Raw genomic sequence first — 60880 nt, 5'->3', positions numbered from 1 at the left:
CTCTCTGTGTCCCAGTCTCTCCTCTGGCACCGGCTCCCAGCACATTGCCGTCTGCCCTGAGGTTCTCACCAGAGCCAAGTCAGTGTCGGCGCCCTGCCCTTGACGCTCCAGAACTGCAAGCTAAGTAGACTTCCTCATTCGTTACCCAACCTCAGGCATTATGTTAAAATAATGGAAAATGGGCTAAAACAGTATGTTTAGGGCTAACTTGTTCCTAAAGTGTTTGTACAGTCCCTTTTTCTCTGTTGATCCTCTGTTTCTGTCTAGCACCTATCACTGTTTGGGACTCACAGCCATATTATTGGAAGTCCAAGACCTCTGAAGAGTTTTACGTTTGATATTTTCATGTCGACCATGATCTAAGCATCAACATAACCTCATTTCAGGCAGTGCAGATTTTGCCCTTGATTCATAAATCCGACAAATGCTCTTCCATAGCAAATGCCAGGCCCTGCATTTTGGACAAGACAGCAGTCCATACTCCAGTAGTTAGCGCTCCACCAAGAGTGAATTCTGACGTGGGATTTCGGCTGCTGAGCTGTACTCACTGCACGCATGCGCTGAAGCACCGAAAGTGATTTTCCTGCCGTGGTTAGGGTGTTAGCAGACTGTTCCCCGCGTTTCACACGGACAGCAGATCTTGCCCCAAGAGATGATGGATTTGCTGAAAGTGAACCAGTTGCCAAGCGATTTCTAAAGTTTTTACTTCTCCATTTTCACCATAATAGTCTTGCTGCTATGATTTGTCCCAAATGTCTGTTTCATATTTCAAATCCAAGCACTTCACAAATGCCCAGTTTTAGTGTGTGTGTGTGTGTGTGTGTGGGGGTAATGAGCTTTGTGACCCTTGTTTTAGTAGCTGTATGTCTGGCTCTGTGTAGCACTATTTTTCTTTAAATTTTTTTATTAACAATTGTATATATTTATGGGCTACACTATGAGATTTCAAATACATGTATACACTGTGTACTGATCAAATCTGCGTAACCCACTCTGTACTGATCAAATCTGCATAATCCACATTTCCCCTTTGTCATTCCTTTATGGTTGGATGCTTGGAAATCTTTTCTTCTTCTTTTTAAAAGGTTCATTTATTTAAAAGGTAGAACAACACAGAGAGAAGGAGAGGCAGACAGATCTATCAATCAATCTTCCATCTGCTGGGTTACTCCCCAGATGGCAGCAGCAGCCAGATCTGGGCCGGGCTGAAGCCAGGAGCCTGGAACTCCATGTGGGTCTCCCACGAGGGTGCAGGGGCCCAAGGATCTGGGCCATCCTCCCCTTTCTTCCCAGATGCGTTAGCAGGGAGCTGGATTGGAAGCAGAGCAGCCGGGACTGGAACCCTATGCTCTGATATGAGTTGCTGGCATCACAAGCGGCTTAACCCACTGCACCACAACACCAGCCCCATCCTTTCTTCCATTTGTGCATTAAATCTGCACTAGGTCATTGTGAGCTCCAGTCACATACTGTGCTGTGTAACACTAGGAACTTATACCTTTGCTTGTATGATTCCTCCTGTCATCTTGCCCAAACTTCTGCCCCTGTGCCCTCAGGTATTGACCCCGGCTGTCCAACCCTGGACTTACTTTGCTCACAGACAATTAAAATTGGGACAATTGGTCGTTGGGAAGAAGTAACCACTAAAGACATAGGCACAGGACCATGGTGCAGGCAGGTGGGGCCTAGGGTTACCCTTAACGGCCACTAGACGGCGCCCCCGAGCAGGCGAAGATGCGAGCCCCAGGAACCAGCTCTGATTCCACCAGCTTCTGCAGAGTGCGGCCCCAAGCACTGCTAAGTGGAACTAAAGGCAGGGTCAGTCGGAGGAAGCCGGGACCCAGGACTTCCTCTAGGGGCAGGAGAGGCGGCTGCGTAAGCCACCGTCAGCTCGGCGCGTTCGCGGAAGGGCAGAGCCGAACGAACGCGGGCGGCTCGGCCAGGCGAGCGCTGCCCGCGCTGCTGCTCCTGGCCACCTGGTCGGCACCTGTAGGAGGAAGAGGGTCACGGGAGAAGCACGGGGACGATTCGATCTCTCTGAACAGGCTTGAAGATCTCAGCTTTAAAGCAGGAAAAAAGTCTGCTGATGTGAACGCCGGGGCCTGGCTCGGTGGCCGTGGCAGTGTGTGGTTCAGGATGTCCCTGAGAGAGACGGGACTTCCACAGGCCCCTGTGGTTTCGTGTGCGGCAGGCCACTGTGTTTTGGCACACGGGACCGTGGGGTCGCCCTGCTGTCACCGCAATCAGCCTGGCAGGCCGCCCCCTTTCCTGCCTCCCCTCCACTTCCAGTGCCCACACACCTGCCACCTGTTTCTCCTCCCTCCCCCAAGGGCTCAGCTCTGATCTGACAGGTGCTGACTGGGGCTGCGAGTTGCGGTGCTGTGATGGGCTGGGGGGTCTGACACCCTCTGTTTGTCCCCAAAGATCTGGAAGGTTCCACACGGGGGAAGCGGCTTGGTGATAGCAGATCCTCAGCAGACAGGGCTGGGGGTGCTGGAGGTGAGGATGATGGTGGAGAGAGGCTGAGACTGAGCCACAGTCAGTGGCCAGGGAGGAGTGAGAGGAGGAGTGAGAGGAGGAGTGAGAGGAGGAGGAGGAGGAGGAGGAGGGGGAGGAGGAGGAGGAGGAGGGGGAGGGGGAGGGGGAGGGGGAGGAGGAGGAGGAGGAGGAGGAGGAGGAGGAGGAGGAGGAGGAGGAGGGCGTCCTGCTCAGCTCTCGCCTCCTCTTCCCGTGGAGCTGCAGCCCCCAGGATTAGGCTCCGTCCTTATGAGGGCTGTATCCAGGGGCCTGGTGCACCCTCCTCCCTCACCCACACACACTGCAGTCGGTCAGACCCTACCTGGTGGGACTGCAGGTGTTCACACCCTGCACACAGGGCTCCTTGCAGCCCTGTGGGGCTCCGGTCTCCCTGGGGTCCATGCACCCTGACTCGGCCCAGTCAGCCTTGGTGCCACCGAGTCACAGCCTCCCAGGCTGCAGAGGCAGAGCCCAGTGTGGGGTGATGTGGTTGGGCAGGAAGAGGCCGGGAAGGAAAGCTGTGCCCAGGCCCAGGCCAGGCTCCTGGCCACTACAGGACGAGTGGGCCACTGCTGAGAACCACACTGGAAGAGGCCAGGAGACCTCAGCAGCTGTGCACCTGTTGTGTATCGGGGGTTGGACAAAGTTACTGCTGTCTGTACTGACCTCATCTTCACACCAACCCTGGGACAAATGAATTCTCCTTTTACATTCCTGGGAATGCCAAGGCCTGGGTCTCTGACTTGGACCTGGATTTCCAGATGACCTACCTTGGTGCTGGGACAACAGGTTTCCCCGTGGCGGGGGTGGGGGTGGGGGGAATGCAAGTGGAGGTGGAATACACAGCTGGAGGAGCTGACGGAAGCAACTGATGTAGGCTTTGGCTCAGGAAGAGGCAGGAGTGCTCCCAGGGAGAGGAGACAGGCCTTGCGGCCACACAGATGACCACTATACCCAGATGGGGCATTTCCAGTCACCTCCAGGCAGAATCAGCAGACAGTTACTAAGCTGCTGTCTCTGGGCCCAAACTCCCTGCTCAGCACCTGCGTTTGGAGGTGCTGGGAGTGGCCGGGCTTCTTCCCATCACATGGCTCTGCCCACAGGGACACTGGAAGGAGATTCGGGCTGGAGGCCAGAGACTCGCTCCTGAGTCTGCCTCCTGGGGGGTTGCAGGCCCCTGCCCACTCCTCCACCTGGCAGCAGGTGTTCCAGCCCCAAGTCAGCCTCATGACGCCCAGCAGGGACTCAGTGAGAGCCTGTAGAGTGGGGGAGTGGTGGTCTCAGGTGCAAAGAGCTCTGGGACGCTGCTCAGCACTCGTCCAAGGGCATGGCATGGTGCAGGTGTGAGACGCAGCCAGGAGGTGCATGGCGTGTGTGCAGAGGTTTATGTGTGTGGTGGTTTATGGGGAGGATGTAAGCAAGCATTTGAGCATTGGGGCTCAGAAATTCCCAGGATCCAGGAATGTTCACGGAGGAGAAGTGTCCAGAAAGGATTCAGACAGGCGGGTGAGGGGATGGGAAATACTGAGTGGAAATTTCCCTGAATGCTGCCTGGGAAAGCCCTGAGTCAGAAAGAGGGCTGAAGGGCAGGTGCTGTGGTACCAGTGGGGCCACTGTCTTGCAATGACTGCATCATATATTGGGGACAGTTTGAGTCCCAGCTCCTCCACTTCCGATCCAGCTCTCTGCCGATGCGCCTGGGAAAGCAGTGGAGGATGGCCCAAGTTCTTGGGCCTCTGCACCCATGTGGGAGACCTGGAAGAAGCTCCTGGCTCCAGGCTTTGGATTGGCCCAGCTATGGCTGTTGCAGCCACTTGGGGAGTGAACCAGCAGATGTAAGACTTCTCTCTCTGTAACTCTGCCTTTCAAGTAAAATAATTTTTTTTTAAAGAGAGACAAATGAGGACGTGCTCATAACCCAGACCGCAAGGCAAGTGAGCCAGGAGGGATGGGGTGGGATGCAGAAGTTTATCAGATTTAGGCATCAGCAGAGAACAGCAAGTTTTGCCCAGAAGGTTCCATAGGGAGTCATTGTGGTCACCCGCGGCTGCTGCCTGGAGCACCTGAGGCTGACTTGTTAGAGCTGAGTGTTTAGCACATTTAGAGTTGCAATGGTGAATCCAAGGCAAGTATGTCATGAAGAGGACAGTGATAGAAGAAAGACCTGCCAGAGTCTGACCCTCCCAGATGTGGGGTGGGGGAAGGACGGGGCTCTCCAGGGTTCTGGTTCTTCAGGGCTTAGAGCCAGCATGCTCGGGAGGGTGGTCAGTGTTGTCGCTAGAAGTCTCATTGTGGGGTGGGTGCTTCCAGGCTCTTGGCTGGGACGCAAGGAGGAATTCAAGGATGCGATGTAGGAAAGGGCAGCAGAGAAGCCAGATTTATTTACTTGCAAAGAGTAAGAACACACTTTTAGAGTGTGGACATGCTCAAGAAAGAGCTGCACTAAGTAGAGTGTGCGTCCATCCCTTCACATGATCTGGAGGCAAGAGGGAGGTGTCTGGGGTGGGGCTTAAGTGAACATTCAAGGGGTGGAGTTTGGGGGCGGGGCTTGAGTGCTACCCATTTCCTTGCCCCTTTTTGTTAACTCTCAGATGTTTCCTGGCCTCAGGTGTGTGATAGGAGTAAGTGTTGTCAGCCATGGTGATTTTATTATAATGAAATGATAATGAACCAAAGGTCACTGTGGATGCAGCTGGCAGCCATGTTGCTATTTTTAGCTGGTGCCAGCTTTCCCTTGCGTGTAAGGGGGGTGTTAGGTGGTACAGGCAAGGCTGTAGGAAGGGTCCGATGACTTCAGTTCCTCCTTACCAGCTCCTGCCCTGCTTATGTCAGTCCTTTTTAAAAGGCCTTTCCTTGTCCCTTGTTGGGCAAAGACTGACAAATCATACATGGTTACCCCAGGAACAGATCCGCACAAGTGTTGCCATGCATTTATTTGGTAAGTCTAGCTTTTAGAATACAGGAAAACCGAGTAAATCAGATATAAAGGAAGACAGCCAGCTAAGCAGACACTTGACTTTCTGTGTGTACCTGGTCTCCACTGACAGAGACCCGGGGCCTGGAGAGTGGATGTTGTTGATACCACTTCTCTGCCTGTGTCTGCCTCGTGGGTCAGTTGCAGACGGCAGGCCCCCAACAGCCGAGGAGACAGTACTTTCCCCGGGGTTGTGCTGAGGCCTCTAAGGAGGGGTCTACCGACTTGCACAGCAGCAGGAGAGTGGTGTGAGAACCAGGGAAATGCAAGACTGAGGGGGCAGTGAGGAGAGCCCCAGCCCTGTGGTTCCACCTGCACCTGGGTGAACTCGGGATGGAGACACTGCTGTCTTCCTCCCAAGGGCAGCCCAGCTCCTCTTCCAACCTGGGAGTCTCACCTCCTCTTCCTGTGCCTGCAGACAGTAACCACCCAGAATGTCCCCAGCCCACCTACCCTGCTCACCTACTCCGACATGTCAGGTCCCTGCCTGGCTGGCGGAGGGGGGCCAGGTTTCACCTGCCAGAGTCCTTCTGTGATTGCAGAGATCACGCTCATGTTTAGTGCACTGTGCATACAGGGCAGTGGGGCCAGTTGTCTGCACCTGTTGGCTGCAACAAGCAGCCTTGCTCGTTGGTCAGTGGAGTCTTCCTCAGGTGTGCATGGTTCTGAGGGCTGAGCCATTGATCAGTTTCAGCTGTTGGGGAGACGTGGTTGATGTGGTCCAAGCAAAGCCTTCACAACGGAAACTTTCCCTTAAAGACCCCCCCCCCCCCAATCAGCCACTTCTCCTTGGATTGGCCGTGACTATGCACAGCTTGATCTGATAGGAGCCCCCTTTTCCTTAGGAGGGGGCTTTCTGTTGCTTCTCAATACAAAGCCAAAGAGAAGAGACAGGGCTTCCACCTGGCCTCACGATGACTCTGCTGGGCACAGTCTTAGCAGTGATTCAGGAGAATCATGGTGGAGGAGATTAAGCTGGGGGGAAGCTGTGTGTTCAGGAATGGTGAGCAGGAATTGAAACATTAATACCTGATGAACACAATTACTTGCCAACCAGGATTGGAAAAGGAAGTAGTGAAAAACAGGCTGCAGCAGACTTCTTTGGAAGAGTAGTATTTATATTTCATTACTATTCTATGTTTCTGTTGATTGTGAAAGAAATATTTTTTTCTACTTATGCTTTTGGCTTCTCAAACCTTGGTGGAGTAAAAAAAAAACACTCTTGATCAAAATACTAATGGCACAGAAACTTTGTAAATCAGCTCTCAGATCTGTAAGGTGCAGAATAACGGTACACTCACTTGGATGCTCACTTCATTTTTTGAAGACCTTGTTGTCTTTCAAGGTTTCAGATTTACGATAATAAAATCTTAAGTGAGTTTGCATCATAAATTGTGTTCAGTCTGAGGCCCAACAGAAAGTAAAAGCAGGCGGAGTTAAATTTTTCCCCAGAGCCTTCATATTTTTATGATTTTAAAAATTACTATTATTAGGGGCCAGTGCTATGGCATAGTAGGTTAAACCTCTGCCTGTGTTGCTTACATCCCACATGGTCACTGGTTCGAGACCTGGCTGCTCCTCTTCTGATCCAGCTCTCTGCTTATGACCTGGGAAGGTAGTGAAAGATGGCCCAAGTGTTTGGGCCCGCACCTATGTGGGAGACCTGAGGAGAAGCTACTGGCTCCTGGCTGCAACTCAGCCCAGCTCCAGCCATTGTGGGCATTTGGGGAGTGAACAAGCGGATCGAAGACCTTTCTTTCTGTCTCTCCCTCTCTGTCTGTAACTATGCCTCTCAAATAAATATTTTAAGGATTACTGTTGTTTTTCAGTATTTTGGATCATGCATGCATTTTCTCAAGGAAGCAGCTATGAGAAAACCTCTGTATATGGGAGTTTACTAGAAACATTCAGCACCATGGAGGTTCTCATCCTAAACACTGAAAAGCATCAGGTCTGTCTCATAAGCCAGAGTTTGGCGAACAATGACTCTTGGCCCAGCCTGGCTCTCTGCTTGTTCTTGCATATACAGTCTTACTGGAACACAGCCACTCCCATTCATTTATGTATTGTCTATGGATTTGTTCGCGCTACAGCAGCAGAGTTGAGTAGTTGTGACACACACTGTGTGACTCACAAAACTGAATATATTTGTTATCTGAGCCATTGGAGAAAAATGTTTGCCAACCCAGGGGCTAGCCTAGTGACATCATCATCTAGTCCCACATGGTGACCACTACCCTCTCGGTCATTGAGTGGAAATGTAATCAGGGGCCATGGTCACTGGCCTGCTGTCTAGTGGAGAAACAAGTGAGACCACACGTTGGTTTTCTCTTTGTGTTCCTTCTCTCTAGTAGTGTGCCTACTTTTTCATCCTGCCACTGGTTTGTTGGGGAAATGAGGTCACTTTCCCACAGAGTGTCTCACAATCTGAGTGTGATTGATGGCTTCCTTGTGATGTTGTTCTACTTGTTTCTCCAACTCCTATACTTCTGTAAATTAGTGGTTAGACCAAGAGACTCAATTAGTTTCAGGTTCAGTTTCCTTGGGCAGAAATATTTTACAGGTGGTGCTGTACACTTCCTATTACATCAAGACCAGAGGTCCCCTAATGTCTGGTTGTCTCACTTTTAGTGAGGTCAAGATTGATCATTGAGTGTAGTTTGTGCGAGCCTTAGCCCTCTACTATCAAGTTCTTGTCCAGACTTTTCACTGCATGGCTTTTAAACAATCTGCTGATGATCACCTTTGATCTGTGATTTAATAATTCTATCATCCTTCTTCATTTACTAGCTGGCATTTTCTTTTTCTTTTTTTAAAACGATTTTAAAGATTTATTTTATTTGAAAGACAGAATTACACAGAAATGTAGAGACAGAGAGAGAGGTCTTTCATCTGCTGGTTCACTCCCAAATGGCCACAACGGCCGGAGCCGATCTGAAGGCAGGAGCCAGGAGCTTCTTCCAGGTCTCCCACTTGGGTGCAGGGGCCCGAGGACTTGGGCCATCTTCTACTGCCTTCCCAGGCCATAGCAGAGAGCTGGATCGGAAGTGGAACAGCCAGGACTAGAACTGGCACCCATATGGGATGCCGGTGCTTCAGGCCAGGGCTTTAACCCATTGCTCCACAGTGCCGGCCCCATAGCTGGCTTGTTCTATAAAGACAATATTTCCTTCATTTTATTGTTTACTTTAAAATACAGACAGTCTATACCAGAAAGGCATGATAAATGCTTGATCTTTTATTCTATATATTTATTTCCAAACTGTAAGTTGGTGCCTTAACGACCTCCAATTACAAACAATAGCCTTTTTTTCCAAAAAAAAATTGTTTATATTAAGAGAACAGGTTTCATGTACTTCATATATACAATTTTAACCACATAATGCTACTTCCCACTCTCCTCCCCTTCTCCTATTTGCTTCATAGTCACAGGCTTAGTTCTCCACTAAATAAAGAATTCAACAAGTAGAAAGTAGAAAAATGATGTTACTTTTAAAATCTCATCTAGAATTAAAAGATTTTATATATATATTTAAAGATTTTATTTATTTGCGAAATAGAGTTACAGACAGTGAGTGGGAGAGACAGACAGAAAAGTCTTCTATCCACTGGTTCACTCCCCAAATGGTCACAATGGCTGGAGCTGTGCCGATCTGAAGCCAGGAGCTGGGATCCTCCTCCAGGTCTCCGACGAGGGTGCAGGGGCCCATGGACTTGGGCCATCTTCTACTGCTTTCCCAGACCACAGCAGAGAGCTGGATTGGAAGTGGAGCAGCCGGGACTCAAACTGGTGCCCATACGGGATACTGGCACTCAGGCTGGGGCTTTAACCCACTGTGCCACAGCACTGGCCCCAAGCTGGTGTTCTCTTGATGTGACCCGCCAGTCATTCATGGGTTCCCTACTTTCTAGCACAACAAAGTCTCCTGGCACTTTGTGTCCACCTTATGTTCCCCACCTGGAATCTTCCATTTCACTATGAAGTCCTGATTCTATCTCATAGGAAGGAACATTTTGAGACCATAGCCTATGCATGTAGGGTGCACATTGCATTGGGGGTGTTATTGCATTTTCAGGGGTCAAAAGCTAAGAAAAGATACATTTTTCAAGAGAAAACAGAAGTTTACAGTGATAGTTCCAATTAAAAAATGCAAGATGACAGAATGTTAATGTCATCTTTTAATTTTACTTGAATTTTCGCTTATAGTGAAAATCTTGGTGCTATGATGCACTTGCCCCTCCCCCCATGTTTGTTTTGAGAATTTTACACCTGCAGGGACAAAGAGTAAAAAGCGTACCTGTGTGCCGTCCCCACAGAGCCACCACTTGTAATGGGTGGAGCCCCTGGAGAGGAAGTTGTGGGCACCAGGACATTTCAGGCCCCAGCCTTCACCATGCATCTCCTAGGAGCAGAATGTGCTCCCACAAAACTGCAAAGCAGGGGCCGGCGCTGTGGTGTAGCAGGTAAAGCTGCCGCCTGCACTGCCAGCATCCCATATGGGCACTGGTTCAAGTCCCGGCTGCTCCACTTCTGATCCAGCTCTCTGCTATGGCCTGGGAAAGCAGTAGAAGATGGCCCAAGTTCTTGAGACCCTGCACCCGCGTGGGAGACCCAGAGGAAGCTCCTGGCTCCTGGCTTTGGATCGGCTCAGCTCTGGCTGTTGCAGCCAGTTGGGGAGTGAACCAGTGGATGGAAGACCTCTCTCTCTGTCTCTGCCTCTCCTTCTCTCTCTGTAATTCTGACTTTCAAATAAATAAATACATCCTTTTAAAAAAAAAGCACTGCAAAGCAGTTGTCACATCTGAAGAATGTCACGGTGCAATTCTTCCAAAAACTGCTCTGAGGAGGCGCACTGTTTCCATATACCAAGATGGCTTTAATGTTTCCACTGTCTGATGGTAATACCCATATCTTCAAAATTCCACATTCTGCAAATGTTTTACACAGTAAAATGTGTATTTCATGAAAATGAAGCTTCCAATAAGTATTTATGATGAGAAACAGCCGTTGCCCACAGTTCCCACTGTCAGCTCTGCTCCTTTTCTGAATGTCACGCTTGCACCTCTGGTTTTGACCAGTTGACTTTAAGCTCTGTTAGCCCATGGGAGAGGAGGATTCAGTCAACAGCACCTGCAGTAGACTGATGCTGCTGTTCCCGCAGATTCATGGCAAAGCCTAGCCTGCAATGTGCTGGGGCCTCTGGCAGGGATTAGATAATGAGGGCGGAGCCCTGATGAATGGAAGGGATGTTGCCCATATAAGTAGGTCCCAGGACCCTCCCCTGGTCTCTGCCAAAGGGTGCCGTCTGTGAGCCAGGATGCAGTCCTTGCAGTCCCTGAGTCAGCCTTCAGGAATGGGGGACATCAGTGTTTGTGGTCAGAGCCACCTTGTGCACAGTGTTTTTGTCATGTAGCCAAAGCAGACGAAGATGCTACCCAGCCCCGCCCCCTCTTCCTAATTCCTGTAGGTAAATTACTACTTTTAACTCTTTGATGAGCTTCATTTATACCTATAGGCATTCTACAGTCATAATTACTTAATGTCAGGATACATTCAGATGGCCAGTGCTGTGGTTCAATAGGCTAATCCTCCGCCTTGCGGTGCCGGCACACCGGGTTCTAGTCCCGGTCAGGGTGCTGGATTCTGTCCCGGTTGCCCCTCTTCCAGGCCAGCTCTCTGCTGTGGCCCAGGAGTGCAGTGGAGGATGGCCCAGGTGTTTGGGCCCTGCACCCATGGGAGACCAGGATAAGCACCTGGCTCCTGCCTTTGGATCAGCGTGGTGCGCTGGCAACAGCGCGCCAGCCGTGGCGGCCATTGGAGGGTGAACCAACGGCAAAGGAAGACCTTTCTCTCTGTCTCTCTCTCTCACTGTCCACTCTGCCTGTCAAAAAAAAAAAAAAGATACATTCAGAGAGATCACTCTGAAAACACCACAAAGTTATGCAAACTAAGATGGCTATAGTATCGCTAGAAAATACTATCTGATAGGACCACCATTGGTCATGTAGCAGTGTGCCATTTGCTGAAATGCAGTTATGTGGTATGTGGCTGTACCTACCCATCTATGTCTTCTGCAACAGCTTTGGAAAACATCCCTGGCTACCCACAGCATGTAACAAGACACAGCTCTCACCCTCTCTCCCTCTCTCCTTCCCCATCTACCTTTCAGCTCTTACCAGTCATGTGCTGAAATTGTGAGATCAGTAACAATTCCCCTGCAGTCTGTAATCATAGCATAATTCTTTGTACATGGTCTAATGCTGATTCTCAAAGTTGAAAAATAATTTTACCATTGAGATGTTTTCTGGAGGCTTTTAAAATGTATTTCTTTTTGTATTTCATTATTATTTTGTGAAAATTGTCCAACAGTTTAATCATACAGCATAAGCTCATCCCCAAGTAATCTGTTCTAGAACTCTGGCCCTGGCTTCAGTTTGTTCTGCTTGTTCCATTGGTTTATGTTGTTATGAACCAGGTTTCCAATCCCTTATCATCCTTGAATTACAGACTGTTCATGGTGGCAACTTTGGCTGTGATAAATAAACATGAAACCTGTAATGACTTACACCTAGAAGTTTTCTTTGCTTGCATAAAAGTATATTAAGGGTATTTCTGGTGACTTGGTGACTTTTTCTTAACATGTCACTACTTTGTACTTAAGCTTTGCCCATCAGAGGATTCCACTAGCCACTGTGGTCTTAGGGCATTCTTCATCCAGTCTCGGAAAGAGAAGAGAGAGTTAGGATGTGTATTTGCTTGTGCTGAGAAGGATTCTTGTCTGCTTGCTTTCTGCTGGTGAGGGAAGTCCACGGTTGGATACAAGAGGGACTGTTGTCAATGGTGGTTGACTCTTAGTCAAAAAATTGATCTTCTGTATATAAAGATAATCGAAAATGAATCTTGATATGAATGGAATGGGAGAGGGAGCGGGAGATGGGAGGGGTGCGAGTGGGAGGGCAGTTATGGGGGGGAAAAGCCATTGTAATCCATAAACTGTACTTTGGAAATTTATATCTACTAAATAAAAGTTAAAAAAAAAAAAGAAATATCAGGTGCTTTTCTTACAGGATGTCTTTCTTTTTAAACTTTTTTTTATTATTTTTTTTTGAAAGGCAGAGTTTGACCGTGAGAGAGAGACAGACAGAGAGAAAGGTCTTCCTTCCATTGGTTCACCCCCCAAATGGCTGCTATGGCTGGCGCGCTGTGCTAATCTGAAGCCAGCAGCCAGGTGCTTCTCCTGGTCTCCCATGCGGGTGCAGGGCCCAAGCACTTGGGCCATCCTCCACTGCACTCCCGGGCCACAGCAGAGAGCTGGACTGGAAGAGGGGCAACCAGGACAGAATCCAGTGCCCCAACCGGGACTAGAATCCAGAGTGCCAGCGCCGCAGGCAGAGGATTAGCCAAGTGAGCCGTGGCGCCGGCCTCTTTTTAAACTTTTACCAGGAGAGTAGGAGTGTCCAAGAGTTAAAGTTTCAAATCCTTTTGTGTTGAAAAATATCCTTATTTTGCATTTACGTGCTTGATAATTTCCAACTCATTCTCCCTCAGAACTTTGAACGTGTTTTCCTATGTCTTCTGGAAAGCATCCTTTAAGGTGAGAAGTGTGATGCCAGACTAATTTATCCATCCTGTAGAAAACCCCATTTGTTATTTTTCTTTAGAAAATTTAAGATCTTCCCTTTATAGCTGTGTTCTGGGATTTTATGTGGCTGTAGCTGTGTCTAGATGTTATGTTAGTCTTTTTTCTTTTTTTAAGATTTATTTTATTTATTTGAAGGAGAGAGAGAGAGAGAGAGAGAGGGAGAGAGAGAGAGAGAGATCCTCCACTTGTCACTCCCCAAATGGCCACAACAACAGTTAGGGTTGGCCAGACTGAAGTCTCCACTTCCAGTCTGGCTCCCTGCTAATGGCCTGGGAAAGCAGTGGAAGATGTCCCAAGTGCTTGGACTCCTGGACCCACAGGGGAGACCCAGAAGAAGGTCCTGGCTCCAGCCGCTGTGGCCATTTGGGGAGTGAATTAACTAGCAGATGGAAGACCTCTCTCTCTCTCTCTCTCTCTCTAACTCTGCCTCTCAAATAAAAAATAAATAAATCTTTGAAAAAATAAGCGGAAATTATCATCTTCAGGAGGGGAAGTGAGGTAGCTCAGCTGGCTCTGTAAAGTGAGGGAGGGAGATGCTGCACAGGCCTCCATAGGAAGAAGGAGGTTTAGGTGGTCCGCCTGCTGGGTAAGCTGCAGCTCTGAGGCTGCTTTGGGGGAGGAGCAGAGGTGAACCCAGGAGCTCAGGAGGGCCAGAGGGGAGCAGAGACCTCAGCTGCAGCCTCCCCAAAGCAATGCAAGTTGGATGTGGACACTGGGGTTCAATGTCACACAGCCAGTGTGGATTGGGAGAGCTGTGCCAGTATTTCTGGGCTCACTGCTGCTGGTGGATCAGCACCTCCTCCTGAGAGTCAGTGACATGGCTGAGAATCTCTGAAAAGGTGCTGTGGTCACTGGAATTTCTGGCAGGGCAGCCCAAATGACCAGAACCTTGTGGACTGAAGATTGCAAGGTAAAAACAGAAGTGGTTCTTGTTTCTTCTTCTTATTTTTTTTTTGACAGGCAGAGTTATACAGTGAGAGAGAGAGAGAGAGAGAGAGAGAAAGGTCTTCCTTCCGTTGGTTCAGCCCCCAAATGGCCGCTACAGCCGGCGGGCGCACTGCACTGATCGGAAGCCAGAAGCCAGGTGCTTCCTCCTGGTCTCCCATGTGGCTGCAGGGCCCAAGCACTTGGGCCATCCTCCACTGCCTTCCAGGGCCACAGCAGAGAGCTGGACTGGAAGAGGAGCAACCGGGACAGAATCCAGCACCCCAACTGGGACTAGAACCCAGGGTGCCGGCGCCGCAGGCAGAGGATTAGCCTAGGGAGCCGCGGTGCTGGCCCTTGTTTATTCTTTTCCACCTTAAGTATTGTGTCTTGGGAAACCAATATGTAGGATGTGTTAAAGGGGAGGCCATGGGGAATCTCCTTTTAATTTAGCCTCCAGAGAAGCACCTCCAGGGAAGACTCAAATGTCGCGGAGACGCCTAAGGTTGCCTCTCAGATAGGACGGCCCTGGGTTGTCTCCTGCCTTTCCAGGGTAGGGAAAAGCTTCATTGCATTGTGATTAAATCATATGCTGTGCCTGAGTTACCAAGAGTGCCCAAGTCATGTTCATGTCCACTATAGTAACCAGCATGTTCCCCTGTCAGCCGTTCCCTCGCCTAAGAGGTGTGTGGGACTTGAAGTTGCTACTGTGGTTGGGGGCAAAGTTTGTGCGACGCTTGGTTTTGCTCCCTGCTTGCAGTGTGTGGAAGTGGAAGATGCAATCGCTGCTGCCAGATTAGGGAGACGCAGCACCTCATGCATCATCAGGACCCACAACGGGTGCATTGCACAAAGGGAAGGTGACCGCGCTTCTCAGCTGTGTGCCACCACAATGAGGCACAGGAGGAAAGGAGTTTATGTTGGGGTATGGTTCCGGAGGTTCACAGCCCACGGGGCTGCACTGGGTCGGCCTCTTGTGATATGTCCTTGCTGGAAGATGCCATGGTGGTGTGAGGTGTCACACGGTCAGAGACAGGGAGTGTGTAAGTCTGTTTGTGTTAAGTCTGTCTCTCTTCTTAGGAAGCCACCAGGGCTCAACTGTGGTGGGTCCACACGAACAACCCAGTCAGATCCAATCACCTCCCAAAGGCCCCACCCCTAAGCACCATCACTGGGTTCAGTTTCCATTCTCTTAGTGCCATTAATAGAAGACTTTGGGGACTAAATTCCCAAGCATGGGAGGGCAAATATTTTTTTTTTTACTTTTTTTTATTTAGTAAATATAAATTTCCAAAGTACAGTTTATGGATTATAATGGCTTCCCCCCTCCCCCATAATTTCCCTCCCACTCACACCCCTCCCATCTCCCGGTCCCTCTCCCATTCCATTCACATCAAGATTCATTTTCAATTATCTTTATATACAGAAGATCGATTTAGTAGATTTCATCAGTTTGCACCCACACAGAAACACAAAGTGTAAAAAACTGTTTCAGTACTGGTTATAGCATTACTTCACATTGGACAACACATTAAGGACAGATCCCACATGAGAAGTAAGTACACAGTGACTCTTGTTGTTGACTTAACAACTTGACACTCTTGTTTATGGTGTCAGCAATCTCCCTAGGCTCTAGTCATGAGCTGCCAAAGCTATGGAGGCCTTTTGAGTTCGCCAACTCTGATCTTATTCCGACAGGGTCATAGTCAAAGTGGAAGTTCTCTCCTCCCTTCAGAGAAAGGTACCTCCTTCTTTGATGGCCCCATTCTTTCCACTGGGATCTCACTCACAGAGATCTTTCATTTAGTTGTTGTTGTTTTTTTTTTTTTTTTTTTTTTTTTTTTTTGCCAGAATGTCTTGGCTTTCCATGCCTAAAATACTCTCATGGGCTCTTCAGCCATATCGGAATGCCTTAAGGGCTGATTCTGAGGCCAGAGTGCTATTTAGGACATCTGTCATTCTATGAGTCTGCTGTGTATACTGCTTCCCATGTTGGATCGTTCTGGGAGGGCAAATATTCAAACCATAGCAGCAACCCATTTTCTCCAGGTGTGCAGGCCCAATGATACAGAAGAAACAAAATGCAGCATGGCTGGGCTGTGACAGTGCTTTGTGACTGATGTGGAGCTAGGACATGTAATGGCAGTGGCATCAAAAATGATGAAATAGAAACCCAGACCTTAGGCCTGGTGGATGAGTGGAATATGTTGATGCTCACTGTGGAGGTTCTCAGTGGCTAAGGCAAACCAACTCCCTTCCCTGAACCCAGACAGGAGAGAGTCAGAAGTTCTGCTCTGTAGGTGGGTGCTTTGGCTGAGCAGATGCTGAGGCCCTTGAATTTGGGGTGAGCCACGGCAGGTCCCAAAGCTGCATCCACTCACCTCACTACACATCTCTAACTCACATGGACCCTCTGTGCTGCTCACGTGTTGGTTTAGTGATAAAATCAAGGAGAAGCAGTAGTGTTCAGGTCCTGGCCCCCGTTTCCATGGGCCAGTCAAGCTGTGTGGATGACCTACCTCCCATCCCACCACACCCTCACCCCCACACCTCTGTAACCTCTTTGAAGTTGAGACACAAAGGAGGTATCATTCATAATGCTTTCCTTTATTGAAACAATGATTAAAAATCTTTCACTGGACTTTGGAGTTGTTTCTTATAATCGCTCCCAGCTCATATGCAGCACTTGGCTCGCCCTCCGTAGCAGGTACCCTCGATTTTGGAAAAGAGCGGGCAAGAAGAATAGTGACAGGTTCCTCCATTCTTGGCGCATTTGTAATGGTCAGATCTGTGGCCGAGACCTGTGAGCAGGTCAGCACCTGTAGAGAGAGAATGAAAACACTTTAGGCTCATTTTCTGTGGCTCCGGGATCTCAGAGCCCTGGGGGAAAGCAGGAGAGATCTGTGAAGCATGTAGGAGACTTTTTTCTCCCTGGAAACCTGCATGTAATTGGTCTTTGGGGGTGCTAACAAAAAAATGAGGTGTGTGAAGAGGTCACTGGCTCACAGCAGGGTTCTGAGCAGGCTTCTCTCCTGCTAGGACTTTGAGGTGTGCATGATTTCAAGTTACTCCCCAACTAGGCTTTTTACTCCCTCTTATCACCCCCAGACTCAAGCTGCTATTCACAAAGTGCTGAAGCAGGTGTCATGCCAGGACACCTCCCTAAATTTCCTCCCACCGAGCTTGTACCTGTATTACCCTCTCTGACTTGGATTCCAGTTCCCTCACCTCCCTCCCACATCACCATTTCTGCTAAGCCCTGTGATTCTTCAGTGTCCGTCTGGAACTATGGTTACTATAGAAAGCTTTCATTGTTTCCTCCACCTGGAATTTATTCTACCTTCCCTTGGTTTCAGAGTCTCATAATGTACCTAGACCAGTCTTCTGCACCAGTAGAAACAAGGTTGCTCGGTGATACCCCTGGTCAATGACCATAAAGCCACTGTTTTGCCTGTCTCAATTGGCAGGTGTTGTGGGTTGAATTGTGTACTCTCAAAATTCCTGTGTTGAAACCCCAACTCCCAGTCCTTCAGAGTGTGATCTTATTTGGAGATAGAAACTTAGAGAGGTGAAGTTATCAGAATGGGCCCTTAATTCAGCATGACTGATGTCCTTATAAGAAGAGATTAGGACCCAGAAACACAAGAGGAAAAAAGAGACGTGGAGAGGGTGACCATCTACAAGCTCAGGACAAACACTTCAGGAGAAGTTGACCCCTCTGCCATACCTCCCACCTTCAGAACTGTGAGGGAAGGAACTTCTGTTTCAGTCTCCAGTCTGTGCGCTAGGACACCAGGAGCAGCCTGATACAATGGGCTGTCACCACCTCAGAGACAGCATTGTCTAATGCCATGGAGCTCTGATTGTGGGAAGGCTGATTTTCATAGTGTTTGAAACAGTCATCATGGTAACTTCTATCTAGTGGCTCTCTGGCTTTTTACAGTTAAGTCCAATTACTCTTTTTTTGGAAGCTGTCTAAGATTGTGCAGGGTTCTAGTGGCCTCACCATGATGTGGACCTCAAGTAAGATCACAACCAACCCAACTTTCCAAAAGTTTCCAGTTCCAGCTTTTGTCTGCCTTCACCAGCGGCTGCCAGTGTTGGAGAGGCACTTAGTGATGCTTCGTTCAGCCCTTGTGACAAGAAGGAATCTCTCCTCATTCCTCATGGTTATCTGTTACCAGGAAGGTCAGTGGAGCTAATGAACTGAACATCCTTTAAAATAAGAAAGGTTTCTTTTTGTTCTTTATATTATTGACTAATTTATGAGAGAGAGAGAGAGAGAGAGAGAGAGAGAGAGAGAGAGAGAGAGAGAGAAACACTCCCATCCTCTGGCCAACTCCCCAAGGTCTACAACAGCCAAGGATTGGCCAAGCTAAAATCAGGAACCTGAAATTCAATCCAGAACTTCTATGTGGGTGGCAGATGTCCAAGCACTTGAAGCCACTAACTGCTGACCCTCAGGGTTGGCATTAGCAAGAAGCTGGTATCGGGGGAGTGGATCTGGGATTTGAACCCAGGCACTCTGAGATGGGACATGGGCATCCCAAGTGGCATCTTGACTGCTCTGTCAAATGCCTGACCCTAAAGATTATTTTTTAAATGTTATTTTCTCCATTAATCTTCAGATCCAACCCAATGTCATGAAAATCCCAAGAGGTTCTTCCAGTGAAACTTTCAAACTGATTCTAAAACTTATTTGGCAATTCAAAGGGCCAAGGATAGCTGAGGCATTCTTGAAGAAGAAGGTGGGAGGACTTGCTTTACTGGATTTCAGGACTAATGATAGAGCCAATGTAAAGAAGGCTGTGATGACATGAAGATGGCACACACTGGAACAGAAGGCGTGTAGAAATAGCCCGTGTGTGTGGAGAGGAGACATGCGATTGTAGGGGCTTCAAAGGAGGAGTAGGGAAAGATCTGGGACAAATGGCTACTCTACAGGACAGAGTGCTTGATTCTTACTTCATCACACACACAGATACAGACACACACACAGACACAGACACACATGCAGATACACACAGGCAAAGACACACAGAATCACAGACACATGTGCAGACACAGAGATACACAAAGACACAGACACACATATAGGCCCAGAGACACACACAGATACACACACACACAGGCACACATGCAGACACAGAGACATGGATACACACACAGACATGAATGTATGGATACATTCACAAACTCAGATATACATAGAGACACAGAGATACACACAGACACAGACACAGACACAGACACACATATAGGCACAGAGACACACACAGGTACACACATAGACACAAACACACAGATACATACACAAACACAGACACACATGCAGACACAGAGATACACAAAGACATAGGTACACATATAGGCCCAGAGACACACACAGATACACACACAGACTCAGACACACATGCAGACACACATACACATCATCATCATCATCACCAGATGGATTATAAGCCTAAATGTAAGAGAAAAAAAAATGAACTTTTGGAAGATAGTACAAGAGTATTTCAAAAAGTTCATGAGAATAGAATTAAAAGATAAGCTTATTGTGGTATAAGACAATTTAAAATCCATGCATAGTGTTTTCACAATATGAATTTTCCATGAGCTTTTTGAAGACCCTTTGTTTGTGAGTTTTAAAAATCTAGGGAGACAAGTGTTTAGCCCAGCAGTTAAGAGGCCCGTGTCCCATACAGGAATACCTGGGCTCAATACCTAGCTCTGGCCCCTGACTCCAGATTCCTACTAGCAGACCCTGGGAAGCAGCAGTGATGGCTCAAGTAATTAGGTCCCTGCCACTTGTATAGCAGACCTGGATTGAGTTCCTGGCTTTCAGCATTTGCCTGTCTTAGCCCTGGCTGTTGTGAGCATTTGGGGAGTGAACCAAATGTCTAGCTCTCTCTGTCTGTCTTTCTACCTCTCAAGTAAAGAAAATAAATAAAATTACAAAAAAGGACTCTTTCCATGAACTGTTGGAAACCCACTCTCATTGGAGACTATCTTCGTGTCATTGTGGCAATGAATAATTTCTTAGACAATTATAATACATTCAACTACATTAAATAATGACAAAAACCTCGATTTAAGGTAAGTTTTCATAAACAAAGAGACAAGTTGAGATACAAGGTGACAGAGGATATTTGTAACACACAAGAGGGCAAACATGCTGAATATATAACCAACTATTACCAGAAATTCAGGACAGGGACAACCTGTGCAAAATAGGCGCAAGCAACAAACAAATATCTCCCAAGATATCCAGGGGCCGGGAAATACATTTCAAAGTACTCAGCTTATTACTGATCAGGAAATACAAATTAATCTCCACTGAGCCACCATTAAAACATACCTCCCAGATGGCTAAGCTTAAAAAATGATCACCGTTATCCAGTGTTGACGAGAATAAGGAGCAAGGACGACTTTCATTCACTGATTGTGAATGCAGCTTAGTGTAGACAACTCTGGGGTACAGTTGGGCGTTATCAAAGCTGAATGCATGTGTTCCCTATGGCCTGGCAGTATCACCAGTTGGCAATGGAAACAGGAGCCTTTGGGCACCTCCTGGACAACAGCAATGCATATGTGAACCCAGCCATGTTGCTAGGCACGAGTACAAGAAATGTGGGAAGTCATCACCATCAAGGTCAAGTGAGTGAGTCTCCCTGGTGGGAGGGGGAGCTATGACAGTGAAGGCCCTGGCAGGACTCCCCAAGGGCTAGCAGAGTCCCAGTTCTCGAATCTGCATGGTGGTTACAGGTTTTCCATGAATGCTCTTTGTACTTTATGGACTCATGTTTCACAATTACAAAATTAAAAAGTAAAAGAGTTGCCGGGGGCTTTAGGGCCTTAAACTGTGGCATAGCAGGTATAGCCACTGCCTGTGACGCTGGCATCCCACGTGGGCCCTGATTTATGTCCTGGCTGCTCCGATTTCTATCTAGCTCCCTGCTAAAGGCCTGGGAAAGCAGCAGAACGTGGCTCAAGTGTTTGGGCCCCTGCTCCCATGTGGGAGACCCAGAAGAAGCTCCTGGCTCTTGGCTTTGATGTGGCTCAACCCTGGCAGTTGTGGCCATTTTGGGAGTGAATCAGAAGATAGAAGTTCTATCTCTCTACTTTTCAAATAAATAAATAAATCTTTAAAACAAAATAGGTCATCTTCATATTCCAGAGCCCAGGACCCCAGCACTGTGGCAGCTCCCGCCTCTTTTCTCATCACTCCATTGCTCCGTGTCTGTCCCCTCCCAGGACACACAGGCTCCTTGGATAACCCTCACAGCCTCACTCTTCTGGTCTTTCCCCAGAACGGCAACCCTCCCTCTGAACGTGGCACTTACTCTCATCTTGGTCCTCACTAAGCTGGACTGAGAACTGTGAATAAGCTGTTCTGTAGCCTCTGGAGCTGCACAAACCAGAGGGATGTAGAAAATCAGGGCTCCCTTGTAGGTTAGCATGGGCGACGAGCAGGTATGGTGTGGGGAGCAACTCGGACTAGACTAAGTTACTGGAATTAAGACTTATTCTATGCATCTGCTCTCCCACAATATGGCGCTGGGAGAGGAGGAAACAGCTTCTACACAGCTGCTTCTCACCAACTTGACAAGCTGCAGGAGCTGCTCCTGATTGGAGGAGAGCAGCGTGCTCGGCGTGTGGGTAGCAGAGTTGGGATTGGTGGAAGAGGACTATAAAGGAGGAGAGAGACAACATGCACCAGGAACACCTGAGGAACATCTGAGCAGCCCCCGAGAGAGCCGGCCGGCGGTGTGCCGCTCCCCTGCGGAAGTGGGGAAAGTGGCAGGGGGAACCGCCTTTCCACGGAGGTCAAAGGGTCGGTAGCCAACCCGGGAAGAACCAGCAGCAAACCCGGGAAGGGCCGAGCAGACAAAAGAACAGCGCAGGGTCCAGTGTCGTTCCTCCGTAAAGAGGGGGAGCGACAGTATGGGTGTGTGTGGGGAGCAGGCTTCTGCCAGTCTCTATGCTCACAGCTGATGTAGTGATTCCTTCACACCTACCTTTATCAGGCCAATTCCAGCTGCATTACCAACGATCCTGAGTAAGTACAGCTGCAACATGGCCAGTTCCTGGTCAAGTGTGGGAACAGGTGTTGGATGCATGAAGGGCAGTTGTGATTACATAGCCAGAAACTAGGAAAGAGGTGTTTGGAGGTCAGTGGTGGAAGAGCAGGAGAGGGAGGAAAAGAACGGGACAGCCTTGACTTTGTCCAGACAGGCAACAATGGGTGAGGACCTTCATGCTCTCTAGATCAGGTAGCACCTCGCACAGGCCAGGGGTCGAGGAAGAGTGGCTGAAAAGATCATGGAGAGGACAGTAGACTGGAAACACTGGGGTGTGTCTTTGGTCTCTACAGAAAAGGGCCCTTCAGAGAATGAGGGTCAGGAAGGGGAGAGAGCTGGGAATGAAAGTGTAACCCTCAGGCTGCTGCAGACAGGAATTCCTGTCCTGGGTCACTGCTGTGACCCCTCCGGGAGCTCCTGTGTGGGACACTAAGCCTGGCTTTGGACAACATGAGGAGAGATAGAAGTGAAGTTTGGAAAGGAAATGAAAAGGGAAAATTGGAGAACTGGGGTTCAAGAGATAAAATTTCTTCCCCTAAAAGATCATCCGAGGGCTAACATTGTGGTGCAATGGGTTAAGCCTCTGCCTGTGAGGCTGGTAGCCCATATGGGTACCGGTTTGAGTTCTGGCAGCTCTGCTTTCAACCCAGCTCCCTGCCAATGGCCTGGGAAAGCCATGGAAGACACCTGGGCCCCTGACACCCATGTGGGAGACCTGGATGAAGTTCTTGGTTCCTGGCTTTAGCCTGACTGAGCCCCAATCATTGCAATCACTCGGGTAGTGGGCCAGCAGATGAAAGATCGCTCTGTCTCTCTCTCTGTCTCCCTTACCTACTCTCTCTGTGATTTTGCCTTTCAAATAAATCAATAAAAATATTTTAAAAAGGAAATAAGATCATCAGGTGCTGCAGGGGGAACATGACTACAGTTTTGGGGAAGATGAGGCCTCAATTTGGTTGTTCTCCTCCACCAGGACCACAGAGCAGAACCCACAGTCAGGCAGGAGTTGGCAGGAGAGCACGGCGGGGTCTACACCTCCCAAACATTTGAGACATGTGAACAACAGAGTTACAGATACACAATCTAGATTTTCACAGAGTTGCTGCAGACACCACACCCGGGGTGAAACATAAACGGCTGTGGCAGCGGGAAGTGACTCAAGACAGACCACAGCAGCAGCGCCGGCCAAGCGTATGGGCCCCTGCCACCCACTTGGGAGACCCAGATGGAGTCCTGGCTTAGGCCTGGCCCAGCCCTGCCTGTTGGTGAGTGAACCAGCAGATGGAAGACCTCTTTGTCTTTCTGTCTTCCTCTCCCCACACTCTGCCTTTTAAGTAGATAAAAATAAATAAGCATTTTTAAAAAAGACTAGTCATAGGTGAGGAATTCCATGGGTTAACAAAGGCTCTTTCCTCGGGCAGGTGGTTGGTTGGCAGCTGTGCCGGGGGCGGGGGGCAGGAGTAAGTGGTGTTCATCCCACTGTGGGCATCGAAACAGAAGCAGCAGTCACTTAGGGGAGGACTGTAGGCATTGACATGGCCAGTGGAGGCTGGAGAGGGCCAGACTTCATTTCTGTGAACCTTTGGATGCTCACTGGGGATAAAATCAATGGCACCAGACCTTCCTGCAAATCAAAATAATTTCAAGCCTATTGGTAACCCAACAAAAGCCAAGGCTTCTTCTGTACTGAGGAAGCCCCTGGAGCCCCTATTCACCCAGAAACAGAGGCAGGAGGCTCACAACCAGCAACGCCTCTTACCAGGTTCCTAAAAGTTTGAATGCAGTTGCTGCCTCGGCTGTTCCAGGCAGAGGTCCTGGGGAAGTGTGTGGAAGGCAGACAGACTCTGGAGCCAGAGCCAGGCCAGAGCCCCTGCACTGGAGTCCTTGTCGTTTGCCGGCTGGGTGTCTGAACCTCTGAGATTCTTCTGAGGGGATCCATGGAGTGTGGGGGATTGTGTCCCTGCACAGAGGAATCCTGAGGCTCTTGTGAGACGATATTCACAGAGCTGCCTTCTTCAGCTATAAAGTGCTATTCTAGGGCACTTGGGGCCTCCCACACGCTGCTAACAGGTGCCTGTCAGGTGTGGCCCCGAGGCTGCAGGGGCCTTGTCTGAGCATGTTTTTCCGGATGGGATCGAGAGGCCATTGCCAGTGTAAACCTAGCAGCTGCTGCCAGAGGTCAGAAAGGCAGAAGGAATTAGGGCAAGCAGGTTGGGGTGGGGACTACAGGCGAGGCACTCAGGTGTGGGCAAGGGAGGGTGCACAGGGAGCGCCACAGCCTGTGGGGGCAGGGAGTCATTGCCTGCTTCCTGCCTTGAGAGTACAGGAAAGGACCGGATCTGACAGGAACGCACAGGGTTCTGCAGGGGAAGGGAGGGAGGACTGGCGCCTGGGTGACGGGTTGGGGTCATTCTGCTACAGCCAAGTGCCCTTGTGGAATGGCTCTGCTACAGGGAGAATGTCCTCACAGCCAGTGCCAATCAACCTCCACGCTGCAGACAAGCCAGTCCCATTCTGTCACTCTCTCCTCTGGCAGGGGCTCACCTGACCCAGCTGCGTGTCTGCCCGCTCCAACCTTGCCTTAGAGGTTCCCTGCTACACAGCTTCCTGGTTGCACCCTGAACCTAGAATGCATGAGGCCTTGCCTCAGTTGATGGCTGGGTTTGATCCTCGGATTGTTCCCTGCTTGACATGCCTACAAAATGGGACTAATGATTCCTTGTTCCTCTTAGGGGCACGGTGAGGACTGAACTTGACTCCTGTGTATCTCTGGGCTCTTGCACCTGCTATTGTCCTGTCCACCTGTTCCTCACTGTTTGCATAGTTCATATGACTCCTGGCTGCACATCCAGACACTCAAGTAGGCAGGCAGGTGCATCAAGGTGTGAAGGGGGCTACGGGAAGGCAGCAGGGAGCCATGGGTGCAGGTGCCTATCTGGGAGAGGAATGCTGCCAAGTCGTTTGTGTTTTCGGAAGACAAAAATCTAAAACTTCTGTGACGTTTCTGGATTTTAGCTGTTGGGAAGGAATGAATTTTTCTAAATATCACGTGCACCAAATGTCCTCCATTTCCCCTTCGTGTGCCAGCCTTCCCGATAGCTCTGGATCAGGCCAGCTCCTGGGCAGTCACTGGCTTGGCACCCGAGGCTTGTGAGCACTCCACAGTGCATCTGTAGGGGGTCATTAGTTATACAATTGTCTTTCCATGCTGTGCTCTGCTCCAGAAAGGGAGGTCACGAGACTGGGGGCCTGTGTCTTCCTGGGTGGGCCCCTTTCCCAGGGCAAAGCCTGCACACAGAGGGTGCCCACCAAGTACTTGTTTTATCAGGGATGCACAACCTCAGACTTTCTTGAAGTCCACAGGCCTTGGTTCTTGTGGAGCCAGTTCAGGGACCCCAGCTGCCTTGTTAATTTGACATCATTCTATGTTCCCACAAAGACCATTTGCATGACCAAAGTGAGCAATGCAGGTTTTTTTTTTTTTTTTTTCTGGTAGAGAAGAAAACTGCTAAAGCAAACTTTGGGTCTTGTGACTGGTTCACCTTGGTCCTGGAGGCCTTGCTTTTCCCATGTATGAGAGGCCCAGGGTGGACTAGACATGCTCTGATTCCATGTGAGGGCTGGTGGGGAGCCAGGGTGGGAGATGGGGGAGGGGGCTTGCTGGGAGTAGGGAAAGGGGGGCTTGTGGGAGTGGGAGTCTCATAGGAGGCAGCACTGGGGTCACCCTGGAGGAGCCCTGCCCAGCTGCCCTGTGCTAAGGTCTGTGTTGGGCAGTCAGCAACTCTGCAGGCAGTGGGGTGGACTGAGGGCTGCAGAGACAACAGGACAGCAGCAAACCCCAAAGTGAGGCCGAGAGAATGCAGGGCTGCCGCAGTGTGGCCTGGAGACCTCAGGAGTCAGTTCCTCCCCCTATAGACAACAACACTCAGACCCGCAGGGAAAACCTGCAGACTTCTGTCCCAAGCAGTGCCCTCCACTGTGGTCCCCTTTTAAGACCTGATGAGTCTGGGATGGAGATGGCTCCTTGGACATTGTGTGTGACCTGCAGGGACCCCTGGGTGCTCAGTCCACCCCAGTTTCCCCTGGGTGGCCAGGTGGGCTCCGCTCCTTGCTCATCTTAAATATGATCAGGTTTTGGGCAGGCCCAGTGGCAGAGCCTTCCCTACACAAGAACAGATTTGTGCATCATCAGGGTCACCATGCCCTTGCCGAGGGTACCTGAGCCATCCCGTTCGTGAGCGTCCTTCAGAAAGTTCATGGAAAGTGGAATTAGGTTGGTTTTGGTGTAAACGTTCGTGAGATGCGTGTTGTTCTCGCCCGTGATTCCATGGACTTTCTGAAGACCCTCCTACGTGCTCCACAAGTCAGCTACTAGTTTTATAACAAACAGTATAAGCTAATGAACACATAACGGACACTAGTACTATCAGTGAATGAGTATACGATGCATGTTAGTATTATAAATTAATAGAAATATAATGAGGATTAGTAAGTTTAGTTACTCCTGCCTTTCCTTGGAAACACTGCTCTATTTCCTATGCTTTGAATGTAGTGTTTGTAGTCCGATGTAACAGACTGACAATAAAAACAGATTGTGCTAGAAAAGTGGCTGTCAAACTTTTTCGAGTTTGACCTGAACTGCTGTAAGAAGGAAATTTTACACTGTTGTGCAAAGCACGCGCGCGCACACACACACACGCAAACGCAACATGCACACATGCACACGCACACCCATGCACACACAGAACTGCCATGAGAGCATGATGAAGAAACAGCACATCCCCTTCCTACAACTCAGGGATAGGTGGTTTCTATCCTTTAAGAAACATGATTGCAGCAGATTACATTGATTTCTCTACCTCTCTGGTGGGTTCTAAATGGCAACAAGAACTCTTACATTTAGAGTATTTTTGTACCCAGTTTTCAGATGGGAAAACTGAGGCATAGTTGGAGTAAACTAGTGATGCTATAGAAAGGTACAATGGAATCTTTCAGGGAGCTGTCACATTTTCGAGCCCTCTGCCTGAGTCTTCTCACTTCACAGATGAGGAAGCTAAGGTTCAGAGAGGGGACCTGCTGCCCAAGGTCACTGGGAGTGAGTGACGGTTGGGACGCGATGTGCACCTGAGTCCTCCTGAGTCACACCAGGGGCATGGCTGCCCACGTGCTGAGGACCTGGCACCCTCTGGGGGACAGGAAGCCCCATCCCCGTGAGTGGGGGGCTCTCCCAGCCAGGAGACTGTGGTTGGGCTTCCCAGGGTGGGCGGAGGGTGGCCCGGGATCCCTGGCTGCCTGCACATGAGGCTGAGTTGGCCTAGGGGCAGGGGAGGCGGCTCCACAGGAGGTGCCACCCAGTGACCTGGAGTGAGGACAGGGCCTGCACGTCTCTGGCTAGGAAGCTGACCTTGCAGGGTGTGGAGCTGTCTTGCAGGTGGGACTGCCATTCCTTCACCTGGGCTACATCAGAGACAGCCGGACAGGGACGGCGGTGAGGAGAGGAGGGAGCTGTCTGTGACTGCCGGATCCCCACCAGACTCATTTCCTCTGCCCAAGGTGTAACATGCAGAGCCCGAGGGCTTGAGGGCTTGGCAGGCTTGCTGGCTGCCGCGGGATGCTCCCTAGCTGCAGATCCCTGAGCTCCTGTCTGCCTAGGTGCTTACCTGGGACGGTCTGGAAGAAGAGGAAGCAGAATGTCAACAGCAGCAAGTAGTGGATTCGCATGGTGGCTGCAGGCGGAGCTGGGTGGCAGGAGGGCACAGAAGCTCTCAGGGCAGCTGGGCTGACAGAGGTCTGCACGCGGGCCGTCACAGTCTTTATAGAGCTGCAGGATTGCACAACCTCACAGAGAGCCCAGGGGAGTGTCGCAATCCAGAGGGAAACTCTACTAAGCAGCCTTGGGTCATCTGCAAGTCACATGGGCACATTGTCCCCGTCCAGCGGCAGCTGGATCCAGCACTCAGCTGGGCACCGCCTGCCTGGCCTGTTTTTTTTTTTTTTTAAAGATTTATTTATTTGAAAGAGTTACACAGAAAGAGGAGAGGCAGAGAGAGAAAGGTCTTCCATCCTCTGGTTCACTCCCCAATTGGCCGCAACAGCTGGAGTCACACTGATCTGAAGCCAGGAGCCAGGAACTTCTTCTGGGTCTCCCATGTGGGTGCATGGGGCCAAGGACTCGGGCCATCTTCCACTGCTTTCCCAGGCCATAGCAGAGAGCTGGATCGGAAGAGGAGCAGCCGGGACCAGAACCAGCGCCCATATGGGATGTTGGCACATCAGGCCAGGGCATTAACCCACTGCGCCACAGCACCGGCCCCATGGCTTGTTTTATCTTCTAGGCTGGACAGTGCTTGGGGGGGCAGTCCTGGGCAAGGCAGCTCTCGCTAGAGTCTCTTAGCTGGGAGGAAGGGGCTGTGGATGCTCCTAGCCAGCAGCTGTCCTGCTCCAGGCTGACACGGGGTCTTCAGCTGTAATCCCACCCGATGACCTCACACTTTCCCTTCTTGCCAGCTGTGTGCCCTTTAACCCCCGAGGCAAAAGCTCTTCTTTCTCACCTCCCTCCTTATGCAGAATGTTCTCACAGACTAACATCAACCTTTCTTTCTTCCAACTACACACGCATTCCCGGGACGTTTCCTGTTGTGTGTCCCCAGGAGCCGGCCCCCAGCATGGCCCCTAGAGAAGAGGAAGCTTGGGTTCCTGGCCAGGCTGCCTGACCCTGCCGGGCAGCACGTACTGGAATCTCATTCTTTCAACTGCCTGACTGGGGACTGCAAAAAGTCACTGATTCTAAAGTTGTTTTAGAAAGATGTTATCATAGACTTTCACTGATTCTGTGAGCAGATCTCTTGTTATCTCAGCCAGGCTCTCACCTGCAGGCAGTGGAGCTAGCTCTGGCTGACCTAGTGAGAGATGACCCTGGGGGCTGGACGTCCTCTGGCCTGTGCCACAGAACTGATGGAGAAAGAGCCCTGGGCCATGGCTGCTGTGTGAGTCACTGCGGCCATCACCAGAGACATGCTGCATGTACCTTCCAGATACTCCTACTGCACCCTTGCTGGGGTGAGGGGAGAGAAGGAGGGAGGGAAAGAGAGACATAGAGAGACACACACAGAGAGATGCCCATATGGAAAGAGACAGAGGAGACACATAGAGAAATAGAGACAGAAAAAGCAGACACGCATACACAGACAGACACACACACGTAAAGAGATGGTCAGACACACCGGGAAACAGAGGCAGAAAAAAACAGAGGGAGAGGGAGAGAGAGAGAGGGAGAAACAGAGAGACCCAGAGAGATATAGACAGAAATGGAAAGAGACAAAGAAAGAGAGCAGAAAGAAAAAGATGGAGAGATACAGAGAGGGTGATAGAGGCAGAGAAACAGAAAGAGACAGAGACAGGCTGGAAGAGATTGAGGGAGAGACAGAGAGACCCCCTTCCCACCTTAGCCCCATCTCCTCCCGCACTTTCCCACGAGTCTGGGGCCCGGCTCCAGAAGCCATGTCTGGGTGACAGAGCCTTGGGTGCATGGGAGCTGCAAGGGATTCTTGGAGCATAAGAAGGTTGGGTATCCAGCATCCTGTGGGTGTTTCTGCTTTCACCAAGCTCTGAAAATGGAGACTTACTCAAACACTCCAAGGGTGTGAGCGGTCAAGTGAACCAAAACAAAAGAACAGAGTTGATTGCATGTGAATCCGTCACTTCTCTCGTTCACAATTCAAGTACACTTTTTGTTAGGTGCCAGGAAATCTTATGGAGACTCTGGGTTCAGTGAGGAACAAGCCTAATGGTGGTTTCCCTTGAAATTCTACCTGGAAAGGCGGATGGATAGCCAGGTGGTTATGATGAAGTTTTGCAAGTGCTCTGAATGGCTGCAGGTGGGCCCCTTCCTAGAGCCTCCGGACAGTGCCGAAACCCTGGAGTTCAGGATTTCCATGGCTCCAGGCCCTGGACCTTCACCAGCCTCTCTGTGGTGGGGTCCTGCTGCCAAGTTCACAGGGACGGTCCTCAGACGGTGGTGGGAAGAAGTTGGACAGTGGTTGAAGAGCTGCCCTTAGGAATATTTGGGAGTAGAAGGGAGACCTGCACCACTGGGTGATCTCCCGCACAGCACCTGCATCCAGGAATACTTATGAATTTAAAAACTATAGCTGCCATAAGTAGCAGTTCTTCTGACGGATCAGGGCCAATTCAGTTGAAAAGTGTCTGGAAAGGATTCACCATTCTGGATGCCACATAGAATTGTGTGATTCTGGGAGAAGCTCTCGAACACCAGCATTAACTGGAGTTTGGAAGAGGCTGACTCCAACCCTGATGATGACTTGCAGGGTTTCAAGCCTACAGTGGAAGAATTCATTGCAGAGGTGCTGAAAATAGAAAAAAAAAAAAAAAAAAAAACCTCTGTTGTAAGGGGAACCCGCTGATGTGACTGAGCAGTGACAATCAGTCTCCTGGTGAAAGTGAATGGGTGGAGATTTTTTTTAAAGATTTATTTATTTATTTGAAAGAGTTACAGAGAGAGGAGAGGCAGAGAGAGGTAGAGATAGAGAGAGGTTTTCCATCCGATGGTTCACTCCCCAGATGGTTGCAACGGCTGGAGCTGTGCCAATCTGAAGCCAGGAGCCAGGAGCTTCTTCTGGGTATCCCACGTGGGTGCAGGGGCCCAAGGACCTGGGCTGTCTTCCACTGCTTTCACAGGCCATAGCAGAGAGCTGGATTGGAAGAGGGGCAGTCAGGACTAGAACCGGCGCCCATATGGGATGCTGACGTTCCAGGCCAGGGCTTTAACCCACTGCGCCACAGCGCCGGCCCCAAGATTTGGTTTTTATGGATGACCAAAGAAGTTGCTTTCCTGAGATGGAATCTACACATGGGGAAGATGCTGTGAATCCCAAATAAACATAGCTAATAGGTTAGGGGAAGGGTTCCCATGCTTCGGTCCCTCACTGGGGGCACTCCCAGCCCTGGGGAGTGCAGTTAGCATAGAGGTCAGAGTCAGGTTTCCCACTTGGCCTTGGGGAATTTATTTCAGTTCTTCGCATTTGTCTTCTGTAAAATGCAGACAGCATGGCCTAGTCATGGAAGGCTTGTGTGGATTAAATAAGACAGCAAGGTCAGGCATCTGAGAACACCGATGGGCACAGCACGAGCTCCGTTTGTGTTTAGGGAAGTGAAAGGCATCTAAAACGGGGAAACAGGAGCCTGATTTCAGGACTGACCTTTTCATTGTTGAGGGTGAAGTCTTCAGGGTCTCGGCCTTCCTGTGACTCATTAGCCAATTTATTTCTCAGGGGGTGGCCCTCAGTCCAGGTGGGGAGCTTTGCCTGTCACCCCAGGACCCTTGAGGAAGAGTGAGTTGCTGTGGACGTCTGTGAAAGTGGGGTGCCCGGGGCGGGAGGCTCCCTGCAATGCCAGGTGCCCAGGGGACCTGTGCAGAAACAGTGCAGCGGCTGCAGTACCAAGCAGGGCCAGCGTGGGCAGAGAGCTGAACTAGTGTCCGGGCTTCCTCACTCACAGCTCACAAAGGTGTGGCTCTGCCCTCAGAAGCCCTGGGAGGGGCAGACAAAGGAGACTGCTGGATGCGGCTCTGGTGGCAGAAAGTGGACAGGGCCCTGCTGGCCCAGGGGGCAGGCGCCGAGCCTGCTGGGGAGGGTGACAACACCTACTGGAGGGAATGGTGCCTGAGATGAGGTGTGGGGGCAGGTGGAAGCTCCTCAAATACAGGGGGATGGCATGTCTGCGTAGCAGGGGCCGGGGCTGCAATTTGAGGAGCATTTGTGTGAATGTACGTGGTATGTGTGTATGTGTGAGCATGCACACACGTGTGCATCCATATTTAAATGTCCCATTGCACAGCTGTGGTTTTCTTCTGGGGCAGCAGGGGGGCTTTGGGAGATTTAGTTAGAGGACATAAACAAATCTGCTGCCATTCAAGACGTTGTCTGCAGGAAGTGCGGGAGGTGGTTGGAGAGAGTAAGAGCGTGAATACCCATAAGGGGATGATGGAGTAATTACGATCTTGACCAAGGCAGGGAAAGGGGTGAGAGTAGCTACAGTCAGCCAGACTCCATGGAGGATGGCAGGAGCAGACTTCCGGCTCTGATAGGCAGCAGGTGCCGCTCTGGACAGCAGGAGCAGACTTCCGGCTCTGACAGGCAGCAGGTGCTGCTATGGACAGCAGGAGCAGGCTTCTGGCTCTGACAGGCAGCAGGTGCCGCTCTGCACCAAGATGGTGCGAGGAGCAAGAGGAGCTGCCGAGGACACAACGATGACATTGAGTGCAACGAGTGTCCCACTTTGGCTTTCTGTCGAAGCAGCAGGGTCTGTACCAAGAATCCAAGTGAATGAGATGAAATGAGAGGTGAAAAGGATGTGAGTAAGAGAGGGGAGAAAGGTATGGGAAGCAGAGCAGCAGGTAGAGGGAACTGCTGGGGCTCAGTTCCAGAGGGAAGCTGGGAGCAGTGCGGATGCACCCTGGGGGCGGTGCAGATGTGCCAGCGTGATCCTGGCCATGGAGGGGGAGTTGGGATATTTACACCCTATACCCGTCAATCATCTGTCAAATACTGCTCTTAGCAGGATGCTAATTCTTAGACATTCTGGCCCCAGTATTCATACAGACAACTGGATTCTCTTGCTTTCTCTCCAAAAGGTTGATTTTGCACAAGGTGTGTGTGTGTGTGTGCATGACACGAGCAGGGCTCCATCCGTGTCTGCTGCCACAAGACCCCTGAGCTATGCACAGAGTTGTTGCTTGCATCACAGTGGACAGGTCTGGAATTCTACGTGGACCCAGTTCTAATCAGATCGTGTAAGTTGGTGGAAGTCATGGCAGAAAGGAAGAAAGTTTTGAAAAATCCCAGAGGATACCAACCTTTATGGGATGGAGAGAAGAGGAGCTCTCAGAGGGGAAGAAAGAAGAATCCAGGATCAGTGTGTGGTACAGTGGCTTAAGCCACTTTTATTTGAAAGGCAGAAGGACAGAGAGGCAGAGGCATGGGGGGGGGGGAGAGAGAGAGAGAGAGAGAGAGAGGGGTCTTCCATCCACTGGCTCACTCCTCAAATGGCCACAACAGCTGGAGCTGAGCCGATCCAAAGCCAGGAGCCAGGAGCTTCTTCCAGGTCTCCCATGCAGGTGCAGGCGCCCAAGGACTTGGGCCATCTTCCACTGCTATCCCAGGCCATAGCAGAGAGCTGTCTCGGAAGTAGAACAGCCAGGTCTTGAACCAGTGCCCGTATGGGATGCAGGCACTGCAGGTGGTGGCTTTACCTGCTATGCCACATTGCTGGCCCCTAAAATAAATCTTTGAAAAAAGAAAGAGAGAAGAATCTAGAGGAGTGAAAATCAAGGGAAGGGAGTGTGTGAAATCAAGGAGGGAGGCCATCACTGTCACAGGCAGAGCAGGTGTGTGCCAGGAACCTGCACTGGAGCTTGACCCAGGTCTGAGATCTGGCAAGGCCAAGACAGTAAGAGCAATGTCATGAACCGAAGTGAAGACGGTTGCTGGGAGGTGACTATGGAGAGTGAGGTGACCACGGAGAGTGAGGTGACCACGCAGAGTGCTGTGAGTGCATCACAGGGCAGGCCAAGCCAAGTGAGAGACAGCTACACAGCACACAGAGTGACGGAAGGGGCCAGCTCTGTGTTTAGGATGAGACTGTGAGTGACTGAGGAAAAGGGCCAATGGGCAGGGTGACCTTCACGACCCTGCACAGAGAGGGTGGGGTGCAGTGAGGCCCTTGAGATGGGGCAGGTGAACAGTCCTCCTTCGGCTGCCCATCTTTCCTTGTCTTGCTCATGGAGAGGCTGTTTCCTACATGTCAGAGGGGAGGCCTGGGCTCCCAGGTCTGCAGGACTAGAAGTGGGAGAGGGGTGAGGGGCAGGGCCGAGGCCCCAGTCAGGAGTGAGACATGGCTGTGGGTCCAGATGCACCTGGTGCTCAGTGGTCACAGTGGAATCAGTCCTGGCTGCACAGTCCCTGACATTCTAGTCTGCAGGCCCAGAGGCCTAAATCTTTGTTATCTGTCCCCCTGCCTTTGCCCTGGGCAGAACCGATTTTCCCTTTTGCCCTGGCTCTGATTAGCTTCCTTATTTCTGGCCTCTAAGGACTTAACTTTCTGTTTCTGTCACTCTTGGCCCTGGGTTAGCACCTGATTCAGATATTATTCCTCCAATCTTCTGTGTTTCAGATAGAGTTGGGGCGGGGGCTGCCACAGCACAGCACCAGGTCGGGGCTCCCCCACCCCCACCCCTGCCCTCTGGTGCTCCCAGAGCTCGGGTCTGTGAGCTCTGCTCAGGGCCCAGTCACCTCCTCTGAGAAGTCGCCTGCACCTCTGCCCCTTGCTAGGTTCCTATCATGACAGCTGTTGTGTCCTGTCCCGTCCTCCTCTCCCCCACAGTCTTCCTAGCAGTCTGAGGGAGGGTCTGAGTAGAGTCCTCTTTGTCTGTCCCCAGGGAAGGACCCAGAATAGTCAGTATTCTGCCAGAGAAGAGCGAGCGGAGAGAGGGGCTATGGACCACACGTGTCTCTCAAATCCATGTCTGGAAGTTGTGATCCCCAGGTGACTGTATTTGGAAACAAGACCTCTGGGAGGTGATTAAGGCTAAGTGAGTTGGGGCTGCTGTTGTGGCTTAGTGGGTTAAGCTGCCTGCAGCACTGGCACCACATGTGGGCACTGGTTCGAGTCCTGGCTGCTCCACATCTGATCCAGCTCTCTGCTACGGCCAGGGAAAGCAGCAGAAGATGGCTCTAGTCCTTGGGTCCTGCACCCATGTGAGAGACCACGAAGAAGCTCCCAGCTCCTGGTTTCGGCCTGGCCCAGCCCTGGGGAGCGAACCAGTGGATGGAAGATCTCTCTCTCTCTCTGTCTCTCCCTCTCTTTCTTTGAAATTCTACCTTTCAAATAAACAAGATAAATCTTAAAGAAAAAAAAAGGTTAAATGAGATGAGGGTGGGCTGTGACGGGATAGGACTGGTATCTTTACAACTAGCTGAAAACACACCAGGAAGTGCGTTCTTCCCTGGAGTCACATCTCCTGGCCCCTGGCCCCTCCAGCCCCCAGGACCATGGGCAACTCCATTGATTTCTGTTGCCTAACACCCAGTCTGGCATTTGCAGGGCAGCTGGTGCAGGCTAACACGGTGTCACCTGCATGTGTGATTAACCCTTTTCCCTCCAGCACAGTGCAACGTCCTACCCTGTTGTCCCCACCTGCTCTTCCTGTGCCCCTGTCTGAAGTCCCTTCCCCATTCTGTCCTGTGTTTGAAAGCAGACGACAGACCTCCAGTTAATACCACCTCAGGCCACATTGGGAAGGCGGCTTCTGCATTCCTTTCTGCTTTTTGGAGAAGAGTAATTACTGAAAAATGTTATGGTAGCCAGGCACACAGTCATCCATTTTCAGGCAGGAAGCTCCGAGCTTTCAGTTAGGGATTTTGTGTTTGTTTTGACTGTACCAGTCACCACGGCCAACATGTTTCCTTGTTCCCTCACCTGCAGTCGACCTTGAGTTTGGTCTGCCAAGGTCGAATTCTTGGTCGCTGGTCTCTGGCACGTGTTTCCCAGGCCACACAGCTTGCAGCCTCATGGAGCAGGCACTGTTTGTGCCAGGTGTTTATCACACTTGCAGAGCACAGGGCCTGGGCATTCAGAGCTGAGGGAACGCTGGGGTGTAGCTGTGTGGGCAGCACTTACCCTGGGGCTCCACCTGTGAAAGATCAAACACGATCTTTTCATCGTGGGATCCAGCTGGTTTCAGTTCAACTCAGGCTCTCTCTTCAGAGTCAGCTGGAGCCATGGAGGTTGAACTGGCTCCATCATGCCAGAATAAAGGAAAATACGGAGCAGAGCCCGGCCACCTCCAGTGCCACATAGTGCGTCTTGTCCTCAGAACCAGCACAGGCCATGCAGGATGGACTTGGGGCAGCCCCTGGTCACACAGACTGGGTCCAGCTCTGAGCCTGCATGCAGAGGCATGGTGCTCAGCTGTCCTGAGAGGCCGGAATGGTAACCTCTCACAGCACCAGGGGGTTGTTGGGGTCAATACGTCTGCACGGATGGCTGCGGGGCGTTGAATAAATGCTTGTCCTTACAGTGCCAACTCCCATGCCCTTTTGCTCTGTGAGGCCATTGTCAGCATCCCCTTTGTCTAGATGGCACACCTAGGCTGGCAGGGAGCGATGAGCAGTTATTGAGGAGGTGCAGTACTGCGTTCAGTCATCTGCATAGCATGGTGGGGGCCAACCTCACTTCCACAGCCAGGAAACCCAACCACGTGGAGCGTGATCACAGACCCCCGGTAACACTGCCACACAGTGTGACGGGCCTCACAGAAAGCAAGCCACTGGGATTCTGGTTCCCTCAGATGCTGGAATCGCTGACAATTTGGTGTCTCTTAGTTCACGACACGTCAAGGTACTGATCCACGTATGTCTCCATGTGTAGACACTCTAAAATGGAAACATGCCCTAAAGCTACTCGCTTCTTTCCCAGTTAGCAATTGCATTCCATTCAATATTGTTAGATCAACTTCAGTTTGATAATACATTCACAATATCAGTATTCCACCTACATGGAAGGTGTAGGTAGATTCCATCTACAGCAGAATATCTGTTTAAGATATTCAGGATATTAAAGATAACTGTTTAAAAATTGTGATAAGGTGCCCATAACATATAATTTGCCATTGTAATCATTTTGAGAGGTGCCAAGTACTTTGACACAGTTGTGCAACCATTACCACCACCCATCCACAGAACTTGTTTTCTTCTTGCAAAACTACATGAAAGATGTAGACAGATTCCATCATAGTAGAATACTTTAAGAAACACTTATTTTTAAATATTGTGATAAGATGCAAGAAACCTAATTGCTGCTAAGTGCATTTGCATTATTATTGTACAACCCTCACCACCACCCATCCACAGAACCTTTTCTCATCTTGCAGAACTGGAACCCTGGACTCATTAAACAGTAACTGCCCTTCACTCTTCTGCCCTTCTGTTTCCTGTCTATGAATTTGACTACCCAAGTCCCAGGTACTCATAGAATCCTATAGTGTTTGTCTTTTTCTGACTGGTTTTATTTCACTTAGCAGAATTGTCAAGGCTCATTTGTGTTGCAGCATGTCAGTCTTCTTCCTTAGCAAAGCTGAATAATATTCCAGTGCAGGTGTAGACCACACCTTGTTTATTCATTGATTTGTTGATAGAGACTCGGTGTTTATGTGGTTTGGCTATCGTGAACAATGTTGGTGTAAACATGGATGTACACATATCTGTTCATATTACCAATGTCAGTCCTTTTGGGTTTATAACCATGAGTGGAATTGTTACATCATTTGGTATTCTATATTTAATTTTTGGAGGAGCTACCATGCTATTTTACATCATGGCATCATTTTACATTCCTACTAGCTGTATACGAATATTTGAGTTCCTCCACATCCTCACCAGCACTTGTTTTGGTTTTGTTTAGCTTTAATTAGTTTATTAATTAATTTGAGCGTCAGAGCAACATAGAGGGAGAGATACAGAAAGCTTCCATCTGCTGATTCACTGCTGCAGATGACCATAACAGCCAGATCTGGGCCAGGTGGAAGCTGGGAGCCAGGAACTCCCTCTTGGCCTGCCACATGGGATGCAAGGGCTCAAGTACCTGAGCTATCTTTCATTGCCTTCCCAGGAGCATTAAGGGGAAGCTGAATAAGAAGTGGAGAAGCCAACATGAGTGTATTTCAAGAAGACTGTGGGGGCTGGCGCTGTGGTGTAGTGAGTAAAGCCGTCACCTGCAGTGCCGGCATTCAATATGGGCGCCGGTTCAAGTCATGGCTGCTCCACTTCCTATGCAGCTCCCTGCTGTGCCCGAAGATGGCCCAAGCCCTTGGGCCCTTGCACCCATGTGAGAGACCTGAAAGAAGCCCCTGTCTCCTGGCTTCAGATCGGTGCAGCTCCAGCTGTTGCGGCCAATTGGGGAGTGAACCAGTGGAAGGAAGACCTTTCTCTCTCTCTCTCTCTCTCTCTCTCTCTCTATGCCTCTCCTCCTCTCTTTGTAACTCTGACTTTCAAATAAATAAACAAATCTTTAAAAAAAAAAAAGAAGACTGTGCATCTTCTCACCTTCTATGTGTACTTTTTTACACCTAAGTGCATGAGCATATATAAAGTTCTTGAAGTTCTTGGTGACTCATGGAAAATAAGGAAGTCTATATGGAGGAAAATAAAAGTAGAGAAGCCAGGACTCAAATGGGCACTCCCATATGTGTGGCCAGCATATGGACTTAACCTGCTGCACCAAACACCAGCCCCCATTTTGTTTTGCTTTTTATAATAGCTACCCTAATGGTGTGAAGCTATATATCACTGTGGTTTGATTTGTATTTCCATAACAGTGATGTTAAACATCTTTTCAAGTGCTATTACATAATGCTTTGATTCCATTGATTCGAAGCACAGCCCCCTATCAAAATCTTAATGGGTTAATTATATGATCAGTGAGTATTTTGAAAATAGATCACTGTAAAGGTTAAGAGTGGGAATCCGAGAAGGAGGGGGAGGAGGGGTCAGAGGGTGCCACTATGTTCCTAAATCTGTGTATATTAAATATATGAAACTTGTATAACTTAAATAAAATAAAAATATAAAAAAGAAAAAGAAATCCCAATATTTTTTAACAGAACTAGAAAATCTATCCTAAATTTATATCTGATCTCAAGTGACCCTGAATAGCCAAAGTAAACTTGAAAAAGAACAAACTCAGAGGACTCATCCCTCCTGATTCTGAAGTCACGGAGGGATGATAATCAGCACAGTGCGGTACCGACATAAAGACGGATGTATAGAGCACCAGAACCAAATAGAGGGCCCAGCAGTGCATTCACACATATATGCCTACAATTCAACAACAGAAAAAAACAAACAACGTGATTTAAAATGGGCAAAATATATATTTATTCAAGGGAAAATATCAATTATAAGTATATATATATATATTTTTAAATGTCCCCAATAGGCTGATTGCTAGCCAGGTAGCAAAGGGTGGGAAATTTCTTTTATGGTCATGTCCACAGCAAGTGAGAAATTGCGTTCTAAAGGCCTTGGTAATGACCATAGGCAGAACATTTGTAAAACATATCCTTACTAATGAGCAGTAGACTGCTTTCATTTTTTCAGCCATGGTAACAGTGGCAATACAATAATCACAGCTCTATAACTGTATTTTTGTTGCATTTACTCACCTAACAAGTATGTTAGGAATCTGACAAACGTGCTACAGGACATTCGGCTGTAAAGCTATTTGGATATGGCGGTGATAACATCACGAAGGAAAAGCACAGAGCACGCTGACAATGAGTAGCTTAGCTTGGACAGTCACGGAGGCTTTTCCCAAGGAGATATTTACTACACAGCACAAATTCTTAGGCTGTGTTGCTAACTGAAAGGTTAAAGGGACTTCACATTTAAAGTTTTACAAAATACTCCAGTTTGTCCTTCCAAAAGGTTGTGCTAATTTACAATCACAGGTACCATTTTTCTCTGTGTTATCAATGCTGAACTATGCTTTTCATTTATGTAAAAATGACACACTTTCTGGGGGCACCTACGATATGGTGGGCACTGTTGCAGAGGTGGTTTTACCTGGGGGAATTAGAAGGGTAGTTTCTGGCCTCCAGGACCTTACTTTGGGACGGAAGAGATAGACTGCCAATAAACACATTATTTCAAAATGTTCAGTTATCTTTTAACTGGATTTCTGGTTGAGGACCTGGGATGGAATTAGGGCCTCTGGGTGAAGCACCTGGTCTAAAGCATTGGCTTACAGCCAGCGTGATTCTGCCACTCAGGAATTCTGATGGTTTCTGGAGACAGTTCTTGCTGCTCGAGCTTGGAAGGAGAGGCTCTTGGTGTCTCATGGGTGGAGGTTCAGGGTGCTGCTAAACACCACTCAGGCCCGATTCCCACAGATAAGAATTACCCAGCTCAAAATGTCAATTGTGTTGAGGTTGAGAAACTCTTGGGTCAAGGAGACAGCAAGGTTCTTGGAGCCAGAGCGTCTGAAGCTCAAATCTTAGATTATCCACTAAAACGCCATCTCGGTCATCACCAAGTTTCCTGCAGTGTGGTCTGAGAGCTCACTGTTCTGGGATTCTCACTGGAGAGAGTGAATATGAACATGAGACACAGACATGATGACAGATGTCTGTCAGTGGCAGATTTGAACTGGCTCTCTACTACAGCAAGTGGGCATCCCAAGTAGTAGCCTAACCCCCTGCATCACAACACCCATTTTCTCCCTAAAACTAAAGCTTAATTTGTTACAAAAATTTTTCATTCATTAGAAGTTATTTTTCCCCTCATTTTTGTAAAGAATGAAAAATGGATTTAACTTTGTTATTACTTTGGAAATAGGCATCAATTTTTTCTGTATTTTCTGCATAATCCATTATGGAATCACTGTTTTAAAGTGTTGCTTCTTCCCTTAACCAAAATCTCCTGTGTATTTCTGAACTTTTGGTTTTCTTCCAGGGTTGTTACAGATCAGGTGCCATTGCTTTCTGCCTGATGGATTTTTTCCAACATTTTGTGTTTCATGGTGTGAGCTTGCTGCTGCTGCTTTTAACTTTTCTATACCTGAAACAAATTTTTATTTAACCTCCATTTTTGCTGGTTCTAGAATTCTAGATTGGTAGGCTCAAAAAAAACAAAAAAACAAAAAAACAAAAACAACCAAACCAAACCAAAACAAAACAAAAACCCTGCCAGTATTGCAAAGATGTTGCTCCACTTTCTTCTCACTTGTGCTGTTTTGCATTGGGAAATCTCCTGACAAGCTTACCTTCATTTCTTTCTACATGATTTGTCTTTTTTCCCTCTCATTATCATCAGCTTTGAACAACATGATTATTATGTGTCCTGGTATAATTTTCATTATGTTTCTTGTGTTTGGGGTCTATTAAGACTTATGATTTTCATCTATTATTTTTCACTTTGTGTTTCTGTGTGGGAGCAAACTGTTGAAATCTTTACTTAATGTATGCTAAACTGATCTTCTGTATATAAAGAGAATCGAAAATGAAGCCTCATGTGAATGGAAGGGGAGAGGGAGTGGGAAAGGGGAGGGTTGCGGGTGGGAGGGACGTTATGGGGGGGAAGCCATTGTAATCCATAAGCCATACTTTGGAAATTTATATTCATTAAATAAAAGTTAAAAAAAATAAAGTATATGAAACTTTCAAAAAAAAAAGACTTATGATTTTCATAAAACTTGAAAAAATTTCAGATTGTATTTCATTAAACTTTCCTGTGTTCTAACATCTTTTCAATTTCCTTTGAGAACTCTATTGTCTATGTTTTGTTTTGGAAAATTTCAATTGCTGTGCCTTCAAGTTTAGAAATGTTTCTTTCACCAATGTCCAACCTGCCTCTAATCTCATCTAAAGCAATTTTCATTTCAGATGTAATTTTCACTCCAGGAGTTATATTTTTATCCTTCAAAATAATCTTTGTTAATATCTGACTTTAAAAAATTGTGATATAATTAAAATAACTTTCAATGTCCTTGAATGCTAAATGTAAACTCTGTGTCTATTCTAGGACAATTTTCATTGATTGATTTTTCTCTTTATTATAGGCCATATTTCGCTCCTTCTTTGTATGCCAAGTTTAGAACAGAAGCCAGGCATAGTGAATTTTACTTTGGTGAGTGTTGGATATTTTTGCATTATAACTCTTTCTGGGAGTCTTTCCCTTCTCGGATTGCTCGCTCACACACAGGTGCTGTTCAGACCACAGATCTCTGGGTTCTTTCGCTGTGTAGCTCTCTCTCTGCCAGCACTGTGTGTTCTCTGGACGCTGTGGCCTCCCGCATTGTCAGTTCCGCCTCCATGATTTGGGTGACTCTTCCTGTGCTGCAGCCTGGACTCCCTCTCGGCAGTGAGCTGGGGGCAGTTCTAGGGCTCTACTTTGTGGCTCCCGTATCAGAGATCACTGCACTTTGTCACCCAGTGTCAAGGGTCTTGAGAACCATTCTTCACCTTGAACCTGATTTTGAACTTTCTCCTAGGACTTTCTATCAAGTGTCCTTACCACTGTCCATTTTCTGCCCGCCCTTTAGACTATGCAAACCATTTTTATACATTTTGAAGACTAACACTCTTCACAGGTAGACACAGTACAAGTCTAAGGTTTGGGGCTCCTTTGCCTGAGCAAGTGAACACTTGGCTGAAGCCCACTGGTCCGATCCTGTCTTTGGATTGTAGTTCTGAAGTCACGTCTTTCTCAGTGTTCCAGGTTTCTAATGGGTGCAGCCTGGCAGTGGAGCTTCTCAGAGCCCCTGCACCTCTAGTATCTTACTGCTCCCTCTGTGTCTTACCCTTGGGCGTGTCACTGTCACTGCTTTAGATCTGACTATGTCACACTGTCCTTGGGAGGGCCAAGGTCCACCCTTGCCCTGAATTGCCCTGGACTCTTCCTGTTCCTTCTGCCTCCAGAGGAAAAGCAGCAGAAGATGGTCCAAGTGCTTGGGTTCCTGCCACCCACATGGGAGATCCGGATGAAGCTCCCGGCTCCATAGCGGCCATCTGGGGAGTGAACAGGCGGATGGAAGGTCTCTCTCTCTCTCTCTCTCTCTCTCTCCTTCTCTGTAACTCTGACTTCCAAATAAATAAATAAATCTTAAAAAAAAAAAGAAATGATGCACCTATGGATAAGCCCTCGGCCTAAGGGTGCAGTTACTGAGGATGTGTGCTAGCAAGCCAGAGACGAAACCCAGCTTTCGTGGGCTCTTTTGGTGTTGTATTTGAGATACATAAGCCTGTGGTGTGGGTTGTTGGGTGTCTTATCTGTGATGAAGCTGTGTCAGATCCACTCTGTGCTTCTTTGTTTCTGTGCTTCTAGTGCCACCAATGCTTTTCTTGAGAAGCAAATTTTATTTTGAGAAAATTTCTACTTCAAATCCTTTTTGAAATATGAAAGCAGAATATATATATATACACACATACACATGTATAAAATACTGGTGTTATAATTCATTCTGATTAATGCATTAAACAAATTGCATAAGAGTTTTATTTTAGATTTACTTATTTGAAAGAGTGACACAATGGGGAGGAGCGAGAGAGAGAGAGAGAGAGAGAGAGAGAGATCATTTAACTGCTGATCTGCTGGTTTACTCCCCAAATGGTTCTAACAGCCAGGGCCTGGCTATGCCAAAGCCAAGAGCCAGGAACTCCATCTGATCTCTTACACGGTTGGCAGGGACTCAAGCACTTGGGTCATTTTCTGCCTTCCAAGGTGGATTAGCAGGAAGCTGGATTGGAAGCAGAGGTGCCAGGATTGGAACCTGCACTCTGATACATGATGTTGATGTCACAACAGAAGCTTAACCTGATGCACCACAATGGCAGCTCCCAGAGGAATATTTTTATTTACCTAGTTGGAGACTCTGCGTGCACTTTGACAAAGCAACAGGTCCATGTAAATCCACAGTTCAGGAAACGTTCCGCCTGGTGGTGTCCTCTTTCCCGCACATACCTTCTCTTTCTATACCTAGTAGAGATGCCTGAGAGATGCTGGATGGGCGCTGCAAGCTTCCACTTCCTCCCCAGCAACCCTTCCAGCACGTGCTACAACGCCTCTAATTTCTTTACACAATGGAGTGTTGGACAGTGTCTCTCACTGGAACACAAACCTGCTTGGAAAAGGGCGGCATTTACAGTCATGACCAATCTGTCCCCTGTAGGAAGCTGTAAGCTGTGCTGGGACAGAGGTGCTGAGAACAGTGTTGGCAGAGGAAGCCGTGTGCCCAGCATGCACATCTCCTTTTCACAGTGATGTCCAGAACTACCACTTACTGCAGATTAGAACCGAGGTCTCCTGATAGCTGAGCTAATCAGCATCTCTGCTGTCCATGGGGACTCAGGTGTTCCAATAAGCCCCTCCCACAAGTGTGACCCTACCCCCACCTCATCCCGAGCAGTTCCACATACATTCATCCTGTGTGGCAGGTTAACTGAGTAAGATTTTATGTCTGTGGTGTTAAAAAAAAAAAGGACGGGGGGAGAAGCTAAAACAATCAGGCTCAACATGATCAGCTGTTTTACTGATATGGAAACTAAGGCAGGGAGCGAAGGGATTCGTTCAAAGTCACAACACGAATCCCAGGAGGTGGATAAAGGCAGATGGTGGCTCACCTGTCCTGGCTCGGGGATGTGGTCCCTCGACTTGGCCAGGGTGGGTGGTGCTGCCTGGGCGTCCTCACAGTTCCTCTTCACTCTTGAGCTGGGCCCGAGTCTCTTAGAATCCCGGCATTTGTAGGAGTGTCCAAGGTCCTTGCTTTGCTGAGATCTGCTTTTGATTTGCATAGAAAGGAACCTGGATGCCTTTGCTGACATCCTGTCAGTTGTTTCTGGGTTAGCACTGCTGAAAAACAAAGGCAGCTGGATTCAGAATCTCAAGGGACGATTTGTTCACCCAGTTGTTCTGGGTGTGCAGGAAAAAAAGAGTTGCTAGATCCTCAAGGAAGTGTGTGCAACTCTCAGCCCATGAGAAGCTCCCCTGGACCACGTCCTGCTGGAGGTACCTCATCTCAATGAGTATTTTGTCACTGATTTCCCAAGTGAGAGCAGCCAACAATGTCGGGATTCTGCAGCTGCTGCTTTCACCAGCTCTTGGGACAGCCCGAGCTGGAGCTGGTGGTCTGGTGGGAAACCCCAGATAAAGAAGTGGGAGGGCTGGGGTAGAATAGCCCTGTAGCATCTTGGACAAGTCATGGGCTGTCTATCATCCTCAGTGTCTTCCTCACTGAAAGAAGAGGGTGAGTTTGGTGTCATTTTAGGGACCAGTTTCCAAAGCGGCAGCCCATCAGAACCCCTCCTGCCTGTCAAGAAATAGTCCCTGGGTCATAGTTACCCACAGTGGGACTCCAGGATGTCTTTGTGACACATTCCCCCAGCACACAGCCCACACAGCCAGAGCTTTGGGCTTTCACCCGTCTTGCAGTGCCAGCGTCCCACATGAGTTTTGTCTTGCGTTCCAGCTGCTCCACTTCCCATCCAGCTCCCTGCTAATGACCTGGTAAAGCGGTGGAGCATGTCTGCTTGGGCCACTGCACCCATGTGGGAGACCTGGATGAAGCTCCTGGCTCCTGGCTTCAGCCTGGCCCAGCCTTAGCCATTGCAGCCATTTGGGGGGTGAATCAGAGGATGGAAGATCTTTCTCTCTCCCCTGTCTCTCCCTCTTTCTCTGTAACTCTGACTTTCAAATAATAAATAAATAAATAAATCTTTTTTAAAAAAAGGAATATCATGAAGTAGAAGAGAGGAACTCAAAGTCTCCAAACATAAAGAAATGATAAGGAGATGGAAATGCTAATTACCTTGATTTGACCAGTAATCATTGTATAGGTGTGTTGAAGTATCACATTGTACACTGTAAAAACATGTTAATTAAAAAGAAAAATAAAATCGTTGAAAGATAAGAAAAGTTAATAAAATAACTTAAAAGTTCACCATTTTAATATTTGTTAAGTGTCTGGTTCTGTGACCTTAAGTGTACTTAAACTGTGTAGTTGTGACCAGTGTCCATCTCCGGAACATTTTCTTTTTCCCAAGTTGAAACTCCATATCCATTAAACACTGCCTTCTCTCTGCACCTCCTCTGAGCCCCTGGCAATCTCCGTTCTGTTTTCTGACTCTCAATGGGACAACTCTAGGTGACTCACTGGAAGCATCCATCGTTTGGCTCACTCACCATAATGTTCTCCACATCCATCCATCTGGCTGCACCATGTGTCAGAAGGTCTGTCCTTTTCAGGCTGTTTGTAAATTTTCCATTTTGTTTGCCCAGTCATCCATCTGGACACTGTTGAAGGTACCACAAAAGAGAGCAGTGTGGTCCCAGTTACACTAAGAGCAGCCGAGTGGCTCTGTGGACAGACACTGGGGTGGGTAGGTGTGGAGAACTGTATTGGGAGGGCTCCACAGGGGTCAGTGTAGGAGGCCAGGAAGAAGTGAGGGTGGGGAGAATGTTGATCTGGGTGGGGCAGTGAAGGATGAGTCGAGCCCAGGTCATTCCGGGGGATGGGGCTGCTTTTACCAAGGGTAAGATGCAGATGATGAGTGCAGGCTTGCATGTGTGGAACCTGGGAAGGGTGTGGGTCATCCTGGCAGGCACACGTAAGCCTGGAGCTGGGGTCTGAGCCCAAGACTCCGAGGAGAAAGCCAACCGAGGCCAAAGCAGGTGCACAAAACCCCCAGGCAAGGGTGCAGAGTGAGAAGCAGAGAGGGGTGAAGACTGTATTCCTGAGCCCCTCCAGTGCTTGCCGTCTAGAGCTGAATCAGGCAACGACCGTGAGTGGGGGCGTCCAGAGGACCAGGCCAGAGCAGTGAGGTGTGGTGAAGGCCAGGGCACAGAAGGACTGTCAGAAAGTACCTGTTTAATGGAAACGCGAGAAGAGTGCTCGCCGACATCAGCAACACAGAGCAGATTGCGTGGGTGTGGAGTGTGCCCGGTACCAGCTAAGGGACTGAGAAACTGCAGAAGCTGATACTGCCGGTTACTGTCTTGGGGCTCTTGGTCTAGAGGCTAAGCCTCTCCGAGCTTTTGCTTTGTAATGTGCAAATGGATATTTAGTGAACGCTCCACCCTGTAAAACTAAGAGGAGCTGTGTATGTTCGGGGGCGGGGGGGGGAGTTGGGGGTGGGGATATAGCTGCCGCAGTCAGGGCAAAGCCAGGTTGGCCTGAGACAAGGCGACTTACCGATCAATCTTTTGGCTTAAACCCTGCTCTCCCCATTCCACGCAAACCAGTAAAGGAGCTTGCTGTCCTCAGCATCGTACTGGAGCTTTCATGGGACAGGAGCTGGGGGGTAAGCAGGAGGCTGCCTTCTGCTGCAGCGAAATAGCTCAGGCACACTTGTCACCCTCTGGCGCTGGTTCCCGGAGGAGGGAGGAGGGAGGAGGCCTGTGGTCAGGAGGCCAGGGCTCAGCTCTGTGGCTCTGTGGGTGGCCAGCTTGTGGCCTTGGAGAGGCACAGCTTCCCGCTCTGTGAGAGAGTCTTCTTCAGCTGGATAATTCTGGAACGTATTTCCTCATGGCGGGTGTGTTTGTACTGAAAATAAGTCCTGATCAGAGATGGTTTTGTTATCCTTTGGAAAAGACACTTCTCCAAATCAGATACTTACATAGCTATTGTCACAGTTAATTCCCGAAACAACTCTATGAGCTGGGTACGGTTAATCCTATTTAAAAATGTGATGATACCTGGGTTTCAGAGGCTAGTGACTTGCTCAGTTGGGACAGTGTTTTTGCCAAGTATCAGTTAAGTTATTTTTGGGCAAGGAATTATTGATTCTAACTGTAATTGATTACTTGTTCTTTTTGGAAAAGGAATCATTTGAGCAGGCCAACCCCTGGAAGAACTGCAAATACTCTTCTGTTCTGCGAATGAATCTGAAATTCTCTGCTGACATTTGGGCGTATCTCTTGACCTAGTCGTGCGTTCCCTGTTTAGTTCTCACCCCCATGGAAATCAACACTCCAGCTCATTCCCTTCCACATCTCACTTTTCCAGTCTTTTGTGTCCTTGGTGCGGGCTGTTTCCTCCTGACCCAGGTTGAAGTTCTGTCCTTCAAGGCCTCAGAACCTTTTCTGGTCTCCCGGTAGTGTAATGTTCTCCTCCTTATGAATTCTCATTGTGTTTAGACTACTCTCCTGATACTTTGGTCTATCTTGAATCACATTTATTGTCTCTTCATCTTCATCATAGAGTGTGAATGTGATTTGGCCTTGGAATTTCATACAAACTAAACCCATGACGAGAGTTGGCACTTAATATGAGCTTAGGGGTGGGCATTTGGCTTAGCAAGTAAGATGCCCGTTAAGTCACCTGTGTCCCATGTACGAATACCTGGGTTTGCTACCTGACTCTGGCAGCTCCTGACTCTAGCTTCCTGCTGATGCAGATAATGGGAAGCAGCAGTGATGGCTCAAGTCATTGGGTTTCTGCCACCCACGTAGGAGACCTGGACTGTGTTCCTGGGTCCTGGCTCTGGCTTAGCCCTGGCCATTGCAGGCTTTTGGGGGGAATAAACTAGCAAATGGGTACAGTCTGTCTCTCTACCTCTTAAATAAAAGAAAAGATACTTGTTGATTCCTTCTCTAAGACTGTTATAAATAAGCCTAGGATCACCTGTGGTCTATGTGCCATTACTGTTAAAAAAAATCTCAGTGATGTGTGGGTGATCCCCCATGCATCCACTTTAACTGGTCTCTGACTTGTTTAGGTACTTGTTGATTGAGTAGCAGATTACTGGGCTCTCCGTAGGTCTCCCACTAGGTATACTATTGTAACAATGCATCAGATATTTCATTGGCTCTGGCCTGGAGGAAGCATCTCATTAAATAGCCTCTCATTTCTTCTGGAATGCCCTGTGACAACCATCTCTTCTGTGGCTCCTGGGCCTAATGTGTTTGCACAGTGGAGAAAGGCTCTGTTGGACTCACACTTTTCTGTGGTCATCACCGCTGTCTGAGATGAGTACAGGACACCCATCATCACCCCCTCCCCACTGTCTAGATGAGGCGGCAGAGCAGCAGTGAGAACTGACTTGACTTGCATCTGGCAGTGACTGGGTCTAGAGATGCCAAGTCCACGCTTTCTGGGCCAGTGGTGTTTGCACAAGTCTAAGGAGGGCAGGAAGCAGAGCAGTAAGGGAGGGGGTGGCTGAGAAGAGTGGAGAAGAGAGGGTCTTGGTGTAGAGATTACACTCATACCAGACGATCTCTGATGCGGGCACCAAGAACACTCTTTTGGGCAAGGGCAATCTCCTGAATGAATGGATATGGGAACATGGATATCTACAATACAGAAGATTAAAGATTAACCCTAGCACTTATCCTATACAAAAACCAACTCAAAATAGATCACAGACCTAAATGTAAGACCCTAAACTATATAATATTAGAAGAAAAGAGGGGAAATGTTTCAAGACATCAGCACTGGCAATTATTTTATGCTAAGATGCTGAAAACTCAGAGGCAACAAACCAAAAATCAGACAAATGGGATTATATCTAAGCAGCCTCTGCACAGCAAAAGAAAAAATCAATAAGAGTGGAGAGATGAGCTACAGAGTGGGAGAAAATTCCTGCAAGTATCCATCTGATAAATGATTATTTTCTGGAACATATAAGAAAAAAATAATTCAATCAAAACAAATTAAAAATTAAAAGGATGAAAGGATATGAAGACATGTCTCAAAAGAAAAATTCAAATATCAACAAATTTATGAAAAATTCTCAACATAATTAGCTGTCAGGGGAATAATAATCAAATCCCTAATTAGAATGGCTATTATCAAAGTGACAAAAAATAGCAAATGCTGGAGAGGATGAGGAGAAAAGGGAATCCTGATGAGCTGTATGTGGGAATGCAAGTTAGCCCAGCCAGTGTGGTGAGCTGAAAATACATCTAACGTATGATCCAGTTATCTCCCTTCTGGGTTTACATCCAGAGGAAATGAAATGCACATATTAAAGCAATACCTGCTTTTCCCTATCTATTGCTGACATTCATAACAGCTCAGATATGGAATCAATCTAGGTGCCATCAATGGGTGAGTGGAAAATACGGAGTGTGTGAATGATGGAATATTGTTCAGCCATCAAAAGAAGGCTATCCTATCACCTGCAGCAGCATCCACAGAACTGAAGACATCACACTAAGTGAAATGAGCCAGGTATAGAAAGACAATTACTACATGTTCCTTCTCATACATGGAAGTTAAAAGAAAAAAAAGTCCATGTGAACACAGAATTCTGATTACTAGAGGCTGGGGAGATGGGAGTGGGAGGGGGAGATAGAAGGAATTTGGATAACAGGTACCAGACCACACAAAAAGGAATAAGACCTTGTGCTGCAGGGCACAGAGGGGGCTGAAGTTCATGTCATCTGATGTGTGTTTTAGGAATAAGTAGAAGAGAGGAGGTTGAAGTCTCCAGACATGAAGAACAGATAATGAGAAACATTAATTTCCCTGATTTTATGATCACAGATTATATGCATTTATTGAAAGACTACACTTTGTCCCATAAATACGTGTAACTGTTAAGTGTTAATCAAAAAATTAAAAAAGTTTAAGGAGATGGAAATGCTAACCTGGTTTTATCATCGCACACTGAATACATGTGTCATTATCACACTATACCCCATAAGTAGGTACAATTAAAATAATAATAATTAAAACCTTCATATAGAAAGAAATGGTGGGGACACAGCCTGCAAAACAAGTTGTTGGGCCATGCTGTCACTCTGCAAGCAGCGTGGGGTGCACTTACTCTGACCGAGGTGGCACAGGTCAGTGGGGAGCGCAGCAGCCACGAGAGTGAGAGGCTGCTGCAGGCGGGGCCCAGTGCTTCACAGCCAGCTGCGTTTGTGGTGTAAGGGCTGGACTCAGGACAGTGAGCAGAGCAGGCGAGCAAGTGCATACACAGGTCCCGGGGTTGCTGGGCATCTTCAGGTGTTATGCACTGTTCATAACTGTGCCAGTGTTCGTGGGACTGGCAGGGCCGGAGGGTGTTTACACGGGCTTCCCCATAGCGTGTGAGTCATGTGTTGCTTGGCTCCACAGCCTCACCACTGCTACAGGATCTCTAGGCCATAGGAAGTTTCCAGCTCTGAAAAGCAGGCTGGTTACCCTGTCTATTAGGACTGGCGAGCTGTGTTCTGTACAGGGTTGTATGTGCTGTAGTTTTACACAACTGGCAGGGCAGTGGGTTTGTCTGCGCTGGCATCAGGGTGGACACATGGGTGATGCGTGGTGCTGGGACCTTACAGCGGCTGTGACACCACAGGGTGGGGGTGGGGGTGTTCAGGTTTGGTGAATCTTTGGGACCACTATGTGATCCATTGCTGCCTTGATTGTCGTGGTACTGCACATGGCTGTATTCTAAATAAATCCATTTGTATATTGATGTGCTCTCTTCAGCTGAGTCTCATTATAATAAAGGAAGAACAAAATGACTCTGTTTATAAAGTGTGCAGAGGAAACCCAGACAGGATTTTATTCTCTTCCTGCCCTTTCACACCCACTCCGTTTCCCAGAGGTCCAGGCTGCCGACATACGATGCTTCCATTTATTTCTTATTTGCTTATTGTCTGGCTCTAGGCTTTTTTCTCTGCATTGACACAGGTGAACACACACATGCACACAGACTTGCCTTTCCTCGTCCCCCTCCTCCCCCGCACAGAGGTGCTCAGGCGACAGTGACTCGGTGCCTTGCTCGCGTCACCAAGCCTACACTGGGGAGAGTCCCGAGCTTCCTTCCTGGCACCGGAGCCAGGGCCGGGGGAGATCTCACAGCCCCAGCAGCCACCCAGGACAGCTCAGCACCTGCTGCTGTTTCTAGACGGATGATGGCTGTGCGAGGATTTTGGGGAGGGGCCAGAAGGGTTCCTGGGGAGAAGTGTCCTTCACAGCACAAGGCGGTGCTCAAACAGCTTTCCAAGTCACTCGTTCTACCTGTGCAGCAGAAGGGACACACCTGTTGCAATTTCCGTTTTCCAAATGAGGAAACTGGGCCATGCAAGGTGGGAAGGACTGATACTTCCAGGTGTCTGGGGGACCAAGCACCTCGGCCCTTCTGGTGGGCAGTTGTGACATCTCTTTCTGGGCCAATGCCTCTTCCTGTGATTTCTTTTAGCTCTCAGAGTTTGTGTTTCCTGAACAGACTGGGTGGGCTGGCTGGGCCCCAGGATCCCTTACCTCCTCCCTTACCTTCTCACCTCCAGGCAGGCAGAACCCAAGCTTCTCTGGGTCCCCAAGACTCTGTTGGCTCCATCTACTGAGAGAAATCCTGGCAGGTGGAACTAGGTCCACAGGCTGGTTCTTGGGTTACTTAGAAGACTTAAAGCCATTGGCTCTAGGGCAGGGTTTGTGTCCCCAATACTATTGCACGTGGGACTGCGCTGTGCATGGCAGGGTGAGGTTTAGCAGCATTCGGAGCCTCTCCCCATTGAGCGCCAGTAGCATCCCCAGTTCTGACAGCCCCAGATCTCTCCAGACATCGTCAACTGCCCTCTGGCCTAGAGGACCACGTGCCCAGGAAGAGGCAGCTCAGGAGAGAGTGCTGAGCGCACGAGGCGGTGTTTCGTAGCCAGCAAGTCAAGGATAGGTTTCGAGGTGGCTTGCGTTTAAGGACTGCTTTGCTGCTGACCAGCTCGCGGGCGAGTTATTTGGACTTGCTCGCTGCTTCAAGGGGGAGGAGAACCATGACGGAGGCACAGGATCCGGAGGCAGTGCAGCCATGCTTCTGCACACGTCGGCGCTTGCTGCTATCTTCAGCGTGGCCAGAGTGGAGTCAGAGGACGGATCTGGGCAACACAGGAGCCTGTGGCAAATGCTGCGGCTCTACTCTGCAGCTGGGCTTCGAGCAGGCAGGGGGCGCTCCTTTCATGGAGGTAGAAATCACAGCTGGGAGGTTCTCTGAGGATGCTCACCTAGAAGATTATTGATGAAGTCTAGTTTCCTTTCCCTGGTCCTGGTCTTTCTCCTTCCCTCATTCTCCAAGAAACCCAAGAGTTTATCGGTAGTTACGGAGGGTGAGAGTTTTCTGAGAAGTGAGGTTCTGTGTGGGTGCAGCTGTGGGAAAGAAGCCACTTCTCAAGGAACCTGTGCTGGACGAAGTGGTGAGACACAGGCTGCCCAGGTGATCCAGCAGGAAGAGCGTTCATGCTGCCAGATCGCTGTGCGCAGTGTGCACTTGGCTGGGGTGGGGCCGGGTTTGTAGAAGCAGCAGCAAGTCCTGCTTCCAGCCCCGCTGTCCGAAGATGTTGTCAGCTGTCAGCACCTGTCGGATACTTGGTGGGAATAAAGATCTGGATTTTCTGGGAAGCTCCATGCTCCCATTTGGCCAATGATGCGGCAGAAAGGAAAACTGAATAGGGCGTGGTGCTGCCTCTTGGGATGAAATGGGAAGTGAAATCACGTGGTGAGACCCCAGCTCCCCTCCTGCAGGCCCTGGCCGACTGAGCCTTCACCTGGGACGCGAGGGTTTTGGGTGTCAGGGACTGGGGTGGCTCTTTTGTGGAAGTGTTCACTGTTTCCATATTTTCAAGTGTTCCCAGTGTTTCTCAGGACACCTGAGAAAGGACTGGTGGGTGACAGGTACCCCTGACTTCAAAATCCAGGAGATAATCCCCACTGCACCACCACTCTTGTCTGCTTAGGCCCTTGGAGGGCAGCAGGCTTTGAACCATCTGCTTGCTGGTTCACGCCTCTAATGCCTGCAGCAGTGGTGGGAGAGCTGGGCTAGGCCGAAGCCAGGAGCTGGGAACTCCATCCAGGTTTCCTTCATGGGTGACAGGGACTCAAGTATTTGAGCCATCCCACCTGCTGCGCTCCAGAGTGTGAATTAGCAGGAAGCTGGAGTTGGGAGCAGTGTTGAGAATTGAACCAGGCGCTGTTGATGTGAGATGTTTGCCTTCCAAGTGGTGTTTCAGTGGATGTGCCAAACTCTGCCACTATTTCTCAGTTTTGATCAGAGCAGGCATGGTAACCACCAGAAGCAGTTCACAGGGAGCCCAGGCTCTTCCAGCCATAAGAGGCAGTCCTTATGCACACAGGAAAGGCTTGGTTTTACAACAGTGGCGGGTGGCGACTTCTGTTAGCTGATGAGAGGCTCTACCCAGCTCTGACTGCAGAAACTCACTGACCACAGGAACCAGTGACCTGAGGTCGGAGGGAGAGTGCAGGAGTCTTCGCCCAGGGCAAGCCTCACTGTTCGGCTTGCTGTCCACTAACCTTGGCCGGCTGTCCTCAGTCTTCTCGTCTGGAAGATGGGAAATAGCGACAGTGCCCACGTTATGCAGCAGCTGCTCAGTCAGTGAGTCAATGCGCAGAAGTCCCTACAGCGTGCATGGGTGGTGCTAAACAAGCCTCAGGGAATTTGGCTGCTATTGTTCTCTGAGGAGCTCGAAGTTGCTGCAAAATACATCTTGCTCAACAGGCATTTTAAAATCAGCTTTGCCAAACACTGTGGCAAAAACAAACACAAAAACAAAAAAACAAAACACAAACCCTATATGAAAGATCTCTGCAAGTGAGATCCCAGTGGAAAGAATGGGTCATCAAAGAAGGCGGTACCTTTCTCTGAAGGGAGGAGAGAACTTCCACTTTGACCATGGCCTTGTCTAAATAAGATCAGAGTTGGTGAACTCAAGGGGCTTCCATAGCCTTGGCAGCTCATGACAAGAGCCTCGGTGATTACTGATGCCATAAACAAGAGTGTCACTTTGTTAAGTCAACAACAGGAGTCACTGTGCACTTACTCCTCATGTAGGATCTCTGTCCTTAGTGTGCTGTACATTGTGATCTAATGCTATAACTAGTACTCAAACAGTATTTTACACTTGGTGTTTCTGTGTGGTTGCAAACTGTTGAAATCTTTACTTAATATATGCTAAACTGATCTTCTGTATATAAAGAGAATAGAAAATGAATCAAGATGTGAATGGAAGGGGAGAGGGAGTGGGAGAGGGGAGGGTTGTGGGTGGGAGGGAAGTTATGGGGGGAAAAAGCCATTGTAATCCATAAGCTGTACTTCAGAAATTTATATTCATTCAATAAAAGTTAAAAATAAAATCAGCTTTGAAAATCCTAATTTAAATACATTTAACCTAGCTTTATTTTTTTAAGATTTTGCTTATTTATTTGATAGGTAGAGTTACAGAAAGAGAGGCAGAGGCAGAGAAAAGTCTTCCATCCACTGGCTCACTCCCCAAATGGCCACACTGGCAGGAGCTGGGCTGATCTGAAGCCAGGAGTCAGGAGTTTCCTCCAGGTCTCCCACATAGATGCGGGGGCCCAAGCACTGCCACACCACAGTGCTGGTCCCCCTAGATTTTTTTTTTTGACCGGCAGAGTGGACAGTGAGAGAGAGAGACAGAGAGAAAGGTCTTTCTTTGCCGTTGGTTCACCCTCCAATGGCCGCTGCAGCCGGTGCGCTGTGGCTGGCGCACCGCGCTGATCCGAAGGCAGGAGCCAGGTGCTTCTCCTGGTCTCCCATGGGGTGCTGGGCCCAAGCACTTGGGCCATCCTCCACTGTACTCCCTGGCCACAGCAGAGAGCTGGCCTGGAAGAGGGGCAACCAGGACAGAATCTGGCGCCCCGACCAGGACTGGAACCTGGTGTGCAGGCGCTGCAAGGTAGAGGATTAACCTATTGAGCTGCGGCACCGGCTCCCCCTAGCTTTTTTTAAAATTGCTTCTTTGTCAGGCAAAAATTGTACACATTTATGGCATTGTGGAATGTCCACATCAAGCTGATTAATGTGTGCATTACCTCTCCTACTTTGTGGGTGGTCAGATCACTCAAAGCCTACTCTGTAAGAAACTTTCAAGTAGACGCACCACTGCTGTTAACCACAGTCATCATGCTGATGTCGGATCTCTGGGCTTCCTCCTCCTCCTCCTGAGAGTAACAACCTCTGCCCTAAGCCTACCCCCCCACACTGGGCCCCAACTTCTTAGACTGCATTAGAGCAGAGCTGTCCACCTGGGGTCCACACTGCGCTTCAGGCAGGGGCCATCTCGTGATGCCTGGGGACACGTTTGGTGGTGTTGCTACTGGCACTGGGGAGACTTAGTGCAGGGTGCTGTGGAGTCCCCGATGGTACACAGGACAGCTCCTCCCCGATCCAGGTAAGCAGACAGGTTATGCCTTTTGTCTGGATTTGATTGGTCATCCTGTTTCTTTCTTTCTTTTTTTTTAAAGATATATTTATTTGAAAGTCAGAATTACACACACACGCACACACTCATACACACACAGAGAGAGAAAGAGAGAGAGAGAGTGAGAGAAAGAGAGGCAGAGAAACAGAGGTCTTCCATCCTCTGGTTCACCCCCTAATTGGTCACAACGGCTGGAGCTGTACTGATCTGAAGCCAGGAGCCAGGAGCTTCCTCTAGGTGTTCCCATGCAGGTGCAGGGGCCCAAGGTCTTGGACCATCTTCCACTGCTTTCCCAGACCATAGCAGAGAGCCGGATCGGAAGTGGAGCAGCCAGGACCTGAACCGGTGCCCATATAGGATGCTGACACTGTGGGTGACAGCTTTACCTGCTCCACCACAGTGCTGGCCCCGATCATCCTGTTTCTACTGGTGTCTTGATCCTGTAACTGCCGTCTGTGGCAGGTACACCTTGGCCCCCACAGGGGATATTGCAATGTGTGATCAGTGGAAACAAGGGGATCCCTCAGAAGTGGGATCCTATCAGAGACGGTCAAGATGAAGCTGACAGTGAACCAACCTGTATCCCTCGACTCACTCTGCAAACAGCTACTGAACCTCCGCTCTAGCTGGGCTGTGCCAGGGCTGTGACTCTGGAGCTGAGGAGGGGCAGTCCCTGCCAGTGAGCAGACAAAGCCGCCAGGGGCAGAGATGGCAAACAAGGCCTGCCCACCGCAGAGGGAGATCAGAGCTAGGGAGGTAAGGGCAGGACGTTCCTGCCGCGCTTCTGGAGCCACAATGCTGGGGGCCATGGTGAAACTGGTGACGAGTCCTGGGTGTGCAAAGGCTGGGCTGTGAAGAAATCATGCCAGCTATTTGCAGCAAGCTGCTGTTTCAGTGCTCAGTGCATGAAAACCACAGTCTTCCTTTTCCAGTGCATTTTGAAGTCAGTCTAGATAGCCACAGTTCCTTATTTATTTGCCAATTCACACAGAAACATCAGTCAATCACCTGCCTTGTGTCTGGGAGCCTCCCCGGCTCCTGAATCAGCCGGAGGTGCTGCCTGTCTCTGGCCCTGGCACCCTGACTCTGGACCCTTCCCTCACACTCTCAGCGGAGATTTGGAAGGTGCTCACAGAGTCAAGGCCATGACTCCGGGGAGGTCCTGGCGGATTCTCAGTCTTCTCCTGGGGTCTCAGCTTTCCACCTGCAGGCTTTGGGCCATGACAGCGGCAGGCACTTCTGCACCTCGGGCTGCAGTCTTGAGGCTGATGCTGCCCCAGCACCCACCCTTCTAGTGTACACCCCAATTTCCTGCTGCTCTTGCAGGGGCTTGGTCCTTCTGACTTCACTCAGCTGAGTTCTTGGGGTGCACCTGCTCCCTTCCCATGGAGAACTTGTTTATGCAAGAGGTTAACCCAGAAGGAGATGGACCACAGACTCATACACATGCGCATGCACATGTGTGTCTGTGTGTAACACGTGCATGCGTGTGGTGTGGAAACGGGGAAGTAGGATAAGAGAATGGGGGACCAATGAGTTTGGGGGATCAGAGAAGGCATCTCTGAGGGGGGCATTTGAGCACAGACCTGAACAAAATGAGAGCAGGAGCTCTGTGAGGGTTTCAGGAGAGAGGTGGGCAACTGTGGTATCACTGTGGTACCTATACACACAAACACACACATGCACATGTGAGCACATGTGTACACACAGGTACACATGCCCAAGGGCGTGAGTGTGCACACACACACCCTCTTCTGGCTGGCTGGCATTTCTTCACATCACCAGGTTTGTTCAAGCACTCAGACTTCCTGGTGTCTGCTGGCCACGGTTCTCCCAGGGGCCCTTGACCTGGAGCCCAGGAGAGAAGGCAGGGGCAATTTTGTCCCCCTCAGTCTCTCTCCTCCCAGTGAACGGGGGGGCCACCCTGGGGGTGTGGGCCTGCTGCAGAAACTCTATGAGCTCAGGCTCAGATGTGGCCAGCATGCACTGGACACCTTCTTCCTTTTGGCCAGACAGGGCCCCTAGTGCCTTCCGTGTCTCGGACACCGAGTTCCTGGTGCTGTGTGCTAATTATTAGACGGTGATGTCAAGCGTGTAACTGAGCGCCATGCTTTCCTTTCCTTTAACTATGAAACAGTGCTTGGTCTGCCTAGGACAAGAAGGCAACATCTAGGGGCAAATGCTCTACTGCAGGCAGACTTGGGGTGTTTGGCTCTGCTGGGCTGGGCACAGGGCAGCCGCATCTTGTGCAGACAGGACAGGGACCAGGCCTTTTTCTCACTTTGCACTCCCTACTGTTTTTACATAGTCGGTGCTCAGTACAAGAGCGTAGCTGAGCTGACTACCAGTCAGTGAGCAGCATGATTGCAGAACTAGAACTAGTCCTGACCATGGTCCAGCAGCTGGATCATGCACACCCATGCAGCTGGAGCCTACTTGCTCTTTGGACCTTGTTCATCCCGGTCATTTGGGATGCGATCAGGATATGTGTTCAGGAGAAGGTCCTGTTAAAACCTTAGCCGGGGGGCAGGGAGGGAAGTATGAACAGCAAATCCCATTAGGGTGGGGGTGGAGCCGACACCTGTGGTTGGGCCAGGTGGTCACCTGGCTTCCAGCAATGGTGGTGATGGGGGGCTGGAGCCTAGGATGGTGTCTGGGGCATAGATGGTGCCACAGACAAGATGGTGCCATTTTACTAACATGAGGAGCCATGGCAGGGCATTTAAGGGAATGGAGTGGAGGGTGAAGACCTGACTTCAGTTGTCGTTTTCTGGGCAATAAGCTATATTCTGGACAATTTGCTATAAAGTGGGGGAGGCATCAGGGAAGAGAAGAGAGGGACATCAGTGCCTCCTCATATTCTAGTTTACTTTGAATATATTTCCTCCTTGCTTTGAATATATTTCCTCCCTTTATTGTAGAACCCCAAACCCAAACATCACTGTGTCAAAACAAAGTGAAGCAACACGATGTCATGAGAGGTTGACCCCAAATCATCTAGATGTTCATTTCCATATTTGCAGGGGGGTAGTCTGGTGCACACACATCCCATACTGGAGTACCTGGGTTTGAGTCCTGGCTCTGCTCTCCATTCCGGCTTCAGCTAATGTGCACCCTGGGAGGCAGACAGTGATGGCTCATGTACTTGGGACCCTGTCAGCCACATGGGAGACCCAGACTGAATTTCAGGGCCCAGCCTCAGCTGTTTCCAGTATTTCAGAAGTGCACCAGAGGATGGAAGATCTCTGTCTGTAGTTTCTGTTTTGTTCCATCTCCCTGCCTTTCAAAGGAAATGTGAATAAATAACTATTTCTTATGCAATTTGGATTTTTCCCCTCAATTTCCATGGCACATGTGAGAGCTGTTCATGGAACATCAGGAGGTCAAGGTTCAGGATCACAGCCTCAGAAACAAGTGAGCCCATCTCCCATGAGAACTTTCCGGAAGACTTCAGGTTCAGCGATGGATGGACAGGGCCACCTCAAGGTCATGAGACTGGAACCCAGGAGGAGGAGCTTCCAGTCTGGTTCTGTAATCCCGCTGAAAACTGCCCCATCCCTTTGGTAAGCTGAGTCGATTCTTAAATATTTGCCGAGAACTCCTAGGTGCTGGGAAGGCTCCGGGGCAGTGTGTGGATCCCAAGGTGAGTAAATCCCAGTCCCAGTGTTGTTCCAGGGGAGAAGGACAGACAGATAACCAATAGTTAAACCACTGGACTTAAGGCCAGCGCTGTGGGGTAGTGGGCTAAGCCTTTGCCTGCGGAACCGGCATCCCATATGTGTGCTGGTTCTAGTCCCAGCTGCTCCTCTTCCCATCTAGCTCTCTGCTAGGGCCTGGGAAAGCAGTGGAAGGTAGCGCAAGTGCTTGGGCCCCTGTACCCATGTGGCAGGCCCAGAAGAAGCTCCTGGATCCTGGCTTCAGATTGGCTCAGTCATTGAGGCCATTTGGGGAGAGAACCAGCAGATGGAAGACCTTTCTCTGTCTCTCCCTCTCTCTGTCTGTAACTCTACCTCTCAAATAAATAAATAAAATCTTAAAAAAAAAAGAAACCCCACTGGACTGAGTCCTTGCCAAAGAAAGTACCTTCCAAAGAATGGTTAGGTTGAAGAAATATCTTATGATGCTCACAAACTTGACAGCAAGAGCATAGAAAAAAATTTTTATTTAAAAAAGTGAGTTGCAAAAAAAAAATGAGTTGGAATCTAAGAAATCAAATTCAAGGAAAAATATATGATTATGATACCCATAATCTATTGGCAGTGTTGCAATGCACTATGTACATATTATACAATGAACAATGGGTTAATTTAAAAATGTCTACATCTATGGCTGTACAACACACACACACACACATGCATACATGCAGACACACATCTATTCTACAAGTGTTCCTTGGTCAGAGAAGTGATTCTGTCAGAGGGGTTTGGCTTGGGGGCTGAGGGACTGACTCACCCTGGACTATTGTGACCTTAGATGTGCAGAGCTTGCCTTCTGGGAGCCATGTAAGGGATAGGAAATGGCCCTCCCCTGAGGCCATGACCTCCATCGCCCCTCCATGTGAAGGTGATGTGCAGAGAGCTGTGTGAGCACTTGGCCGCTGGAGACCTGGCTGAGCAGCCTTTGGCCTCGGAAAGGCAGAGGAGTAAATGGGAAAGAGAGTGTTGTACACCAGGTGACTCACCAGCACAGCATGCTGGTGGAGCAGGAGACTGGGGGTTGCTTTACGATGGGCAGTCTGTAGTTTTTTTTGTTTTTTTTTTTTCTTTCGAGTTTGGGATGTTTCTTAAGGACACCTAGATTCTCCTGAAGGTTTTGGGAAGGATTCAGTTAGTTCTTGTTTGAACAAAGATTTGGGAAATGGATGGGGAAGGGGGCGAGAGAAAGACCAGGAGACAAATTGTGAGGCTGTGATAACAATGCAGGCGGCTGGAGATGTTTAAAGCTCTCTTTTGCTCACTATGTTATCCCTAGAATGTACAGGAGTTTTGGGCTCCAAACAGTAATTAGTTACTGAAC

At 49.1% G+C, this 60880-nt stretch overlaps 1 protein-coding gene, 1 long non-coding RNA gene and 1 other non-coding gene across 5 annotated transcripts; 1 reads left to right on the top strand and 2 right to left on the bottom strand.

The window, feature by feature from the left end:
• Positions 1-16644: 16644 nt before the first annotated feature.
• On the bottom strand, positions 16645-28006 carry DEFB1 (defensin beta 1). Its single transcript, XM_008274178.5, has 2 exons — positions 27800-28006; positions 16645-16877 (listed from the first exon to the last, which is right to left on the bottom strand). The coding sequence occupies exons 1-2, from the start codon at positions 27858-27860 to the stop codon at positions 16732-16734; spliced, it is 207 nt and encodes a 68-aa protein (XP_008272400.1). The 5' UTR covers positions 27861-28006; the 3' UTR covers positions 16645-16731.
• LOC149125223 (uncharacterized) lies at positions 21404-42825 on the top strand. 3 transcript variants are annotated; one of them, XR_016212210.1, is made up of 5 exons: positions 21404-22117; positions 32791-32949; positions 37087-37177; positions 41769-41836; positions 42628-42825. It is a non-coding gene; the product is annotated as an uncharacterized LOC149125223 (long non-coding RNA). The 3 variants fall into 3 exon arrangements; XR_016212209.1 differs by lacking the exon at positions 32791-32949 and having other exon boundaries at positions 42628-42822; XR_016212208.1 differs by lacking the exons at positions 32791-32949; positions 37087-37177 and having other exon boundaries at positions 42628-42817.
• On the bottom strand, positions 39135-39247 carry LOC127487377 (small nucleolar RNA SNORA32). The gene has a single exon (XR_007914203.1). It is a non-coding gene; the product is annotated as a small nucleolar RNA SNORA32 (small nucleolar RNA).
• Positions 42826-60880: the final 18055 nt, after the last annotated feature.

This window comes from Oryctolagus cuniculus, chromosome 8, assembly GCF_051225735.1.
Source record: "Oryctolagus cuniculus isolate XC-2025 breed Fujian yellow rabbit chromosome 8, ASM5122573v1, whole genome shotgun sequence".
Lineage (NCBI taxonomy): Eukaryota > Metazoa > Chordata > Mammalia > Lagomorpha > Leporidae > Oryctolagus > Oryctolagus cuniculus.
Note: the sequence above shows the minus strand (reverse complement) of the source record. Positions and strands in the feature narration are given on the sequence as shown.

Coding starts and splice junctions, on each gene's coding strand:
- DEFB1 (XM_008274178.5), bottom strand. CDS start 27,860: ATGCGAATCCACTACTTGCTGCTGTTGACATTCTGCTTCCTCTTCTTC. Junction 16,878..27,799: donor CTTCTTCCAGACCGTCCCAG/GTAAGCACCTAG, acceptor CTCTCTCTACAG/GTGCTGACCTGCTCACAGGT.